Source organism: Glycine max, chromosome 6 (assembly GCF_000004515.6).
Source record: "Glycine max cultivar Williams 82 chromosome 6, Glycine_max_v4.0, whole genome shotgun sequence".
NCBI classification, from domain to species: Eukaryota; Viridiplantae; Streptophyta; class Magnoliopsida; order Fabales; family Fabaceae; genus Glycine; species Glycine max.
Window position 1 is genome coordinate 33,494,387 of NC_038242.2, and position 72,089 is coordinate 33,566,475.

The 72,089-nt window shown below is 40.6% G+C and overlaps 1 protein-coding gene and 1 non-coding gene across 2 annotated transcripts; one reads left to right on the plus strand and one right to left on the minus strand.

Annotated features, from left to right (window-relative positions):
* Positions 1-23,731: 23,731 nt before the first annotated feature.
* On the minus strand, positions 23,732-23,838 carry LOC113002035 (small nucleolar RNA R71). The gene has a single exon (XR_003267563.1). It is a non-coding gene; the product is annotated as a small nucleolar RNA R71 (small nucleolar RNA).
* A 14,545-nt stretch (positions 23,839-38,383) lies between these two features.
* On the plus strand, positions 38,384-39,515 carry LOC100777285 (heme-binding protein 2). The gene is made up of 2 exons (XM_003525916.3): positions 38,384-38,619; positions 39,124-39,515. Exons 1-2 carry the CDS (start codon positions 38,384-38,386, stop codon positions 39,500-39,502), a joined length of 615 nt encoding a protein of 204 aa, XP_003525964.1. The 3' UTR covers positions 39,503-39,515.
* The last annotated feature ends 32,574 nt before the right edge of the window (positions 39,516-72,089 follow it).

Sequence of the window (72,089 nt, forward strand, 5' to 3'; positions counted from 1 at the left end):
ATGGAGGTAGGACATATTCTTTTAGGAAGGCCGTGGCAATTTTATAGGAAGATCATTTATAATGGTCTAACTAATGAGATTACCCTCACCCATTTTGGCACTAAATTTGTGTTGCATCCTCAAACACCTTCACAGGTGGCCAAAGATCAACTAACTATGAAAGATAAGATGGATGAGGAAGAAAAATTAGAAAAACAAAAGAAAAAGAAGGATAGTAAGGCCTTGTCTTCAAAGGCCAGGGGGAAGGAAAAAGAGGGAAAGGATTCCTCCAGGAAGATTGTTAAGTAGGAAAATCATTTTGCAACAAAAGATGATATGAAAAGAGTACTCCTTCTTAAACAATCTTTCTACCTTCTCCTATCAAGGAAAACATCCCTTAGCACTGCCACAATTCCTACATTTGAGACCTTATCCCCAAAGGTCCAAGAACTCTTACATGAATTTGGTGATATATTTCCCAAAGAGATGCCCACTGGGCTACCTCCTTTATGGGGAATAGAACACCAAATAGATTTAGTCCCAGGAGCAAGCCTTCCTAATAGGCCAGCCTATAGGACTAACCCTCAGGAGACTAAGGAGATAGAGTCTCAGGTTAAAGAATTTTTGGAGAAGGGCTGGGTCCAAGAGAGCCTAGCCTAAGCCCATGTGTTGTGCCAGTGTTGTTGGTGCCCAAAAAGGATGATATGTGGAGAATGTGTACAGATTGCAGGGCCATCAACAACATCACTGTAAAGTATAGGCACCCCATTCCTAGACTTGATGATTTGCTTGATGAGTTGCATGGTGCTAATATCTTTTCAAAAATTGATCTTAAAAGTGGTTATCACCAAATCAGGATGAAAAAGGGTGATGAGTGGAAAACTGCTTTCAAGACCAAGTTTGGTTTGTATGAATGGCTAGTGATGCCTTTTGGGCTCACTAATGCACCAAGCACCTTTATGAGGCTTATGCATCATGTCTTAAGGGATTTCATAGATAGATTTGTAGTTGTTTATTTTGATGATATTTTAGTGTATAGTAGGAGCCTAGATGATCACTTAGGACATCTCAGACAAGTTCTTTCAATCCTTAGGAAAAACACCCTATATGCAAATATAGAGAAGTGTACCTTTTGTGTAGATAATATAGTTTTCTTAGGTTTTGTAGTTAGTAGAAATGGGGTCCAAGTGGACCCTGATTAAATCAAGGCCGTCCAAGAATGGCCCACCCCAAAAAATGTGGGAGATATTATGAGCTTCCATGGGTTAGCAAGCTTCTATAGAAGGTTCGTTGCTAATTTCTCTACAATTGCATCACCTTTCAATGAGCTGGTGAAGAAGAATGTGGCATTTACCTGGGGTGAAAAACAAGAGCAAGCCTTTGCTTTGCTCAAAGAAAAGCTTACTAAGGCACCTGTTCTAGCTCTTCCTGACTTTTCTAAAACTTTTGAGCTAGAATGTGATGCCTCTGGAGTGGGAGTTGGAGTTGTATTGTTACAAGGTGGGCACCCTATTGCTTATTTTAGTGAAAAAGAATTCATAGTGCCACTCTCAACTACCCCACCTATGATAAAGAGCTTTATGTCATAATAAGAGCCCTCCAAACTTGGGAACATTACCTTGTTTCCAAGGAATTTGTCATTCATAGTGATCATCAATCACTTAAGTACATTAGAGGGCAAAGCAAGTTAAACAACAGGCATGCAAAATGGGTATAGTACCTAGAGCAATTTCCATCTGTTATCAAATACAAAAAGGGAAAAACAAATGTGGTAGTTGATGCCCTCTCTAGGAGATACACATTGTTTTGCTCCCTATGAGCTCAAATTTTAGGATTTGATAATATTAGGGACTTGTGTGCTTTAGATGAACATTTCTCTCCCATTTACAAGAGTTATGGGAAAAAGGCCCAAGATGGATTCTATTTGGCTGAGGGGTATTTGTTCAAAGAGGGAAAGCTTTGCATACCCCAAGGATCCATTAGGAAATTACTTGTGAAAGAGAGCCATGAGGGTGGGCTCATAGAAAAGTTTTATTGGCCCCATATGAAGAAAGATGTCCATAAGCATTGCACTAGGTGTGTGGCTTGTTTACAAGCCAAGTCTAGGGTGATGCCTCATGGGCTATACACACCCTTACCCATCCCATCTGCACCTTGGGTAGACATTAGTATGGACTTTGTCCTTGGGCTTCCTAGAACCCAAAGAGGTGTAGACTCTATCTTTGTGGTGGTGGATAGGTTTAGCAAGATGGCACACTTTATACCATGCCACAAGGTGGATGATGCTTCCCATATCTCAAAACTCTTTTTCAGGGAAGTTGTGAGACTCCATGGTTTGCCTAGGACCATTGTGTCAGATAGAGATGCTAAGTTCCTTAGCCAATTTTGGAAAACCCTATGGGCTAAGCTAGGAACTAAACTTCTTTTCTCTACCACTTGTCATCCACAAACTGATAGGCAAACAGAGGTAGTGAATAGTTCTTTATCCACCCTTTTAAGGGTTCTTCTGAAAGGCAACCATAAGTCTTGGGATGAGTATCTTCCTTATGTAGAATTTGCCTACAACAGGGGGGTTCATAGAACCACTAAGCAGTCCCCTTTTGAGGTTGTCTATGGGTTCAATCCTCTAACACCGTTAAACCTCATTCCCCTCCCACTAGACACTTCTTTTATACATAAAGAAGGGGAATCTAGGTCAGAGTTTGTAAAGAAGTTGCATGAGAGGGTTAAGAACCAAATAGAGAACCAAACAAAGGTGTATTCAACTAAAGGCAATAGAGGAAGAAAAGAGCTAGTTCTTAATAAGGGTGACTGGGTTTGGCTCCATCTTAGGAAGGATAGATTCCCTACAAAAAGGAAATCCAAGCTTAGCCCTAGAGGGGATGGACCTTTTCAGGTTTTGGAGAGGATCAATAACAATGCCCATAGGTTGGACCTCCCAGAAGAGTATGGAGTCAGTACCACTTTTAACATTTCTGATTTAATTCCTTTTGCAGGTGGAGCTCATATTGAGGAGGAGGAACTAACAGATTTGAGGTCAAATCCTCTTCAAGGGGAAGGGGATGATGCAATCCTCCCTAGGAAGGGACCAGTCACAAGAGCCATGAGCAAGAGGCCCCAAGAGGTTTGCGCTAGAGCTGCTAAAGAAGGCCCTAGGGTTCTCATGAACCTCAGGGTAGATTTCTGAGCCCATGGGCCAAGTTTGGGTCCAATTCTCATTGTACATATTAGACTAGGATGTCATTATATTTGGTCCTTTTATTTAGGGCTCCATATTGTAGGTAGGGTACCCTAGAAATATAGGATTTTTCAGCCCTAGTATTTTAGGGCACCTAGACTAGTTTTTGTATTAGGGGTAGTTTTGTAATTTCACATGCACTAAGTGAATATTTGATGTGTGTGGTTGGAAATAAATTTAATTGAATTGGTAGAAGTCCAATCCAATTAAATTTTAGAGGGGGAGGTGAGCATTTGCTTACTACACCCCATTGCCACATCATATAGTTGCACTTTGTGCATGTCTTTCATGCTCATGACACCTAAGTACACATAGTGGAGAATCTTGGAATTGATCTTGGATTAGTGGGCTGAACCATAACTAAAATTCACTAATCACAATTAGTGAAATTTCGGCTCCAAAGTTCTTCTAGACTCATCTTCTCCTTGAAGTGGCGTCTCCTCTCTCTCTTCCTTCTCCATTCCGCTGCCATTCATCTTCCAAGAAGCAAAGGAATCCATTGATGAAGAAGATCCTAGGCCTACAAGCTCAAATGGAACTTACATCATATTGTAAGTCCTTTGGGAGGACCTTTAAATCTACTTTTGCTTTCTCTGTAGGGAGGTTTTTTTTAGCTCTTCAAATGGACCTTCCTCAGATGGAGTTACTTTCAAACCATCCAAATCCTCCAGACAATTTCTCAGATCTTTCTCTTCCTCCTTCGTGAGACAATCAACAACATTTATCAGTGCTTTCTCCAGTGGAGAGTGAGACGTCATACTTTGAACCACCATAGCAACTTCTTGCTCAACTGCTTCCACTTTGAAACAAGCCTTGTGATCATTCAGATGTTTGATTGCGTTGAATAAATTAAAGGTAACCTTTTGATCATCAACACTCATTTCCAAGTTACCATTGCCCATATCAACTACACATTTAGCTGTCAACATGAAAGGACGGCCTAAAATCAGTGGAATATCTGCATCCTCTTCAATGTCCATTATAACAAAATCTACAGGAAATGTAAATTGGCAAACTTTGACTAGCACATCTTCAACCACGCCATAAGGTTGTGTGATAGAGCGATCTGCAAGCTAAAGTGTCATTCTTGTGGGTGCAATTTCTAAATTTCCGATTCTTCTGCACATTGAAAGTTGCATCAAATTGATGCTAGCTCCCAAGTCAATTAGTGCTTTTCACATTGACACAACCCCTATTGAACATGGAATGGTTACACTTCATGGATCCTTGAATTTTGGTGGTAGAATTCTTTGAATAACAACACTACTATATTCTCATTGTTGATATATTTTCCTTTTTCGATTAAGAGATCCTTCAAGAACTTGGTATAAAGTTGCATTTGTTGCAAGGCCTCTCCAAAAGGAATTGTAATCTCCAGCTTCTTAAAAATATCAAGGAAGCGAGCAAAATATCGCTCCTTGTCCTTCTTTGATGGCACCAAAGGGTGTGGAGCCTCCTTAACTAGGTAGGGTAATGCCTCTTTTTTTTTTTTCTCTGGCCAACTCACCTTTAGTCCTCCTCTCTCCAGTCTCTTTCCTCTCTACTCCTTCAATCTCTTTCTTTTTATTTTTCTCCTTATTTTCTATCTCCTCATTCTCACTTATTTCTCTTTCTTTCATCTGCTCTCCTTCTTCCTCCTATTTTTCCTCTTCTTCTAGCTCTCCCTCACTATTTTTACTCTCCTTTCCCCCTTGACTTCTAGTGATCACAGCCTTACACTCCTCCTTTGGGTTTTTCTCTATGTTTGCTCCAAAATTTCCAGAGTAATTTTTTGCTTATTTTTTAGCCAACTGTCCAACTTGAATCTCTAGATTTTTTATCACTTACTCTGTGCTCTTATGATTGGACATAGAAACCTGCATAAATTGAGTCAGTGTGTTTTCTAATTTGGTGGTCCACTCATACAGATTAGGCCCTTAGATGGATGGTTGATTAGATGGACCTCCTTGGTCTTTACTAAACTGATTTCCAGGGTGTGACCTCCATCCTTGACCTTGGTTATGAGAAAAATTTCCCCCTTGCTGATATCCTGCATAGTCACCTGGATGAAATCCTTGCCTATTCAAATTTTCCATATAGTTAACCTCCTTAGATGTATCATCTTCAGTCATACATGCACTAGACTCACGAGCTCCTCCGCATATACAGCAACCTCCAACTTGCATGACCGCTGAATGAGTGGATTGGACCGCCTGCAAATGTGTTGGCAATTTACTTAAAGTCTTAGTGAGTGATTCAAGCTTTTTGGCCAATAGCTTATTCTGTGCCAACAAAGCATCCTGTGATGTGAGCTCCAACAAACTTCTCTTTGTAGGAATGTGAGTTCTATCACGCAATATGGCATGGTCGTTGGCTACCATGTTTTCAATTAATTCCATAGCTTCCTTAGGAGTCTTCAATTTAATTTTTCCCCCAACTGAAGCATCCAGCAATTGTTTAGATTGGAGGCGCAAACCATCAATGAAAATGTTGAGCTAAATAGGTTCAGTAAACCCAGGAGTTGGAGTCTTTCTAAGCAAACCATGAAAGCACTCCAAGGCTTCACTCAAAGATTCATCGGGAAACTGATGGAATAAGGAAATCTTTGCCTTTCCCTCAGCTGTCTTCGACACTGGAAAATACTTCTTCAAAAATTTATCGACCACCTCTTCCCAAGTTTTCAAGCTATTTCCCTTAAATGAATGTAACCACCTCTTGGCTTCACTGGCTAGTGAAAATGAAAGTAGATTAAGTCTGATGGTATCTTCCGAAATTCTTGTTATCTTTACAGTGTTGCATATTTCAATGTATGTGACCAAATGAGCATAGGGGTCTTCATTTGGTAAACCATCAAAGAGATTTCCTTGAATGAGCTGAATCAAGGAATACAGGTATGAAATGTTTGTTGCTTGAACTTTTGGCCACGCTATGCAAGTGAAAAATTGCGGCATAGTAGAACTAGAATAGTTTTCAAGAGTCACCCTTGGTGGTTTATCTTCTGCCATTATGTTTGCTTCAGATGCACCAACTTCAATTTCTCCCAGTTTAGTGGGAAATGATGAAGAAGATTCAGATGAAGTAATTGTCTCATCAATGAGGTCAGTTGTCCTATCCTATAGCTCTCTTCTTTTCTTTGCAGCGTTGTTTCTTCTATAAGTAGCCTCAATCTCAAAATCCAATGGAGCTAAGTCCCCTGCTGGAGTTTTACCTCGCATACAGGAAGCAAGATACTACAGAGCAATTAACCAAGACAAGAGATTAAATCAAATTGAAAAGAAGTAACAATACAAAAATAAACCAATGAATAAAGAATAATTGCTTCCAAACTGTGACATACACACTAAGTAAACAAAAATTCCCTAGCAACGGCGCCAAAAACTTGTTAGAAGATTGGCAAGTGCACCAATTCGTTCAAGAAGTAATTAAAACGGTAAGACCAAGTATCGTATCCACAGGGAAATTCTTATACTTCAATGACGCATATTCAATTTGTAAACAATTTTAATTGCAATTAAGTGAAATGAAATAGCTCATTCATGTTTTCAAGTAACTGTAACAATTTTTCTCAACTTAAGAATCAATATTAGGAATAAATGCAGAGTTGTAAGATGAAACAAATACCGAGGTGAATATGTTGGAGAGTACTCTACTAAACTTTCTCTTGACATGATTAAAGAATTTTTTCTCTATTTAACATTATCCTAGTGTTCTTTTCACCGTTAAATTACTCTAGCTATGATCCCTCACATGAAAGAGCCTAGCCCTCCTAGTTTCATTCTTGATTCCTCAACAAATTCATTCTAAGTGAGCCGCATTATGAATTAGATGCAGTGTTTACTAGATTACTTCACACTATTCCTAGAAATGTAGCCTCTAGCTTCTCTACCAAGTACTAAGGACTAAAAGCATTTTCCAATACATAAATCCTAAAAAAACATATGAATGGGTGATCAAGCCACAAATATGGAAAATAAAATAGATAGAAATAGATAACAATAGCAAATAATCTTAAATAGATAGTTAGAGTTTTTACATCAAGAGTGCTCAGTGGAAAAATTCTCTAACAATGAAGTGTTTAGCCCTCCATTAGCAAGGAGGGCTCAATACAAGGTTGAAACAAGATAGAAATTGAGTGGTGAAGTGAATGTGTGAAGAAAGTAGCTTCCTTCAGCCTTGATGCTCTATTTCTTTTCTCCCAACCTGCCGACACTTTGTTTTCCCTTCCTGTTCTATTTTTAATGACTTTTGGGATTCTCGGATTATGAATGCGCACTCAGCCAGCATGTCTCGCTGAGTGAGAGTTAGTGATTAGGCTCTTAGCGAGCTTTGACACGCTAAGCGCGAGAAGCGACAAAGGCTTCGCTGGGCGGGCTGGTTGCGTGCTTAGCACGTTGCTCTCTGAATTTACATTCTCTTGGGTTTTTCTCTTGTTGAGCGAGCTGGCTTCCTTGCTATGCAGATTAGTCTCGCTTAGCCAATCTGGCTCGCTGAGCAAGCCCTTCAGCAGCATTTCCAAATCTTCTCTTTTTCAACCTAAAAATCCAAATAATGGCAAGATTAATCATCCAAATGAAGCTTCCATTGTGTAAACTCACACAAAATCAATTATTTACAAATCTCATACAAGAAACCATGAAAATAGGCACACATTGCTACTTGTTATCCCTTTTTTTAATGCATTTAGTACTCTTGAATAGTGTCGCAACCTACCCTTCGGCTGGGGTGCACAAAGGCTAAAATCAATAGGCCAAAGCGTTTGTATCCAAGGGAATAAGGGTTTTGAGAATAAGGGTTCGGGAGTTGTTTACGCACGGGGAAGGTATTAGCACCCCACGTGCCCGTCACAAGGGACGACAGCCTTTAATTGAGTGTAAAAAACATGACTTCAATATTATTTATTATCCCTTTTTATGTTTCTTATTTTTTTGGGGTCAACAAGGGTGTTTTCCTTGCTCCTACGTATCCTTGGGTGCGATGAGGAATTCAGACCTACGTAGTTCTTTAAGTCTAAAAGTTTGTGTGTTACATTGAATTTATGTTTTTTTCAAAGATTGACTTTAATTGCGAACAAAAGTCGTTCAAGGCGTTGGACCATGAAACGATGTTTTAAACGTTAAAAAGCGAATAAAATCGTTAAGGCGTTGGACCTTGAAACGATCTCAAGCGATATTTGATTAAATGAAGAAGTTTATGAGTTGGTTTTATTTTTGTTTTGTTTATTAACCTTCAAGTTTTTTTAGAGATAACTTGCGGCACTAATGATCAGTTAAAACTCACTTTACAAGAAGAAAATGAGATTACTGATGATAGAAGAAAGAGATGAAGATGCATAAGACAAGAAAGAGGACCCCAAAGGGTGCATAGATTGCATTCAAATCCTTAAAACAAAAACTAACACGATGACGAATGAAGAACAATGTAGAAGTTGATTACTGTCACAATTTAGTAGCGCCTCGACCTTGTTTTTCTCTTCTTTCTTCTTCTTCTCTCTAATTTCCTTCAATTTCTCTCAATGCTGGACCTTGGAACCCATCACTCAGCCTCCCTCACGCCTATTTATAACAAAAGATGGCATTAGGGGTCATGGCAGCTTGCCCAGGCGAGCTGTTTCTTCAACTTAAAGTAACCTTGCTCACCTTGGCGAGCTGGTTATTTCACCCCCTAAGCTATTTGGGGGCCCAGACGAGCCCGAGGCTAGCCTGGGTGAGCCGGGGTTAAGAAAAAGGCTTAAAATGACCCTTTTGCCCTCCCTTTTGGGTATATTTCACATTCTTGATCAAAACATGGAATGATCATATGTTTCACATTGTAACTGGCATTCAACACCATAAGTTAAATAACAAGGATCAAAAGATCAACAAATGATAGTCCCTGGACGAAATTAGGGTATGAAAGTTTCCCTTCTTTACTTATCTTTTATTAGAAATAAAAGGGAAGTAAAGATAAGGACACTAATTTCGTTCGAGCGATCTTGCTATTTGATCGAGCAACTGGCGAAAACCAAGGAAGTGAAACTGAGAAAACATGAGGAAATTGAAGTTCCATAGAGCAGAAGATATCTAAATTTTTTTTTCAAGGCATTAAAACAGAGAATGTCGAGTCCTATGAAGCACAAAGACAAGGACATTGAGTCCTATAAAAGACAAAAGACGTTGAAGTCTTGTAAAGCATAAAAGATAGAAGACATTGAAGTCTTTTGAAAGCCTAAAATGACTTAAGACATTGAAGTATTTTCAAATGTAAATGAAGACATTGTAGTCTTTTGAAGGCAAAAGACTTTAATTAATCTTGGAAATGTAAAGGCATAAGACATTGAAGTCTTTACAAGGCAACAAACTGTAATAGTCTTCGAAATGTAAAGGGCGGAAGACATTGAAGTCTCTGCAAGACAACAGATTTTGATAGTCTTGGAAATGTAAAGGCAAAAGACATTGAAATCTCTACAAGACAATAGACTTTAATAGTCTTTGAAAAGTAAAGGCAGAAGACATTTATAGTCTTTGAAATGTAAAGGCAGAAGACATTGAAGTCTCTGCAAGACAACAAACTTTAATAGTGTTTGAAATATAAAGGGCAGAAGACATTGAAGTCTCTGCAAGACAACAGACTTTGATAGTCTTGGAAATGTAAAGGACAAAAGACATTGAAGTCTCTACAAGACAAATAGACTTTGATAGTCTTGGAAAAGAAAAGGGCAGAAGACATTGAAGTCTCTGCAAGACAATAGACTTTGATAGTCTTTGAAAGCATAAATGACAAAGGACTTTGAGTCCTATGAAAGATAAAGGCAGAGGACTTTGAATCCTATGAGAGATAAAGGCGATGACTTTGAGTCCTATGAAAGATAAAAGAGAGGACTTTGAGTCCTATGAAAGACAAAAGTGAGGACTTTGAGTCCTGTGAAAGATAAAGCGACGACTTTGACTACTGTGAAAGATAAAGTGAGGACTTTGAGTCCTATGAATGATAAAGTGAGGACTTTGAGTCCCATGAAACAAGCCAATAGGTACTAGTACCAAAGGGCTCAACCTTATGAGAAAGTAAGAGGTTGACTCTTTGAGAGGGCCTCTTATCCTAAACATAAAAGATAGGACATTAGATTTGGGAAATTGGTATATAAAGAGAAATCTACGCACACAACCTTCATCTTGAAATGCTACTAATGCAAAAGGTTTTGAATCATGAAAATTGTGTAATGCTCATGACATTCTTTCCTATTTTTGTGATTTTGATTTGATTTGATTTTTTTCTTTTTTTTTTCCTTTTTGTGGAAAACATAAATTGACTGTCTCTTTCTGAAAGACATGATAACTCATGAGACCTCATCCTATCTTTTTGCAAATCTCTTCGGGGACTCCCTCAGAGTGTATGTTTGTTTGATTTTGTCACTTGACAATTTTAGAGTGACGACAATGGAGCCGTTTGACCTTTAATCAATCAACCAAAATATATGATGAAGCTACCATTGGATTTTTTTCCCTTTTTTAAAAAAAAAAACTTTGATTATTCTGCACAGCAAGAAAACACAAGGCTTTGGGATCGATTGTGTGCCCCATTGAAGGATGACAATGGATTGTCACACTTTGGTATATGACCACGTGAAACTTTCCTGATTTAAGTTCATAGAGTGATGCCAAGGGTCTATCGATCCCGCTGAAACTTTATGACATGGGCTGATCACGAAAGAATATATACGACGAAGCTACCATTGGATTTGAAAGGAATTCCAAGGAGCCTAACATTAGATGTACCCTACTATCACAATTGTCTTTGGGTATCTTCCATGAGCTCCTGGTCAAATGAGTTTTCTTCTCAAATGCTAGTCCATCTAGTATGTTTCTGTTTTGTGCTATCAACCACATGCTCCCACACATGTATATTTGTATTGCATCGTCACTCATGCATTGCATTTGTCTTGTCATTTTGTCACGAGAAGTCGGAAGGTCTGCATCACCTCTTTAAATGCATACATGGGGCACTATGGTAATGACTACAAATGAACCATGATGCCCAAATGTTTGTGAGTAAGAAGGGATGATCTTTTGGGCTCTTGTGTCTGTAAAATGCATTTGTTTCATGCATAGCATAAGCATTCCTTCATACATTCATCATATTTCCTCCATGATAAGGTGTCGAAGTATTGATCAAACAAAATTTTTCATTCTAGCAAAACATGGGATCGAATCAAGCACCCTTGCTCAAGAAAAGGTTCTATCACATCAAAATTAAAAGCCTAGAGGTTGACAGTTTGCAAGAATTGGGGCAATGAATGGATCAACTCCAATCAATTTCAGTCAAGCTTTCTGCAAGATCTATGGAAAGATCTAGGATCTAGCTATGATAGAAGTCTTTATTGATGCCCTTGCATCCCTTACTCAGTATTATGATCAACCACTAAGGTGCTTCACGTTTGGGGACTTTCAATTAGTACCAATCGTAGAAGAGTTTGAAGAGATCTTGGAGGAAGAAAGCCTCTATGGCAAGAATAGCCATATCTTTTTTTTGGGTTCTACCCCTCTATGGAAAGAATAGCCAAGGTTGTAAAAATCTCAGCGTAAGAATTGGACCGAGTAAAACAAAATAGAAATGGGGTAGTCGGAATACCGAGGAAGCACTTGGAGGAGCATGAAAAGGCTTTGGCAGATCAAGGTGAATGGGCTTCGTTCATTGATGTCTTGGCGCTATTGGTATTTGGAGTCGTCCTCTTTCCAAATGTGGATGGGCTAATGGATCTAGCAACGATCGACGCCTTCCTTGCTTATCACCATAGCAAAGAAAGTCTGATCATTGTTGTTTTGGCTGATGCCTATGACACATTTGACTGAAGATGCGAGAAGAGCGGTGCAAGGATTGTCTATTTCACGCCCGCTCTTTATGTATGGCTAGTCTCGCACCTCTTTCATCATGAAAGTAGACCCATCTGTCCCCTACAAGGTCACCGCATGTGAGGAGTATGGTAGAGGCATCCGTTAATTGGTTCCCCCATTGGAAGGAAGGAAGAGCCGAGGTTTTGTCCTCATGTGAGGAGTTCACAAACGTCCCTTGATGGGGACGAGGGGCTGTATCAATTATAAGCCCGTCCTTGCCATAAGACAACTTGGCTACCCCATGAGAGGAGCGCCATCGGAAGAAAGTATCATGCCTTTCATCGCACGGGATTTCAGTGACCCCAATGCAAGGATGTTTCAAAGAGTCCAGAAAGCATGGAGCGCGGTGCAAAGAAAGGATAAGGATCTTAGGGGAAGCAACAATGTGATCATTGGTGGCTATCACAAGTGGCTGAAGGCTAGAACGCAAGAGTTAGATTGGCTCCCAAAGCTAAAATTTTCAAGTGAGGAAGAGGTTGAAACCCCTGAGGAGAGTGAGGAGGTGCAAGCCTTGAAGGTGGAACTTGAAAGGATGCAAGTGATCAAGGAAAAGCTCAAGACGACGACCATCAAGGTCCGAAAAGAATGCGACAAACTGAGAGACGTCAATGTGGCCACCGCTGAAGCATTGGAACAGGAAACAAAGAGGGCCTGAAAGGAAGAATGGGGCCGAAACAAGTTCCGAGGGGCGTTGTGGGGCGGCAACAACATGCTTAAGCTTCGAAGGGCTAAGAGAGACCAGTCGAGAGTCGAAGGCATGATATTGGAAGACAAGTTAAAGACTTGTCAAAGGTCAAAGAGGAGTTTGTTTGGAGAATTGAGCAAGACGGAAGGAAACATGTGGGCCATCATTGACCAATACAAAGAGAAGCTAAGTTTAGTTGCAACCCATGAACAAAGGCTAGAGGACGAGTAAGCGAAGGTATCGATTCTGTGAAGGTATCGGTCCTGCAAGCAGAAAAGGAAGCAAGGGAGAGGGTGATAGATTCATTACACAGAGAAGCAATGATGTGGATGGATAGGTTCGCTTTCACCTTGAATGGGAGTCAAGAGCTTCCAAGACTACTAGCTAAAGCCAAGGCAATGGTGGACGTGTACTCAGCCCCCGAGGAAGTTCATGGGCTCTTCGATTATTGTTAGGACATGATCAATTTGATGGCCTACATAATTAGGAACCACTAAGGTATTTGTATTTTCACTTTAATTTTGACAAGATGAACATTTTTGTTCCTTAATAAAAATGAGTTTGGTTCATTCCTATGTCTTTGCTCAAAATTTTGTGCAAGTCCAATACTTCGATAACTTATCTTTAGCATGCATTCATGTTTAGTTCTTTGTCGCATTACTCACTACATTTATGTTCTTTTAGTAGTAAACATCATAACTAAACACACTTTAAGGCACCCCTATCGAACTTGTTCCAAAACTAGAGTCATAGGTGAAATAGAAGAGGTGCAAGAACAAATGAAGGACGATATAGAGGCCTTGAAGGATCAAATGGCTTCCATGATGGAAGCCATATTAAACATGAAGAGAATGATGGAAAGAAACATGGTCGCAGTTGTTGCCGCCAACACTGCCACTTAGGCAAATCCTACCCATCCATCTGCCATAAACCAAGCGAACCAATCCATCCCGGACATGGTGGGACAAGGAAGAAAGGTGTTGGGAAGCACCGACGGTCCACACATGGGGCATAATAGGAATGCTTACCCCTATGGCTTACCCCCCAATTATACGCCACCCACCATGCACATGCCCAACAAGAACATTAATCATGTTGTTCCCGTTACCTTTGAGGGTCAACAACCCTAGCCTGTAGGAGGCGCCCGTGAAGAACCTCGAGAGCACACCCAAGGTGACTTTGACCCATGTCTCACATTCACCACTGAGGAACCAGCATTTAATGCTATGCCTCAACCCAATACCGCAGGAGCTCCTCAACCCCGCCCACTACAACTGCTGCTTTCCTCAGTAGGGGGGCCGCCTTTGACAGTGGAAGGGAGGGAGAAACTAGATCTAATTGAGGAGAGATTAAGGGATGTCGAAGGGTTTGGTGATTACCCTTTTGCTGACATGGAAGAATTGTGTTTGGTACCTGATGTTGTCATCCCCCCAAAGTTTAAGGTACCAAATTTTGATAAATACAAGGGGACCACTTGCCCCAAGAATCACCTAAAAATGTACTGCCGAAAAATGGGGGCATACTCCAGGGTCGAGAAACTGTTAATGCATTTCTTCCAAGAAAGCTTGGTTGGGGCGGTGGTCATCTGGTACACCAATTTAGAGGCTTCTCATATTTGCTCATGGAAGGACTTGATTACTGCCTTCATTAGGCAGTACCAATACAATACTGAGATGGCTCCTAACAGAACCCAACTGCAAAATATGAGCAAGTGAGAGCATGAGTCATTTAAGGAGTATGCCCAACGGTGGAGGGACTTGGCAACACAAGTGGCACCCCTCATGGTAGAAAGAGAGATCATCACTATGATAGTGGACACGCTGCTAGTGTTCTACTACGAAAAGTTGGTGGGTTACATGCCCTCTAGCTTCGCAGATTTAGTATTTGTGGGCGAGAGGATCGAAGTAGGCCTGAAAAGAGGGAAGTTCGATTATGTCGCCCCTGCTAGCATGAGCAATAGGAGATTCAGGGCAAGTGGGGCAAAGAAGAAGGAAGGAAATGTCCACACCATGACTTCAGCTCCTACTTGGCCGAAACCCCAACAAACCCCTCACAACACTTACCAATATGCCCAACATTAACCAAGCTTTTCGGCCCACGTCGGAAACCCCTCCAATCCAATGCCCATCCAGCAAAGGGCACCCGCTCAACCACAAAGGGCTCCCACTCAAAACTTGGCTCCTACACAACCTCGCCCCATCGGCAGCTCCAATCAGAGCACAAGCGCCAATCTGGGAAGGAATTTTCTGGTAAAGAAACTTGCGGAATTCGCTCCCATCCCGATGTCGTATGCAAACTTGCTACCATCCTTGGTCGCCAACCAAATGGCGGCGGTGCCTGCCGGGAAGATTTACCAATTTCCTTTTCCTTGATGGTACAACCTCAATGCAACTTGCGCTTATCATGGGGGTGTCCTGGGGCACTCAATAGAACAATGTGTGGCCCTCAAACATAAGGTCCAAAGTTTGATCGACGCAAGTTGGCTGACGTTCCAAGAGGACGGCCCAAACATAAAGACAAACCCTCTTCCCAGTCATGGGAGACCAGTGGTTAATGCGGTGGAGGAGTGCGAACCTCAGATGCCGAAGCAATTGAAAGACGTGGTAACCTCTAGGAGGTTTATATTGAAGGCGTTGTGCGAGGCGGGAATCATTTGCTTTGACGGGGGCGAGGGAGATACCTTCTTAATACACCCGGGGGCAGCACATGATGTAGAGGCTTGCCCTGTGGCAGAGGATTTGCTGCAAGGGGTGATGGACCAAGGCCTATTTGAAATTGGTGGCGCAAGGAAGGGGGAGCAACATGTGTGCATGCAATCGGCTGACAAAAGCCTGTGCAAGCCCAAACCATTGGTGATCCACTTCACTAGGGAAGCTACCACACAAAAGCCTCGAGGCTTCCAGCCTATCCCGGGTAAGAAGACTGTCCATTTCCCCTACAAGAGTGACAAGGCAGTCCATGGAGGTATGCCCTTCAAAAGCCCAACGGAAGAAAGAACGAGTCTGTTAGAGATGACCTATCCTCTGCCAAAGTTACTAACATCTCTGGCATGAGCGGTATGACCCATAGCGGGCGTGTTTTCGTGGCACCAAACCCATTGGTACGGTCCAAGGACACGAAGGGAAAGGTGAAGGTGGGCACGGAAGAAAGCGACAAGGCAAACCAGATTCTGGATGATGAGATCTGGGCCGGGAGGTTTGCTAAGGGAGAGGAAGACTTTAGCAGAAAGAAAATATCCGCTGAAGAAGCAAATGAGTTCCTTCAGATCATCCAGCAAAGCGAGTTCAAAGTAATTGAACAACTCAATAAAACCCCAGCTAGGGTCTCCCTGTTGGAACTACTCATGAACTCCGAGCCTCATCAAGCACTTTAGGTCAAAATCTTGAATGAGGCCAATGTAGCCCAAGACATCTCTGTGGAGGGCTTTGGAGGCATCATCCACAATATCACTGCCAACAATTACCTCACATTCGCCGATGAAGAGATACCCGTCGAGGGTCGGGGACATAATAGGGCCTTACATAAATCCATCAAGTGTTTGGACCACATTGTGGCCAAGGTTCTTATCGACAACGGCTCGTCGCTTAATGTCATGCTCAAGAGTACATTGGACAGACCACCTTTCATCGTGTCACACCTGAGGTCGAGCTCCATGGTGGTGCGGGCTTTTGACGGTAGTCGTCGGGACGTAAGAGGGGAGATTGATCTCCTAATTCATATTGGACCCCACGTCTACCAGATCATTTTCCAAGTGATGGATATCAACCCAGCCTATAACTGCCTTCTAGGCCGGTCTTGGATTCACTCAGTCGGGGTAGTCCCTTCAATGCTCCACGAAAGGTTGAAATTTGTGGTGGAAGGGCAGTTAATCATACTCTCGGGGGAGGAAGACATCCTTGTAAGTTGTCCTTCTTCTACGCTATATGTAGAAGTCGCGGAGGAGTGCTTGGAGAAATCCTTTCAAGCTTTGGAAGTGGTAAGCAATGCTTATGTCGGGTCTCCCCCGGTGCAACCCCGCTCATCCGATGTTGTATTAATGGTAGCCCTGTAATGTTGGGACATGGGTACGAGCCCAAAATGGGTTTGGGTCAGAACGACGACGGCGTGGCAAGCTTGGTAGAGTTCAAGGAGAACCACGAAAGGTTCGGGCTAGGATATAAGCCTACACGTGCCAATGTGAGGAGAAGTGCCTTAGAAAGAAGGGGTAAAAGCATGGGCCAGTAGCAAGGACAACAAGTGAAAGGGATTCCCTTATGTCACATCAGCGGAAGCTTTGTTAGCGCAGCCTAGATATGTGAAGGGTGGGTCACCATGATCCATGATGAAGTCCCTCAAGAGCAATCAAACTGGGTGCGGTCGTGCCCTCCTGAGTTTGAGTTGGGAAACTAGCGAATTGTCGAACAACCCAGAATTTCTGTGGCGAACACAATGTAAATCGTTAGTCCTAACCCTATAGCTAGACCTAGGCTTTAGGGTTTTTCTCCCTGTATGGGAACGTCTCTTGCTATCATATATATATAAATTCAATCTTTCTTCATTTGTTCTTGCACTTTCATCCATTCTCATTCGTCTGCATGTTTATTTTTGTTGCGATTAAATGGTATAGATCCGACAATAAGTCCTGTGAAGGTACTTATACCGAGGACCCAGATTTCAATTTTGAGAAAATAGTAAACCAAGCTGAGGATGAAGAAGATGAAGATTAGGGGCTTCCCCCAGATCTAAAAAGGATGGTCGAACAAGAAGATAAAGAGATGAAGCCACACCAAGAAGCGACGGAAATCGTAAACTTGGGTGTTGGTGAGGAAAAGAAAGAGGTAAAGGTTGGTACGGGCATGACCACATCTATCCAAGATGAATTGGTGGCTCTGCTACGAGACTACCAAGACATCTTCGCTTGGTCGTACCAAGATATGCCCGGCTTAAGCCCCAACATTGTGCAGCATAGGTTGCCTCTGAATCCCAGGTGTTCCTCGGTGGAAAAAAAACTAAGAAGGATGAAGCCCGAGATGTCCTTAAAGATAAAAGAAGAGATGAAAAATAAGTTTGACACTGGCTTTTTGGCTGTGGCTCGATACCTTGAATGGGTTGCCAACATTGTGCTAGTCCCAAAGAAGGATGGGAAAGTGCGAATGTGCATGGACTATTGGGATCTAAACCGAGCCAGTCCAAAGGATAACTTTCCTTTACCGCACATCGATGTCCTTGTAGATAACACAACCAATTTTGCTTTGTTTTCTCTCATGGACCGGTTCTCAGGCTACAACCAAATTAAGATCGCGCCGGAGGACATGGAAAAAATGACCTTCATCACCCTGTGGGGGACGTTCTGCTACAAAGTGATGCCTTTTGGGCTCATGAACACAAGGGCAACCTACCAACGGGCTATGGTAGCATTATTTCACGACATGATGCACAAAGAAATTGAAGTCTATGTGGATGATATGATTGTCTAATCTAAAACCGAGGAGGAACATCTCGTCAACTTATGAAAGTTGTTCAAAAGGCTGTGTAAGTACCGATTAAGATTGAATCCCGCCAAGTGCACTTTCGGGGTCAAGTCGGGAAAATTTCTCGGTTTCATCGTAAGCCAAAAAGGGATAGAGGGGGGGATCCGGACAAGGTAAAGGCCATCCTTGAAATGCCTGAACCACATACCGAGAAGCAACTCTGAGGTTTCTTAGCACGCCTGAATTATATAGCAACGCTCATATCATAGTTAACCATTACTTGTGAGCCTCTCTTCAAGCTATTGCGCAAGAACCAGTCCATCCAATGGAATGATGACTACCAAGTAGTGTTCGGAAGGATCAAGTGATGCTTTATGAATCCTCATGTGCTCGTGCCACCAGTGCCTGGAAGACCCCTTATTATATATATGACTGTGTTGGATAAGTCGATGGGGTGTATACTGGAGCTGCATGACGAGTCCAGGAAGAGGGAACGGGTCATCTATTACTTAAGCAAAAAGTTCACGGCCTATGAAATGAACTACTCTTTGCTTGAAAGGACATGTTGTGCCTTAGTGTGGGTAGCCCATTGCCTAAGGCAGTACATGCTGAGCTACACCACTTGGTTGGTATCCAAGATGGACCCAGTCAAGTACATATTTGAAAAGCCCGCTCTCACCGGACGGATCGCTTGGTGGCAAGTTCTGCTATCAGAATTCAACATAGTTTATGTCAGTCAAAAGCAGATAAAGGGAAGCGCCTTGGCAGATTATCTAGCTCAGTAGCCCTCAATGATTACCAACCTATGCATTCGGAGTTCTCGGACGAGGACATCATGACCTTGTTCGAGGAGGAGGTAGAGGATAAGGATAGGGACAAATGGATAGTGTGGTTCGATGGTGTGTCCAATGCACCAGGGCATGGAGTAGGGGCAGTTTTGCTTACCCCAATGATCAATGCATACCCTTCACAGCTAGGTTGGGCTTCGACTGCACGAACAACATGGCCGAGTATGAGGTGTGTGCCCTTGGGACCCAAGCAGCAATCGACTTCAAAGTCAAATTGCTCAAAGTATATGGAGACTCAGCCTTGGTAATCCACCAGTTGAGAGGAGAATGGGAGACTAGGGATCATAAATTGATACCCTACCAGGCCTACATCAAAAAGCAGACAGAGTTCTTCGATGACGTATCCTTCCACCATATTCCTAGAGAGGAGAATCAAATGGCCAATGCGCTTGCCACTCTAGCATCCATGTTTCAGCTGACTCCGCATGGGGACTTGCCAAACACCGAATTCAGATTCGCAGGCTTTCTCGTGCATTGTTGCTTGATAGAAGAAGAACAAGATGGTAAACCCTGGTACTTCGATATGAATGGGCATGTCACATTTCCCTATTTCTCGTTTTTTCATGTCTAAACATGCGCCCACCAAGTGTTCGGTGAAATGTCTCAATGGCATTTGTGTGTGGCTTTGTGGAATTTGGCTTGTGGAACGAATTTGTGCATGTATGGCTGCCATTTTGAGTGTGTGGACAATTTGTAGAAGCTAGAATAAAGCGCCAAAAACATGATTTAGGCCTAAGAATCTAAGTTTTGGTCTTGGGTGTAAAAAATGCATGAATATGAGAACATGTTTGTGAGGTTTTTTTTTACTCGAATTTGAATTTGCTGCATCATGGTGAATACCTTGCACCTAGGTAGCATAAAAAAGTGCCTTTCAAAATATGAATAGGTAGCATAAAAAAAATGTCTTTCAAAATATGAATAGGTAGCATAAAAAATTCCTTCCAAAATGTGAATAGGTAGCATAAAAAAAATGCCTTTCAAAATATGAATAGGTAGCATGAAAATGCCTTTCAAAATATGAACATATCGCGTGAAAATGTTTGTCAATATATATGTGAATGTATAGCATGAAAATGCCTTTCAAGAGATGTGTGTATGTATGTGTCGATATGTAGCATAAAAGGCTTTTCAAAAGAATTGTGCATATATGTGGGTATATGTCGTAAAATGCCTTTCACCAAAAATATACGTATATGCATGTATGTGTATATATATATATACATATATATATATATATATATATATATATATATATATATATATATATATATATATATATATATATATATATATTGATGTGTAAGTATTTTTCTAATTACACATTGACATTTGTGTTTGGTAGAAAGAAGTGTGCACCAATTTAGTTTGTTTGGCCTTTATTGTAAAAATTGGCATTTCATGCGGACTAACTTTGCAAATGTGTCTTTGCAGAAAGTGGCTTCGAAGAAGCTTCCAGCAAAGAGGTCCAAGAAAGATGCCACTGGAGAGGGTTCCAGTGCGGCCCCACAAGCAAATGTGGACTTTGATAGACACAGGTTTCAGAGTGAGGAACATCAGCGCCTATTTGAGGCCATTAAAGGTTTGTCATTCCTCAGGGACAGGCGAGTCCAGCTGAGGGACAAAGAGTATGACAAGTTTCAAGAGAGAGTCAAAGGCAAGCGCTCCTGGGTGAGAGGCCAGTGGATCCCCTTTGATGAGGATGCCATTAACCAGTTTCTGGGGCGTCCACTGGTTTTGGAAGAAGGCTAGTGCTGTGAGTTTAGCCAAAGGAGGAGTCAGGCATCTGGCTTCGAAAAGGAAGTTGTTGTGCGTTCTAGGGCAGGACTTTGCACTACCGTTGCCTCTATAGGAGGTACCATCTCTAGGGTCCATCTCTGATCACTTGCTAATGTTAGAGCTCCAGATGCATAGGTACATGCAACATGTGACTAGCTAGCAGGTAGCTAATCATAGAGGTTAGGTGTAGCTAAACGAGAGCTTCTATCGGTACACCTAGCACCATCAGAGCCAGGACCGCAGTCTTTTCCCATCGCCTACGTTCGGGGCCACAATGGCCTGTGATGTGCCATCATTTTCTTCTATTTTCTAAACCCTTTTTGCACCATTTTAATTACTGATTGGTCTTAATTGTCAATTAATTAGGCAGTTTTATTATTTGGGCTCATTTAGCTAATTTGATGTTTTTAATCTAATTTCAGGAATTAATGAAACATTGGGCTTAATCTGGATTTTGGTTATGGACTTGAAGAAGGCAAATAAAGCAGTGCTTACCTTAGTTAATTTCTAATTAGGAAATTTCGCAATTTTGTTTTATGTTGTTCAGTGTTTATTTCGTTTTGGGCCAGAGTATTGTAATAGGGCCCAGTGACTTTGAGTGACTCTTTTTAAATAGCAGCCTTGGGATTCGTGCAAGGCTATTCTGTCATGCTATTTTATTATTCAGAGCTTTTGTTTTAGGTTTTTACATTTTTCTGTTCTAAGGCTACTGTTTTCGTTCTTAATGCAAATTTCCGTTTTCTGCTTCTAATTACAATTTCGTTCTTGCTTCTTCTTCTACTTTCATTTACGTTTCTGTCTCATTTACGTTTCTGTTTCATTTACATTTCTGTTCATTTACGTTTCTGTTCATTTACGTTTCTGCTTCATGTTTCATTTGCGTTTTTTGTTTGAATCTATGGAAGGCTAGTTTTTCTAGTGTTGTTTCCTTTTGAGGACGAAGCCCAACTCTCTTTGAGGTTTCATTTGTAATGTGGTTTCCTGGCAGTTTTCCCTTCACCAGTTATCCCAAATTCGTGAACATTAATCAGTGCACGCTTCGTGTTCGATTAATTGCCTCTGAGCCTAACTTGCGTTCATGCTTAATGGACGAAGGGCTAACTGGTGTATGTGGTGCCTAATCACGTATTGACAACCCTAAGTTGATTTTCACTTAGTAAATTGAAATAGGGTTGGATTAAGTGGTTGACTATTAGGGACGAATTCTCCATAACCCAGGATAAGAGAATGGCTTCTGAATCAGAGGAAACAACCCGTTTTTAATATTAGTAGTTTCATATTCCAGTTTATTTGGTATGCTCTTTAATCACAAAACAAACAACCCCCCCCCCAATCATTACTGTTACTGCGCAAGTATATTATGAACATTTGGTTTGTCATTACTCGTTGGGAAACGACCTAGGATCACTTCCTAGTTACTGCATTTTCATGTTTATTTGATTCGGGTACGGCCTCGATCAAATTTGGCGCCGTTGCCGGGGAGCAGTGTCCAAAGGTTCATAATAGCTAGCTAGTGTTGTGTGTTTAATTCTTTCGTGTTTTGTGTTTAATTGTTAGTATTGTGTTAGTATGTGTGTTGGTGTTGTTTAGTGTCCTGGTATTTTGTTTACTGTGTGTTCTGTTTCAGTTTTCCCATTAAGCGTTTCCCCTGTTTCAGTCTTGGGTGTTTTGCTGTGAATAGTGTTTTGCGACAGACTTAGCGACCACTTTTGCTTGCGGCAAAACGGAGTAGTAGTAGAAATCAAGTAGAGACGGATTTTAGCGACCACCCATGCTGAATTATTTGAGATTTTTTGTTTTAGTAGCTAGGGTTGTTATTTTTGGCTGAATTTTTTTGTGGTAACTTCTTTTAACCTATATTTTGTGGGAAAAATAGCTAGAGCCTTTAGTTTGGTCAGATTTGAAAGTTCCAAAAAAGTAGCAAATTTTGTGTTTGTCGAAACTTCAAAAGGCCATAACTTTTGCTCCGGTTATCAGAATCGCAATTATTATATATGTATTTGGGTTAGAAAAAAATTTTCTACGCCGTGGCAGCCGACCTATGGCCGGCTAAGGTCTCCATCGTCCAAAAATAGTGATTCTGTCAAAAGTTTTTTATTTTTCAAGTTTTATTCACTTATTTTTCTTAACCTACCATTTTTAGCTTCCATAGTTAGACTTTGAAGTTTTGCCTGAAATTTTTTGTGCTATCTTCTCATCATTTTATAAGGTTGCTCACAAAATTTCAAGTCATTTGGATATCATTTGAAGGTAGCTGTAGTTCAAACCTGCACCTTTATTTACATGACAAGGCAACTAGTTGTGCAGGCTGAATGTAGTGTATGACTAGAGGCAATCCATCTGACTTACAACCCTTTGATCCTGAGATAGATAGGAAATTTCATAGATTAGTTAGGCATCATTTTATACCTTTTGATCATCCTGAGCATTCCATTACTGGTGAATCTGTGCATTCTGTTATTGGTGATTTTGAACATCCTGATTTGGAGCATTATAATTTTGAGCATTCTGATTTTGAACATTCTGAGAACATGGCACAACCTCCACCCCGTGAGAGGACTCTAAGGGAAATGGCTACACCTGATTTCACCTACGAAAGCTTGTGCATCCAATACCCTGATGAGGATGTTCCATATGTTCTTAAAACTGGACTGATTCATTTGCTTCCAAAGTTTCATGGCCTTGCAGGTGAAGACCCGCACAAACATTTGAAGGAATTTCATATTGTCTGCTCCACCATGAAACCCCTAGATGTCCAAGAGGATCATATATTTTTGAAGGCTTTTCCTCATTCTTTAGAGGGAGTGGCAAAGGACTGGTTGTATTATTTTGCTCCACGGTCCATCACGAGCTGGGATGACCTTAAGAGAGTATTCTTAGAAAAAAAATTCCCTGCTTCTAAGACCACAACCATCAGGAAGGATATCTCAGGTATTAGACAACTCAGTGGAGAGAGCCTGTATGAGTACTGGGAGAGATTTAAAAAACTATGTGCCAGTTGCCCTCACCATAAGATTTCGGAGCAGCTTCTTCTCCAATATTTTTATGAAGGACTCAGTAATATGGAGAGAAGTATGATAGATGCTGCCAGTGGTAGAGCCCTTGGAGACATGACTCCTGCTGAAGCCAGAAATTTAATTGAGAAGATGGCTTCCAACTCCCAGCAGTTTAGCGCCAGAAATGATGCCATAGTCATTAGAGGAGTGCATGAGGTAGCTACAAACTCAGCTGCATCATCTGAGACTAAGAAGCTTGAAGGCAAACTGGATGCATTGGTTAACTTGGTAACCCAGCTGGCCTTGAATCAAAAATATGTACCTGTCGCAAGGGTTTGTGGTTTGTGCTCCTCTGCTGACCACCATACAGACCTTTGCCCTTCCATGTAGCAACCTGGAGCAATTGAGCAGCCCGGAGCTTATGCTGCAAACATTTACAATAGACCTCCTCAACCTCAGCAGCAAAATCAACCACAGCAGAACAATTATGACCTCTCCAGCAACAGATACAACCCTGGATGGAGGAATCACCCTAATCTCAGATGGTCTAGCCCTCAACAGCAACAACAGCAGCCTACTCCTTCCTTCCAAAATGCTGCTGGCCCAAGTAGACCATACATTCCTCCACCAATCCAACAACAACAACAGCCCCAGAAATAGCCAACAGTTAAGACCCCTCCACAACCTTCCCTCAAAGAACTTGTGAGACAAATGACTATGCAGAACATGCAGTTTCAGCAAGAGACCAGAGCCTCCATTCAAAGCTTAACCAATCAGATGGGACAATTGGCTACCCAATTGAATCAACAACAGTCCCAGAATTCTAACAAGCTGCCTTCTGAAGCTGTCCAAAATCCCAAAAATGTCAGTGCCATTTCATTGAGGTCGGGAAAGCAGTGTCAAGGACCTCAACCCATAGCACCTTCCTCATCTGCAAATGAACCTGCCCAACTTCACTCTAACCCAGAAAAAGGTAATGACAAAGATTTACCTAACAATTTCTGTGCAGGTGAATCTTCCACTGGCAATTCTGATTTGCAGAAGCAGCACATCCCTCCACTTCCATTCCCTCCAAGAGCAGTTTCCAACAAAAAAATGGAAGAGGTAGAGAAAGAGATCTTGGAAACATTTAGAAAAGTAGAGGTAAATACACCTCTGCTGGATGCAATTAAGCAAATTCCAAGATATGCTAAATTCTTGAAGGAGCTGTGCACTAATAAGCGGAAGCTTAAAGGAAGTGAACGAATTAGCATGGGCAGAAATGTCTCCGCATTGATTGGTAAATCTGTTCCCCAAATTCCTGAAAAATGTAAAGATCCAGGTACATTCAGCATACCTTGTATTATAGGGAATAGTAAGTTCGAGAATGCCATGCTAGATTTAGGAGCTTCTGTTAGTGTTATGCCTCTATCTATTTTTAATTCTCTATCTCTAGGTCCCTTGTAGTCAACTGATGTGGTAATTCATTTAGCTAATAGAAGTGTTGCCTATCCTGTTGGTTTCATAGAAGATGTCTTAGTTAGAGTTGGTGAACTGATTTTCCCTGTTGATTTTTATATTTTGAATATGGAAGATGGATTTTCTCAAGGATCAGTTCCCATCATTCTAGGCAGACCTTTTATGAAAACTACTAGAACTAAGATAGATGTTTACACAGGTACACTATCCATGGAGTTTGGTGATATAACTATTCATTTTAATATTCTGGATGCTATGAAATACCCATCTGAAGATCTTTCTGTATTTCGTGCTGAAATAATTGACCATGTTGTTGATGAATACATGACTGATCTTTATTCTAATCTGCATGCCTCTCACTCTTCATGCATTGAGTCTGAAATTGTACTTGATCATATGTCTGAATTTGATGCTGAGAGTGAATCTGAGAGTGATATTGATTGCATGTCTGGTGGTGGTGTTTTACCTCTCGAGATTGATTTTATAGAGTCAGATAGGACTAACCATGTTTCAGGAAGTACACATACCTCTGACTTTCTTTATGAGGTACAGGCTAAGAAACCATCTCCTTCTACCACTATCCAGCCGACCACACTAGAATTGAAGCCTCTGCCATCAAATTTAAAATACGCTTACTTGGATGATAGCAAAAGTTTTCCAGTAATTATATCTGCCTCCCTTGCTGATGAGCAAGAGGAGAAGTTGTTGTCTGTTCTCAAGAAGCATAAGAAGGCTATAGGCTGGACCCTGGCGGACATTCCTGGTATTAGCCTATCCACTTGTATGCATCGAATAAATTTAGAGGATGGAGCTAAACCAGTAAGACAGCCACAGAGAAGACTCAACCCGATGATTCTTGATGTAGTGAAGAAGGAGATAACCAAGCTTTTGCAAGCTGGAATCATCTATCCTATCTCCGACAGTCAATGGGTGAGTCCCGTCCAGGGAGTCCCGAAGAAGACCGGCCTCACAGTGATAAAAAATGAGAAAGAGGAGCTGATTCCTACTTGGGTGCAGAACAGTTGGAGAGTCTGCATTGACTATAGGAGGCTGAACCAAGTTACCAAAAAGGACCATTTTCCCCTACCATTCATTGACCAGATGCTTGAGCGCCTGGCAGGTAAATCTCACTACTGTTTCCTTGATGGTCTTTTTGGTTATATGCAAATTACTATTGCTCCTGAGGATCAGGAAAAGACCACATTCACCTGCCCCTTCGGCACTTTTGCCTATATGAGGATGCCTTTCAGCCTGTGCAATGCCCCTGGTACCTTCCAGCGGTGTATGCTTAGTATTTTCAGTGATTTCTTAGAAAATTGCATAGAGGTGTTCATGGATGATTTCACTATGTATGGATCCTCTTTTGATGGTTGTTTGGATAGTTTGGAAAAAGTTTTGAATAGATGCATTGAAACTAACCTTGTTCTAAATTTTGAAAAATGTCATTTTATGGTTGAGCAAGGTATAGTTTTAGGCCACATTATTTCCAATAAGGGTATTGAAGTAGATCCTGCAAAAATTTCAGTTATTGCACAATTGCCTTACCCCTCTTGTGTGCGAGAGGTGCGATCTTTTCTTGGTCATGCAGGATTCTACAGGCGCTTTATAAGGGATTTTAGCAAAGTAGCCCTTCCACTGTCCCACTTGTTGCAAAAGGAGGTGGAGTTTGACTTTAATGACAGATGCAAAGAGGCTTTTGATTGCCTCAAAAGAGCGCTGACTACCACCCCCATCATCCAGGCACCCGACTGGACAGCCCCTTTTGAGCTTATGTGTGATGCATCAAAATTATGCATTGGGGGCTGTCCTTGCTCAGAAAATTGATAAATTGCCCAGGGTGATATACTATGCTTCTAGGACTTTAGATGCTGCCCAAGCGAATTATACTACTACTGAGAAAGAGCTTCTAGCCATAGTTTTTGCTCTTGAAAAATTTCGATCTTATTTGCTTGGTACCCGCATTATTGTTTATACTGACCATGCAGCTCTAAAGTACTTGTTGAAGAAGGCTGATTCTAAGCCTAGGTTGATCTGATGGATGCTCTGGCTCCAAGAGTTTGACTTGGAGATCCGTGATAGGAGCGGAGCAGAAAATCTAGTTGTTGATCATTTGAGTCGGATCGAACGTGTATCAGATGCGGATTCACCCATTCGGGATGATTTCCCGGATGATCATTTGTATATACTGTATAGTATTTCTAACTCTCTTTCTACTCCCTAGTTTGCTAACATTGTCAATTATTTAGTTGCTTCCGTTTTTCCTCCCTTAGCATCTAAGGCCCAAAAAGATAAAATTAAAAGTGATGCTAAGCATTTTATTTGGGATGACCCCTACTTGTGGAAATTGTGCAGTGATCAGGTAATTAGACGATGCATCCCAGATCATGAGACTGACTCAGTCCTGCAGTTCTGTCATTCTTCCGCACTGGGAGGTCATCTGGGTGTTCAAAGGACAGCTCACAAAGTGCTTGATTGTGGTTTTTATTGGCCCACCATCTTTAAAGATGCGTGGAAGATCTGCAGCACTTGTGAGTAGTGTCAGAGAGCAGGAAATACACTTACATGGCGACAACAAATGCCTCAGCAACCTATGCTATTTTGTGGGGTGCTTGATGTCTGGGGTATAGATTTCATGGACCCTTTTCCTGTCTCTTTTGGTTATGTTTACATTCTTCTTGCAGTTGACTATGTTTCAAAATGGGTGGAAGCCAAGCCCACTAGAACTAATGATGCTAAAGTTGTTGCAGACTTTGTCAGGGCTAATCTGTTTTGCTGGTTTGGAGTACCTAAAGCAATTGTTAGTGATCAAGGAACCCATTTTTGCAACAGAACAATGCATGCCCTGCTTAAAAAGTATGGGGTGGTACACAGGGTATCCACACCATACCACCCCCAAACCAATGGACATGCAGAAATTTCTAACCGGGAAATCAAGAGAATTTTAGGGAAGATTGTGTAGCCAAGCAGGAAAGATTGGAGTACCAGACTTGATGATGCTCTCTGGGCACATCGGACTGCCTACAAAGCACCCATAGGAATGTCTCCTTATCGGGTTGTCTTTGGAAAGGCATGTCATCTTCCAGTGGAAATTGAGCACAAAGCTTACTGGGCAGTGAAGACTTGCAACTTCTCTATGGATCAAGCTGGTGAGGAAAGAAAGTTGCAACTAAGTGAGTTAGATGAAATCCGCCTAGAAGCCTACGAGAATGCCAAGTTCTACAAAGAAAAGACCAAGAAGTTCCATGATAGCATGATAGTTAAGAAGGACTTCATGGTTGGGCAAAAAGTGTTATTGTATAATTCTAGGCTTGGACTCATGGATTGGTCCTTTTGTTGTTACTAATGTTTTTCCTTATGGTACAGTTGAGATCAAAAGCGACTCCACAAACAAGAGCTTCAAGGTCAACGGACATCGACTTAAGCCATTCCTCACGAACCCTTCTTTAGTGGACGTAGTGGTGGAAGAAACTTCCTTACTCCACCCTACTCTTCCTCCACCATGACTTAGGGAGTTTTTCTTTTCCTATCTCCTTCTTTGCTTTTATTACACTTGTCCGATTCTATTTGATGATTTAATTGTTTTTAATCTTTTAATTGTGCTACATTGAGGACAATGTGTTGTTTAAGTATAGGGGGGGAGTGTTCTTTGGTTTTGCAAGTTTTGTTGGTTTTGTTAAGTTGTTAGTTGTGTTAATTTGTTAATGTTGTTAGTTTCGTCGGATTTTTAGTTTAATATTTTGGGTCAATTTTGTGTGCATGTACGACTTTGCATGTTTTTCTTTGAATTATAGGATATGTTCAAGAAATGGGTAATTGTTTTGAAAATAAAAGTTTTTGACATTTTGTGACTTGAAATCCTTGATTCTCCTCTACATGTCATGATAGTTTTGAAAGCTCAATTTGGAAGTGATGAGTTTACCTTTGTGAGAATTTGAGCCATCCATCATCATAATCATTTGGTGTGTTTTGCCCCATTGATTGCTTGCACAATAGCCTTGGCTTGATTCTTGTTGATGCTTCCTAATTCACATGCATATTTGGAAATGATTGAAGCAATTTTGTTCTTATAAGCTTCTAGCCAAATGGACTTACCTTGAATTAATTCCTTTGATAGCCCTTTTGAGCCTTGTTTCCCTTTCCTTGTTTTGAAGCTCACTACAAGCCTTAAATGAAAAACCATGATATCACCATATCCTTAAGGAATTTTGGAGCTTTGGAATTGTTTTGGGAATAAGTGTGGGGTTTTTTTTTTGTTTCATTGGATAACTTGTTTTGTTGGCTATGCTTCATGATGTATTTTGGGCCATACTTGATGTACATTGTATATTGGTTAAATGTTGGACATGCTGAATGAAATGTTGTTTCTCAAAGGCTATAGAGTAAAAAAAAATCGAAAAAAAAAAAGAAAAGCAATAAAGTTGAATAAGATCTTAAATGGCACAAGAATGATGAAACTCTTGGTTCTACTATTTATGTTTAAATTTTATCTTTACTTCTTTTTATTTTCTTATTTTTTTTCTTAATATGCACTTATTCCCCATTGCTCCTCTATTCCTTTGGGATTTAGCCACTTATTCCATATTTTTCCATACCTTGTCCTTGGCCCCATTACAACCTTAAAAGACCTTTTGATCCTCATGTGCTTGTGTTTATGGGTTGATTATCAATTTTAGAATCTTGCCAAGTTTATGTGGTGTTTGTTTTCATGGGTGCTTTGAGGGTAAATAGTAGCCTAGACACTTGAGAGATAGAGTGTATATCTTGTGAGGCTTTATCACTTTTCATTCTTGAGCTGATTAACTATTTTGCCATGATTGGGTTGCTTGGATGATTTTCATGAATGTCTTGACTTTTTGGATCTCCTTATGTTAGATGTTACCCATTCCTTTCATTCCTTGATGTTCATTGAGAAATATGTGAATGTTTTTGTTTGTCTCTCTTTGATATCCATGGATTTTGTTCTTTGTTTCATTTTGCCCAGGAGTGCAAAAGGCTAAGTATGGGGGGTGTTGATGTGCCATCATTTTCTTCTATTTTCTAAACCCTTTTTGCACCATTTTAATTACTGATTGGTCTTAATTGTCAATTAATCAGACAGTTTTATTATTTGGGCTCATTTAGCTAATTTGATGTTTTTAATCTAATTTCAGGAATTAATGAAACATTGGGCTTAATCTGGATTTTGGTTATGGACTTGAAGAGGGCAAATAAAGCATTGCTTACCTTAGTTAATTTCTAATTAGGAAATTTCGCAATTTTATTTTATGTTGTTCAGTGTTTATTTCGTTTTGGGCCAGAGTATTGTAATAGGGCCCAGTGACTTTGAGTGACTCTTTTTAAATAGTAGCCTTGGGATTCGTGCAAGGCTATTCTGTCATGCTATTTTATTATTCTGAGCTTTTGTTTTAGGTTTTTACGTTTTTCTGTTCTAAGGCTATTGTTTTCGTTCTTAATGCAAATTTCTGTTTTCTGCTTCTAATTACAATTACGTTCTTACTTCTTCTTCTACTTTCATTTACGTTTCTGTCTCATTTACGTTTCTGTTTCATTTACATTTCTGTTTCATTTACATTTCTGTTCATTTACGTTTCTGTTCATTTACGTTTCTGTTCATTTACGTTTCTGCTTCATGTTTCATTTGCGTTTTTTGTTTGAATCTATGGAAGGCTAGTTTTTCTAGTGTTGTTTCCTTTTGAGGACGAAGCCCAACTCTCTTTGAGGTTTCGTTTGTAATGTGGTTTCCTGGCAGTTTTCCCTTCACCAGTTATCCCAAATTCGTGAACATTAATCAGTGCACGCTTCGTGTTCGATTAATTGCCTCTGAGCCTAACTTGCGTTCATGCTTAATGGACGAAGGGCTAACTGGTGTATGTGGTGCCTAATCACGTATTGACAACCCTAAGTTGATTTTCGCTTAGTAAATTGAAATAGGGTTGGATTAAGTGGTTGACTGTTAGGGACAAATTCTCCATAACCCAGGATAAGAGAATGGCTTCTGAATCAGAGGAAACAACCCGTTTTTAATATTAGTAGTTTCATATTCCAGTTTACTTGTTCTGCTCTTTAATCACAAAACAAACAACCCCCCCCCAATCGTTACTGTTACTGCGCAAGTATATTATGAACATTTGGTTTGTCATTGCTCATTGGGAAACGACCTAGGATCACTTCCTAGTTACTGCATTTTCATGTTTATTTGATTCGGGTACGGCCTCGATCAGCCTGGCCTGGAGATGAGGTCGATTTTGAGACAAGGTCAGGACCTGCAGGGGCCCTTGGGGACAATAGAGGAGTTTAAGAGGATGACGATATGGCCGATATGCTGGATTTCTTCACTTAAGGAGGCAGAGTGCACGGTCGAGGTCGCCAAAAGTAGTGATTTCGTCTTTATTTGATGTTATTGCTTTTAGTTGTTATTTGTTATCTCATTCGGATAAAACGGAATTTTATGTTATGGCTTTCAGTTATTGGTTGTCTCATTGCGATAAAACTAAACTTTATGTTATTGCTTTCAGTTATTTGTTATCTCATTTTGATTAAGTTTACCGCTTCTAGCATATTTTGTATGTACTTTGCGATGGTTTGTATGAAACGCCAAAAAATAGGGGGTCTTGTGCGTCAAATAGAGTGTTTTTGTTGGGAACCTTAAATGTGGTCATCCAAACACTCTTAGGATCTGCCTAGTTTACATTTCTTGCACTTTAATTTCTTGCTTATTTTCATTACTAGTCATGCCTAGTTTATCTTGTTATTACATAATACTTTCTTCTTACTTATCACGCTTATCTTGAGTTCTTTTGAACCCTAGCTTTTACCTTTTACAAAACCCCAACAAGAAAGAACCACAACTTAGGAACCAACATGAGTCATCATTCAGCTAGTGTTAATGGTGAGGGTACTAGTCATAAGGACCCTCTATCTAGACTCTTAGATGAGTTGCGTTTCCTCAAGTTATGGAAGGAAAAACTAGAAATAAAATAAAAAGGAAAAAAGAGGGTAGAAATAAATCAAGATGAGAGGTGTCACAACCTACTATTCGGTGGAGGTGCAAAAAGACCAAAATTGATAGGCCAAGGCGTTTGTCTCAAAGGGAGAAAATGAGCAGAGTCGCCACCATCGTTTATTTGAGGAAAACACTAGAAAAACTAAAAAGACAAGGTCTGCGCAGTTTTGAGAATAAGGGTTCAGGAGTTATTTACGCACGAGGAAGGTATTAGCATCCTACCTGCCTGTCACAAGGGACGAATGCCTTTAATCGAATGTGCAAAACATGACTTCAATATTATTTATTTTCCCTTTTTATGTTTCTTATTTTTTTGGGTTAACAGGGTGTTTCCCTTGCTCCTACGTATCCTCGGGTGGGCTGAGGAATTCAGACCTACATAGTTCTTTAAGTCTGAAAGTTTGTGTGTTACATTGTTTTTATGGTTTTTGAAAGATTGATTTTAATTGCGCAAAAAAGTCGTTTAAGGCGTTGGACCTTGAAACAATGTTTTAAACATTAAAAAGCGGAGAGAATCATTAAGGTGTTGGACATTGAAACGATCTCAAGCGATATTTGATGAAATGAAGAAGTTTATGAGTTGGTTTTATTTTGGTTTTTCTTATTAACCTTCAAGCTTTTTTAGAGATAACTTCTGGCACTAATGATCGGTTAAAACTCCCTTTACAAGAAGAAAATAAGATTACTGATGATAGAAAAAGGAGATGAAGATGCACAAAACAAGAAAGAGGACCCCTAAGGATGCATAGATCGCATTCAACTCCTTAAAACAAAAACTAACCAGATGATGAACGAAGAACGATGTAGCACCTCAGTCTTGTTTTCTTTTCTTTCTTTTTCTTCTCTCTGATTTCTCTCAATTTCTCGCAATGCCTATTTATAGCAAAAGATGGCATTAAGGGCCATGGCAGCTCGCCCAGGCAAGCAGTTGCTTCAACCTGAAGTAACCTTGCTCGCCCAGGAGAAGAATCATACTTCTTGCCATATCCTTAAGATTCCGGTTTGTTCATTCCACAACTCTGTTCATGCTAAGTTTTCCCAACATTGTATAATGCATAACAATTTCATACTTACTAAAGAAAATGTGCAAAAGGCTCTATACTTTGCTCACCTTATTTGTCATACCTATAATGGTATTCACCGCCACAGTCAGATTTGACAACCTTAATTTTCTTTGCTAATTGAAGTTAAAATTCAACTTTTAAAGACTTGAAAACATCTAAGACTATCATAAATTAAATAAAGAGTAAGTGTTTAAGAGCATGATAAAAATACCTTTGTTCATTCGATGAATCCATAGGGAAGGGACCACAAATATCCGTATGTATTAGTTCTAAGACATCCTTAACTCTTTCAACACTTAAATTCCTTTTATTTGTTTGTTTGCCTTTTGACTAAACACAAAACCTTAAAGTCTAACAAATCTAAGGATCCAAGAATTTCCTCTAGCACAAGCCTTTTAATTCTGGTTAGAGATATTGCCAAAGCACTTATGCCATAAACTGGCAGAACTCTAATTTAATTTATGTTTCGTACCATGCAAATCCTTCACAACATTTCATTATAGGAATACTCAATATCAATTAAAGACCAATAACCAAAATCATTTGAATCATAAGAGAGACTAACTTTATTATTTCAAAGTGAACAAGAATAACTAGATTTCTCCAAAATAGAAATTGAATTTCATCTAGTAGACGATGCAACAGATGTCTAAACCAATTCCAAATTACGTCTTTGAAACAACCTAAAAGTTCCTATAACTTCAATTGCAACTTTATTGCCATTGTCTTGTATAGATGATTCTTTCAACATCACTTGACAAATGACTCAACAAGCAACTGATTGAGCATTTGTTGTTTAGTATTTTTCTATTCTTCTTAGCTCAATTGACATCTCTTTGACCCTTATTTTCTCACCTTAACTCAGTTTTGGTTTTAGGCAAATAATTGGGCTTAGTTGATAATTGTTGCTTATTTTTGGATTTTTGTGCTTAGTTGACCTATCTTCCTTGTGTAGGGCCTAGAGGACACTACAGAACTCCAAATAGAGCATGTGAGTAGTCTCTAGAAAGCTAAGAAACTGATGATCTTCAATTTTCTCACAAATAAGCATTGGCCACTTCTACCACTTCGAGGGTCAAATTGGGCTTGCAAGTCAAAACCTTTACACTTGAAAATTGGACTGCGAGTTTGGGCTTTGTTTTATGCAATTAGTTTAATTAGGTGGATTAGTTGGCCTAATCGAGGCCCATCCCTTCCTTCTTAGTAGTAACCGTATATATTAGTGGAAGTTAGTTAGTTAGAGAGTGAGTTACTTCATTTTGTACCAAAAACAAATTCAGTTACTTGTTGTGCAAGCTTTAGGATCAAACTCTTCTCCCTCTTCACTTTTTTCTTCCTTTTTCTTGTACAAATGTCATGGCTCTTTCACTGGTGATGATCATGGAAGGCTAAGCACTCAATCAATCCACGGACTCACTCCAAGCAAGGCTAAATTTGAGTTCTGGTTTAGTATTTCTAATTTTGTGTGAATGTTCATCTTTTTCTTCAATCCTATTTTCGATTTTCATGATTATGAATATGATTAGGATTGAAAATGAATTAGGCTATGGATTCCTTTCCTAATTTCAAACTTAATCACAGATTGCTTGGATGATATTCCAACCTAATTTGCAATCTCAATGAATTTAGGGATTAATTCGATTGAACTAACTCCAATGACATTGATTGAACCTTCATAACTTGATCATTGTTTGCATTGGTTTGGTGAATTGGATTGATGATCTCTAATCTGTTTTACAACAAGTTTGTGTAATTTTGTTTGTGTTCTACAACTATGTTTAAGTTTAGATTTCGCATTTATGTTCTGTGTTTTTGCATTTCTTTCCAGTGCCTATAAACTATTCGTTGAAATTCCCCTTGTTGTTTATAAGTGAATCAAAGTCGAGACCATATTGAATTGTATCTTTGAGTCGACCTAGGTTAATCATGTACTACAGAATTTCATAGTGTTATTTGTTTTAAATTGATTAGACAATTGTTATTAACAACCTTGCAAAAACATACGTATGTGAGTAATAGCACCAAAATCTACTCACTAAATGTCTTTGGGTATGAAAACTAAATTACTTTAGAAAAAACCAAAAATGAGAAATTTACCCTTCTTCGTAAACCAAATATTGTACTCTGGACACTTTTACTTCATATGTCACACCCTTTTACAAAAGTAACTAGTAAATTCTTTATTCTGCTATCTTGTTTCATCTCTAATTGAGAACAACTTTGTGCAATATATATCCTCAACTCTCTTCCATTTCTTATTCTAAGAATGACTTAGTTTGATCAGGATCCGATAAAGAACAACCTAGTTTGATCCAGCATCAAGATAAATAAAGCCCTATTAGATTTTTTTATAGTTAATTTGGTCAATTCGTTTAATTCAATGCAATTGAGAAAATTCTCAACTAACTTCTTCCAAACTTTAAAGTTTGTGCCATGCAGCTTTAGGATTCCAAAAAAAATGAGTAGTGAAAATAATAGTGGTAGCAACAACTACTAATGAGAGAACAATAAACATACAATGCAAATGTACCTTCAAATAGGGTTCTCAAAATATTTTGAATCTATTTACAAAAAAAGGCCATATAATATCCCATCGATTTTGGTAAAAAAAAGTGTTTGACACTTATCTTCACCATGCTTATTGAAACTACTTATCTCGAATATGGTATGTTTTTTTGGACATAGAATAATTCACATGAATAATTCTTTGGAACTTCTATGTTAATTCAATCAAATTAACCTACAGTGCAAATGTTACTTTGACAATCTACTATTTTAATTAATTCAACCAAATATACCAAATAATTTAATAGAAAAATGAGAGGTCTCAATTTACACAAGTTTTACACATAAACAAAAAATCCAAAATTATACATTTGTATCACCCCCCAATGATCACATATCACCGATACCGTGTAGCAATCTTTGAGAGAGATATCTCAAACTATTTTCAATTTCACTCGTGATCACAATAACCTTATGACAAATATATTTTATAAGGCTATCAATCACTGATTCCAAAATAAAATATAACTGCCATAAAATATATTTATATACCGATTTCATAATATTTGCATATCAAAAGAGTTATTATCCATAATCCATTTCCAACTATATGACTGACGAGAAGTCATATGCAATTATATGGAAGATAAATACAACTCTACACGCAACAGAGTGATTTATAAATTTATACACAATTGATTTACCGGGAAAAAATTGATGCCAATTAATGCTGGAAATCATGAAACAAAATTCAAATGGCAAAAACTTTATTATTCTAATCTTAGGTAACAATCTTAAGAATAAAAGGCGTGGCAACAATATCTCTACGGGAAATCAAATGAAAAATATCTAATACTCAAAAAGTGATAAAAACAATATATTAGATATATATCTTTATCTTTATTACATGCCAAAAAAAAACAATTTCACATGTCTGTATATATACAGCAATATATACTTACCAAATCCTTAATATTGGAACTGTATATAAAATCCTAATCATCATTCAATTCCCTTTATTTAGTGATTCATAAATCAAGAAAATAAAATCATCGATTCTTTATAATGGCATAATATGCTAATCCATTCCTTTTAACATTTTTTTTAGTCTAGGTCCACAAATTTATTATTTTCCAAAAAGCTAAACAATATTCTTAATTTTCTATTATAATTCGTGAACACTAATTATAATATTAGCCCCTTAATGAAAAGCGTCCATTAATCCTGGGAAAAGTCATAAGTCATTAACAGAACATTCGAACAAAGTATATCTTTATTTCGAATGCTGAAAGAAAAAATCTTGATAATCAAGTAATGAGGATTTGCTCTAATACCACTTATTAGAATATCTTGAATTTTTAATTCTTATTCTTTACGAGGAAGTTAAAAATTCACAAGTTTATAATTTAGGATAATTCACCAAAAGTTCATAAGATCTACAACGTGCTTAATTATTAAAGATTAGATAAAATATCTGGATCTGTAGTTGATTCTTGATCAAAATATTGTTTGACAATTTTTTTTATTCAATCACGAACAATCAATGGTCTTATGGTTCTTCCTTAATCGAAGCCATTTTATTCCTCAACAATACCTTCATAATTCTTCGGATGGGAAAAAGAGAAACTATATACAATGCTTCAGTATATTAGGCAATATAGTCTTCTTATAGTGTGTTAACCTAACAGGATTCTCATTATCCCCTAATTGGCCAACACTAATATCTACTTATTTAAGTTCATATCATCTTATTTAGTAAACTAACATGGTCACTTAATTTGACCACATAAAATAAAACTCACTACTGATAAATAGCTAATACAATTGTCTTGTAATGTTAGCTCACGTTAACTATTGGATTATAAAATTTCAACATATTTGTGCAACTTCTATTTAATAAAGGTGAATTAAATGAGTGAATATTAAAAGATTACTCTGTCTATTGTAAAATAAGTCGCCTTTGAAAAAATTATCTTTAAATAAGTATCATGTTGATCTCCTTTTTCCACTAATACTCTAATAATTGTCAATTCAACTTTTCAATGTAATATTACTAAGGTTAGTTTCTTAAAATTAATATTCCATGTCATATATTTATGAACTTTTCTTAATTTGTGTAAACCAACTTGGAACGAGACATATTTTGAGATGAAGGAAGAATTTTCTATGACTATTTTTTTCTTTTATGAAAAAACATGTCTAATTTTATTTCAAATATGTATAACCTTGCATAAATAAAATTATTTATATGAATTGACTTTTGCCTATGAAATAGATATTTATTAAATGAATGCATTGATGTTAATTTCAATTTCATTAATAGATAGTACTACATGTCAAGTTTGGGAAATTCAGACACCCATATAATTCGTTATTCAAATATTTTTGACTTGCTTGAGTCTATCCTTAATTAAATAGAGATTTATTCAATGCATAGATATAAAAAAAAATAATATCTTTTGATAAATCTTTCTCTATATAGTTGGCATTTTATTGCTCTACCCTTTTGTTCTATATTGTTCAAAAAGTGTAACAATGGCTCCTAGTTCCACATTCCAATTCTCAATTCTCTTGTGTCTTCTCTTAGTTTCATTTCTGGGTGTTGAAGGGGTACTTCCCCCATCATGCAATCGCTATGAGTGCCCCACCTATAATATCAAATATGTAGGCAAAAACTTTGAAATCCGTCGTTACAATTCACCTGTGTGGATTTCAAATCTGGCTGTTCAAGACCCTTCTTTGGTTGGAGCTACAAGATCTGGCTTCAAAAGGTGATTTCCCTTCTTTTGTATTAAGCAAATTTATATCAAATTTTGATTTTTTTTATCATGTTTTGAGTAATGCATTAATAAATCTGGGTATTTTAAGGATTGTATTAAAACTAATAGCATGTGTCTTCTAAATTTACAATGTATGTTACATTATACGCTTATATAATGGGATGTCAAAGTTTTATCAATTCACACGAAATTGAATTAACAAAATGAAAAGAAACTCTATTGTAATCGATTGAAGAAAGAGGAGGAGAAACAATAATAAAAGGTTGTATACTTACACCTTTTCTTCACCCATAAAATTTTAGAATTCCTCAAGTAGATGAGCATAATCTTAAGTTATAATTTTAAATATCAACTTTAATATTTATCACTGCATTTTTTAATTTATCTTTTCTCTTCTTTTTATTAAACTTCATTACATTATTTATCATATATTTTTTTTCATTCCTTAACTAAGTTTACACACTAACAAAGTGTTATATTATTTTTGTTTTTCAGACTATTTAGTTATATTTATGGTAACAACAACTATAAGAAGGAAATGAACATGACAACGCCTGTGATCAGTGAAGTATCAATTAATGGTGGAAATTCCTCAATTGTTGTGAGCTTCTATGTGCCGAAAGTGAACCAAGCAGACCCACCTTTGGCAAATGGTCTCTATGTTCAGAGATGGAAAACTATAGATGTAGCAGTAAGACAATTTGGTGGATTTGTCAAAGATTCTAATATTGGGTTGCAAGTGTCGGCCTTGAACGATAGTCTTACCGGCACTACATGGTCCGCTATTGTTAAGAATAAGTACATTGTGGCACAGTACAATTCCCCTTTTGAATTGTACAATAGAGTGAATGAGATATGGTTTTTTTATGAATGATAATGATATGCAAGTGGAATATGCTAGACAAGATTGACTCATCTTGTTATCAACTTAAATCGGTGAATTATATCATATATAAATGAACAAATTGTTGCAATAATTCATTACTATATATACTTATATGAATATGGTGTGATGATAATTCAATAGAAAACTTCTACATCCATTGAAATTATTATTAAAATTGAATTAAAAAATTAGCTCAAGAAAAATCAAATTTTATTTTCCATAGTTTAAACGGAGTTTAATCAATATATGATTAACATTGTAACAAGTATCCCGAGAACTTTGTAATTACATTTTGAAGGAAAGGCAAATATTAGCATGACAATGTTTTACATTGAAGTTGTGATTGTGATTAACTGAACTACAAGGAATCACACACATATGCGGTTGATACAACAATTTATATATAATTGTGGCTAACATGACATTGTTTTACAAAGAATCGCACATATATATGTGTGGTCAACACCAATGTTATTAAACTCGTTTTGAACTGCCGGTTCGACTAGTTGAATCAGAAATCGATCACCTGACAATCTTGACAATCTAAGCCTGTAATTGGATCAATTATTCATTTAAACCTGTGAAAATCAGTCGAATGGTTTTTAACAAAATCGATAACCCATAGGTTATTTGTGAATTGGTTCTTTATGTTTTTTTGTACTGGCATTGTTGCCACACACTTCCTTGTACTTGCTTTTTGTACTGATGTTACTGCAACATGCTTGCCCATACATATTTTCTGCATTATTGCTAGCTAGTAGTTATTGTCATGCCTACTGCAATATTAATTAAAAATATAATACTACTATAATAATAGTCATACATAATAAATAATAAAATACAGTGAAAAGACAAATAACAAAAACACGTAGAATCGTTTAAAGCTAAAGCTCAGATGTATACATATAACATGATATATGTATTTCAATAAAAAAAAATGTATATGTTTAATATTCTTCAATGAAGATTATATATTCATAACAATTATATCAAATAATATATATATATATATAATCTATTATTAAATGCACTTTTATTTTATAACAATTATATTTATAATATATAACAATATATATTAAACATACTTTATGACAATTATATTAATATATATATTGGGTCGAGTTAGTCAATTAGTGACTCACTAGTTCAACCCCAGGCTCAGTGACCCAATAGCGGGATCGAGTCGATGACTAGTCCAAGTCCAATAACATTGGTCAACATAATTGTTAGGGGTATTTTGGAAAGTGCACCAGTCGAACAAATAATACAATGGATAAGTCCAATATAAGTTAGGTTGTGAACTTCTAACTTAGGCTTAAAAAGTTGTACCTGGGAGAACTAAAATAATAAACTTCAAGTGGATTTGTGAAGTAACAAAAAGATAAAGTGATAAAACAAGAAAGTAGATTTTTTAAGTGGTTTTAAAACAAGAAAGCGCAATTGATAGAGGACTATCCAAGGAGGAAGAGTTTGGCTTGGGTAGGCTCAATATGGATGAACCAATTACTTGAGCAAGGAGTATAAGATTTCAAGAAGAGTCTGGCAAGAGACTAAATTCTCTCGAGAAAAGAAAAAATGAAGAGAAACTCATAAATTTTAGCCAACTTTTAGAATATGATTTATTTTCGTTTTTAATTGTATTTTGCGCTTATTTTTTAACTTGTAATGGGCTGCCACAACCTTTTATTGTTATTTTAAAGTCTTTTATTTATTAGATTAATTATTGGGCCTTGGGCCTAATATAAGGTTAATAGTACGAGTTATAAATAAACTATTAAACACTTTGTTGACAGTTTTTGATGAAATTTTAGATTTGAAATAGTTAAGAACTCTTGCTTCTTGTGTGAAACCTTAGATTTTTATGAAAGACCTCTGTTTTTTGTGACGAATCATCCTCAACTTATCAATCTTTCAAGATTGTGGCGTTGTTATTTCCATCTCCTTTTCTAACTTTGTTTTTTTTTCTTTCCCCAATCTTAGAGAGTCACAAATAGGTTCCCCAGTTTGTTGATGCTAAAAATTGGATCTGCAAATTAGGCTTCCATCAATTGGTACCAGAGCTTTGATTCTTGAAATTAGATGTTATCTATCCTGTGTGTTTTCTTTCTTCTTGTGTGTTTCTTCCTTTGTTCGTTCTTTCCCTTTTGTTTTACTCTATATTGTTATTTCTATCTTCCTTTGTTTTATTTCTTTGAGTCATCTTTCTTTTCTAAACTCTATCTAATATCAATATTTTTTATCTTCTTTTTTATATATAATATCAAAATTTGGGCAAAAAAAGGAAAGAAAGAAGTAAAAAAAAAAAATAAAGAAATTCAGTTTTCAAATTTGGAGCCAAAATTTTGTAACAGTCTAGATTTGGATCTGTCCAATCACATATATGCATTCACATTTGAATTTTGCGCCAAAAAAAGTGCAAAGATAAAAAAGGAAAGAAAAAAAGGCTAAACAAAAGCAAAAAAAAAACACCACAAAAAAAAGTTTTGCATAGAGTCCTTCTAGTTTTTACATACCTATATTTCAAAAAAGAAATTGTGTCTTGTTGGTTATTTACATCTAGTATAGCTCAATTTTTGGACAATTATTTTTCTTGATTCTGGAGCCTTCTAGTTTGTTGTCTTCCTTGACATTCCTTTTGAGTATTCCTTTCATTATTGTTGCCTTTCTTTAAATTCCTTAATTTTGTCTTAGAGTATTTCTATTCTTGGCTTCTTGAGTTGAGTTTTAATTAGTGACATATTTCATATTGAATACTTCTTGATTTTGAGCTTGAAGGTTCTAGCTTAAGAACTGAAGAGGAGCAAGAGTGGTGAAAGGCAAGAGTGCATATTATAAAAGAAAAAACCTTGAAAGAGTGAACTTGAGTGAAACACTAAGTTTGAGTGGTGAGGTCATATTCTATTTATTACTTGTGCACTAACTTTCCTTTTTGGTATGGCTTCTACAAGTGGAGATACTACTCCACCATCTCCAAAAACCGTAAGGCTCATGGCGGAGATGATTAAACTTGGTGATCAAATAAGAAGAATGAGTTATGAAAATGAAGAAGGATGGACAGAATGAGAAAGGATAATGAGGAGAGTTTGAGAAGAATACACGGGAGTAGTGAAGCTTTAAGTGTGAGGATTGAAAACATAAAGAAAAGAAGAGAGGATAAATCATCTAATTCTTCTCATGGAGAAGATGAGGCATATGAAGAGGATGTGGGAGGAAGGAGGAATGAGAGGTATAGGGAGAGAAGAAATCATAGAAGATATGAAGGTAGGAAAAGAGAGGAATGGATTGACGGAGTGTAGGTGAAGATGCCTACTTTTAAAGGGACTTGAGATCCAAAAATGTATCTTGAGTGAGAGATGAAGGTTGAGCAAGTCTTTGCTTGTTACAACTACAATGAAGAGAAAAAGATCAAATTTGCCTCACTAGAGTTTGAGGGATATGCTTTAGCATGGTGGAACCAAGTGAGGAGTGATGTTGAGAGGATGAGAAGGCCTTCGATTAATACATGGCAAGACATAAAGATAGTTTTGAGAAAGACATTTGTGTCGTCCTATTATGGGAGAGACCTTCACAACAAGCTTCAAAGACTAACTCAGGGAAATAAGAGTATGGATTAGTATTACAAAGAGATGGAGATTTTCTTAATTAGGGCTCAAATTAAGGTGTTTCAAAAGGCCACCATGGCAAGGTTTTTGATTGGTCTTAATAGGGAGATTCAAGGCATGGTAGAGTTACACCACTATGCCTCTTTGGAGGATCTCATTCATCAACCTATCAAGGTGGAGCAACAATTAAAGAGGAAGCAAATATACAAGAAAAAGGTACTACCCTTGGTAAAAATAATGGAAGGATAAGGATAAGGAGACATTCAAGAAAGAGGGAGGAACTTCATTCAAATCTTATGAAAAAGGTACTACCCTTGGTAAAAATAATTCTAACCCTACTCCCACTTCTTCAAAAATGAGTTCTATTAAATGTTTTAAGTGTTTGGGAACATGCCATATTGCCTCCCAATGTTGATGCAACCCTACCCCCGAAGAGCATTGGATAGAAGACTCCAAGAAGATTGGCCAGAGATGTAGGAGAAGACCCTAGGGTTCTCATGAGATAAATTTAATTGAATTGGGAGATGCCCAATCCAATTAAATTTTGGACCATCTTAAGTGGGAGGTGAGAATTTGCTTGCTACACCTCATTGCACATCATATAATCACACTTTGTGCATGTTCTTCATGCTTTATATGCCTCATAACACCTAAGCACACTTAGTGAAGAATCTTGGACTTGATCTTGGATTAGTGGGCTGAACCATAACTAAAATTCACTAATCATAATTAGTGAAATTTTGGCTCCACCAATTCAAAATCATATTCAAGTGAAATTTGAATAGAAATTCGAATTTCCCTCTAATTTTGTGTGACACTTAGGCTATAAATAGAGGGCTTTTGGTGCATTTTTTCAACCTTGATCATTTGAGAAATTATAGTTCAAATTTCAGACCTCATTTGAGACATAAATTTCGTGCCCCTTCTCTTCCTCTCCCTCCACTCATCTTTTCCCACCTTCAAGCTCTTACCCATGGCTTTTTATGGTGGTGAGCTTGTTCTTGACTCATCTTCTCCTTGAAGTGACACCTCTAATCACCTTTACTCCTTCTACATTCCATTGCCATTGATCTTCAAGAAGCAAAAGATTCCATTGATGAAGAAGATCCAAGGCTTACAAGCTCCACATGGAGCTACATCATGTGGTATCAAGAGCATCTTCATCTAGGTGACGTTCTTTTGCTTCCTCTATCTTTTTGTTTGGTCAATTCACTTTAATTCCTTGTTTTTCATCTTCTTCTCCATGTATTTCCTCCATTGTCTTGTGGTTTGGTGCTGTTTAGAGTATATTTAAAAAATAAACCGATTAAATCTTAGATCTACACTTGTTATTGCATTTCTATGGTTCAAATTTTATAGATATACTCTTGAATCATATTTTTGTGTTGATTTTAGGTTCCATCATTTTTATCATAATCTTCTTGTGCTAAACCTTTAGATCTCAATTTTCTTGCAAAATATTGATTAGAAAAGAAAACACAAAAATCTAAGTGTAAATCATTTCATTCATGTTGTCTTAGAGTAATGTTTAGTCATAATAATTGTCATATTATGTTCTCAGTTTGTGTTGAATTTTAATTTTGTTGATTGAATTCTAGATACATTTGTCCATGTATTCTTTCAATTATTAGCCTAACATTTCAATTTTGAGTCAAATCTTGCATGTTAATTAGTCCTTAACATGTTCATGCAAAATTCTTAGAGTCTCTGATTCTGAACCTTTTCTTGAACTTTTAAGTTTCCTTATACTTGTGTCTATTGTGAATTTGAGTTTTTGTGATTAAATTGCTAGCTGAAATTTTGATCCTATGTGAATATTGAAATCCTAAAAGTGTGGTAAACAAGCCTAGTGAGTTCAACATACATAGGAAGGTTGAAAGCAAGCCTAAGGCAATCAATATACCATGCTTAAAAAAGTCGAAGTCTGAAATCGCTGGTGCTGGCAGCTTGAACATACAAACTTGTAAAAATTACTGGGAATTGGTAACTACGAATTCTGAACCTTAGGATAGTAAGTGTTTTGCTGGGAACCTTAAATATGGTCATCCAAACACTCTTAGGATCCGCCTAGTTTACATTTCTTGCACTTTAATTTCTTGCTTACTTTCATAGCTTATTTTCTTTACTAGTCATGCCTAGTTTATCTTGTTATTACATAATACTTTATTCCTACTTATCACGCTTATCTTGAGTTCTTTTGATCCCTAGCGTTTACCTTTTACAAACCCTGTCATACCCTAATTTCGTCCGGGAGCCTTTGCTCGATGACGTGCGACCATTCTTTGGTCCTCGTGAGGTGCTTGGCACCCATCATTAGGCAATTTGTGAAATTTCAGGACATGCCGGAAAACCAAAAAATATTGATGCACAATCCGTAAGTTTCCGTGACACACCGGAAATCAAAAGGGAGCATCGTTGCATAATTAAGTGAGGTTCCGTAACATTCCGTAAGTCAAAAAGGGGATGATTATGTAATCCGCAAGGTTCCGTAACATTACGGAAAGAAAACAAGTATCGTTACGAAATTCGTAAGTTTCCGTAACTTTACGAAAAAAGAATCACCAAAAAACAGCAGAGGGGGTGTACTTAGTAAAAATGGGGGTGCAAATAGCACCCAGGCCCATTTGGGCCCTCCAGAAGATTCCTCCAGAAGGCGGTTGCTTCTGGAGGAAGCAACCCTGCTCGCCTGGGCGAGCTGAGCTCGCCTGGGCGAGCTGGGCGGCAACCACCTCCCCTATTTTGCTATAAATAGGGGAGGAAATGAAGAAGGAATGGATCCAGTCCTTTAGGCACTTCTCTCTCTTTCGAATTTGCTTGGAAAAATTGTGTCCGTGAAGAAAATCTAAGCCGAGGCGCTTCCGAAACGTTTCCGTAACGTTTTCCGTGAGGAATCTCGCAAAGGTTTGAACCGTTCTTCGACGTTCTTCATTCGTTCTTCATCGTTCTTCGATCTTCAACGGGTAAGTACCTCGAACCAAGCTTTTCGATTCATTCTATGCACCCGTAGTGGTCCACATTGTATTTCGTGCATTTTTATTCTCATTTTGTTTACCTTTTATACCCCCTGTTGACGTGCTTAAGCCATTTTACTTAAGTCGTTTCTCGCTTAACTTAAAAATAAAATAAATTTCCACCGAACGTTTGAATTGTATTATCCATTAGCTTCGGTTAAAATAAATTCCGACCGTTCGGTCATGCCGTAACCACGTTGGAAATCAAAAAGAGGTAAAAAATAATATAATAATCAAAAAGACATCTTTTAGTAAAATAAAGCGGAAAATCAATCGGACGTTTTCTCTTTGGGATTTCTCATTCTTAACCGAATTGATTAATAACTAAAGTGAAACTAAGGCTAAAATCAACTCGCCTAGTCAAGCTCGTCCACAAAAATAGGCTTTTGAAGTTTGTCATTTCAATTTCTCACTAAGTAAAATGGATCATTTTTAAGGTCCAACGCCTTAAAATGATCACCACTTAAGTAAAAAGAATCACTTAATAAGAAAGAACTATGTAGGTCTGATTTCCTCATCCCAAATTGAGGAATACGTAGGAGCAAAGGGAAACACCCTTGTCGACCACAAAAAAGGAAAAAATATAAAAAGGGTATAAAGGATATAAGAACATAAAAGGGAACATAAAAATCAAAGTCATGTTTGCACATTCGATTAAAGGCTGCCGTCCCTTGGGACGGGCGTGTGGGGTGCTAATACCTTCCCCGTGCGTAAATACAACTCCCGAACCTTTCACTTAAAAGTTCGTAGATCTCGTCTTTTCCGGTTTTTCCGACGTTTTCCTCAAATAAACGTTGGTGGCGACTCCGCGCGTATTCCTTTCGTGGAACACGCATCCCGCGAGTCTCGCGTCGCCCTCCCGCCGAAGGGTAGGTTACGACAGTTGGCGACTCCACTGGGGACTTTTTTTAGAGAGTTAGGCCATTTAATCTTGTGCAATGTTTTATCATGACTTTCTCCTTTGTTGGTTTCCCTTTATTTGTCTTATGTTCTTATGTATATAAACTCTTTGTTGCTTTTAGTGCGTTTTAAATGTATGCATGAAGTAAATATTTATTCATTTGATGCACACAAACACCAACACTATTTGCACACACTGTGAGTGAAAAAGGGCCCTATACCCGGGTTCATGGGAGCATAAGGAGTGGAGGTGAATCTGTGATCATGCTAGGTCTCCGACTTGCTTGATTACAGTGAACCCTCATCTAGAGCTTTTCTCTTTGAAAACCTATTGTTGCTAGTAGTCCCTACTGCTACAATGTGTTCTTCAAAGGGGATGATACCTCTAGAAACCATCAAGAGAGATATAACTACCTTGGGGATTATTACTAAAAGCCTAGTTAGTTCTCTCCCTTATAGGTCCTTTAAATAGGGGCACAAAGCAAACACGCTGCGTGCCATTTTTCACACTGCCATGCATGAGTATCATATACCCTTTTGTTTATGTTCAATAAATATTGTCATACTGTGTACATTCCCGCATTGTGTCTTTTGCATAGGCATTGCATATGGGTTCGGTCTTGATCCCTACTGTAAACAAACCAACGGAGGGTCCGTGTCGCCTTCTTAAAAACGTGCGTTGGGGGCATTTTGCTACCCCTAGACGTCGTATCTAAGAAGGGGACAAATTCCCCGGATCCCCGCATTCCTAGATTGCATCTGTGTCATATGCATTCCATCATGCATTCATCCATCCACCCATGAGATATCGGAGTTTTGATTTGCACCAGCTTTTGTCTCACTTTAGTAAGCATGGGAACAAATCAAACCGGCAAGAGGTTCTACCAAGTCAAGGTCAAAAGCCCAGATACCACCAGCATCAAGGAATTAGGGCGGTTGATGGAACCCCTCCAAATGCAAGCCTTCCGCAAGACTTACGGAAAGATCTTAGAGTTGACCATAGCAGAGGTGTCCATAGAAGCCATTGCATCACTTACCCAATACTACGACCAGCCTTTGAGATGCTTCACATTCGGAGACTTCCAATTAGTACCAACCATTGAAGAATTTGAGGAAATTCTAGGATGTCCTCTCGGGGGAAGAAAACCATATCTTTCCTCCGGTGTCTCCCCTCTTTGAGCAGAATTGCAACTGTGGTCAAGGATTCAGCAAGAGGTTTGGACCGCATAAAACAGACTCGGAACGGCATAGCGGGCCTACCACAGAAGTACCTAGAAGACAAGGCGAGGGGTATGGCCAATCAAGGAGACTGGGTCCCGTTTATGGATGTGTTAGCTTTAATAATTTTTGGGGTCGTCCTCTTTCCAAACGTGGATGGTTTGGTAGACCTAGCAGCAATCGACGCTTTCCTTGCCTACCACCATAGCAAGGAAAGTCCGGTGGTAGCTGTCTTGGCAGATCTATTTGACACATTTGACCGAAGGTGCGAGAAGAGTAGCGCACGGATCATCTGTTGCTTACCCGCCCTCTGTGTTTGGTTGGTTTCACACTTGTTCCAACAAGACACAAGACATCCATGTCCGCTCCTGAGCCATCGCTCGTGCACTGAAAAGAGGAGAATGGATTGGGACCAGCTCTTGGCCGGGATAGGAGTAGAACAATCAGTTGGTTCCCCCGATGGAAGGAAGGAAAAGAAGGAGTCCTTTTCTCATGTGGAAGATACCCAAACATTCCGCTGGTAGGAACGAGGGGTTGTATTAATTACAATCCCACGCTCGCTATAAGACAACTAGGGTACCCCATGAGGGGAGCACCGACGGAAGAAAGCATGTCTCCTTTCCTTGTGAGGGATCTCGGCGCACAAAATTCCAAGACTATACAAAGAATCCATAAGGCATGGGAAACCCGTTAAGGAAAGATCAAGAGCTTAGAGGCATTCGTAATGGCATCATTGGTGGGTACCACGAATGGCTGAAAGTTCGCATACGAGGTTTAGATTGGCTCGCCAAGTTAAAAGTCGTCAGCGAAGAGAATTTTGAAGCACCGGAAGAGGACGAGGAAGTCCAAGCTCTCAAAAGCGAGTTAGGAAAGGCAAAACTCGCCAAGGAGAAGTTCAAGTTGGCTGCTACACACGTTCGGAAGGAGTGTGCCGGGTTACGGGAAGAGAATGCAATTACCGCAAGGCCCTTGAACGAGAGACCAAGAGGGCTCGCAAGGAAGAGTATGGCCGGAACAAATTTCGCGGAGCTCTATGGGGTAGCAATAGTGAACTCAAGTTGCGAAGGGAAGAAAGGGACCAGTCGCGAGCACATAGCATGGTTCTGAAAGAGGAGTTATTGCTTGTTCAAGGTCCAAAAGAAGCTTGTCTCAGCGTTTATGCGAGACGGAGACCAACATGCTAGCTATCATCGCCAAGTACAAGAAGAGTTAGGTCTAGCCACGGCCCACGAGCATAGAATCGCGGATGAGTATGCCCAAGTATATGCGGAAAAAGAGGCTAGAGGAAGGGTGATCGACTCTTTACACCAAGAGGCAACCATGTGGATGGATCGGTTTGCTCTTACCTTGAACGGGAGTCAAGAACTTCCCCGATTGTTAGCCAAGGCCAAGGCGATGGCAGACACCTACTCCGCCCCCGAAGAGATTCATGGGCTTCTCGGCTATTGTCAGCATATGATAGACTTAATGGCCCACATAATTAGAAATCGTTAGGAAACTTGTATGGTCTCTCAGACCTTGACTAGATATGATTTCTTTTTTTTGAAATAAAATGAGTTGGTCCCATGTTTCTACTCCAAAAAGCTTGTGCAAATCAAATCACTCCTACATCTCATCTCTAGCATGCATTTTCTTTCTTTACCCACTCCTCACGTTTGTTTTTTTAGGGAAAAACACCATAACTAAACGCGCCGCAAGGGATCCCTATCGCACCAGATCCAAATCTAGAACGATGGGTGATCAAGAGGAGACGCAGGAACAGATGAAAGCCGACATGTCGGCTCTGAAAGAACAAATGGCCTCCATGATGGAGGCCATGTTAAGTATGAAGCAGCTCATAGAGAAGAACGCGGCCACCGCCGCCGCTGTCAGTTCGGCTGCCGAAGCAGACCCGACTCCCTTGGCAACTACGCACCATCCTCCCTCAAACATAGTAGGACGGGGAAGGGACGCACTGGGGCACGATGGCAGCCCTCACCTGGGATACAACCGAGCGGCTTACCCTTATGGATTGCCGCCCAACTATTCACCACCCATCTTGCAAGAAGATGCGGGCCACATTGCTTCTCCCGTCAAGTGTCTAAGTATGTTTTAGACAAAATTTGCCAAAGGGGGAGATTGTTAGTGCTTAGCACTACTGAGTTTAAAAAGGTTGGCTAAGATTTTGTTAAAACATAAGCACTTAGACAATGAAGGAAAGCTGGAGTTGCTGCACATGATGTCCAACGTTATGTCAAGGAATAAGATCGGGCTGCATAATGCACAAGGCAAGATAAAGTGTCAAGTGATGAATTGAAGTTGAAGGATCCACGATGTCGGATACAATGTCCTGACATCCTGCTCGAGAATACTGGAAGTGCTGTACAATGCAAGATAAAAGTCAAGTGAAGCATTGAAGCTGCAGGATCCAAGATGTCGGATACGATGTCCTGACATCTGGCCCGATAATACTGGACATATAAATCTGTTATATCTTTAACAGATTATTGTGCAGTTAGCAAGAGATTAGAAGATCTATCTTTAGGAACGAATTAAAAGATCATTAAAGTTCGAATTTCAAAGTAGAAGAGTTCGTTCAGGGATTAAAGATTAAAGATTAAAGATTCAAACTAAAAGATCAAAAGTTATCTTTTAGTTCTTTAACTGCAGATTTTTCAGAAGAAGATAGATCTCCTCCAGCATCAAGAACTTGCAGCCCAGAATCGTACACGGCTATATAATCATGGAGGCTGCACGAGTTCTGTACCAAGTCCGGGATTGAAGAGTTAGTTTGTGAGTTTTTGGGACTTGAGTCTTTTGTGAGCCACCTTGATGGTACCCTAACATCAAGTGTTGGACCTATGTGTGTAGAGTTGATCTCTTGTGTCTAGAGTTGATCTCTAGTGTGTAGAGTTGATCTCTTTTGTTCAGAGTTGATCTCTGGAGTGTCTTTGAATTAATTGTAAACACGGGAGTGTGAGTGAGAGGGAGTGAGCAGAGGTTCTCATATCTAAGATTGGGTCTTAGGTAGAGATCGCACGGGTAGTGGTTAGGTGAGAAGGTTGTAAACAGGGGTTGTTAGACCTTGAACTAACACTATTGAGAGTGGATTTCCTCCCTGGCTTGGTAGCCCCCAGATGTAGGTGAGGTGCACCGAACTGGGTTAACAATTCTCTTGTGTTATTTACTTGTTTAATCTGTTCATACGGACACACATAAACTGCATGTTCTGAAGCGTGATGTCGTGACATCCTGTACGACATCTGTCCCCTGGTATCAGAATTTCAATTGGTATCAGAGCCAACACTCGAAATCACAGAGTGAGATCTGGGGAGATAAATTCTGATGAACATGGAGAAAGAAGGAGGACCAGTGAACAGACCACCAATTCTTGATGGAAGCAACTATGAATACTGGAAAGCAAGAATGGTGGCCTTCCTCAAATCACTGGATAGCAGAACCTGGAAAGCTGTCATCAAAGGCTGGGAACATCCCAAGATGCTGGACACAGAAGGAAAGCCCACTGATGAATTGAAGCCAGAAGAAGACTGGACTAAAGAAGAGGACGAATTGGCACTTGGAAACTCCAAAGCTTTGAATGCACTATTCAATGGAGTTGACAAGAACATCTTCAGACTGATCAACACTTGCACAGTGGCCAAAGATGCATGGGAGATCCTGAAAATCACTCATGAAGGAACCTCCAAAGTGAAGATGTCCAGATTGCAACTCTTGGCTACAAAATTCGAAAATCTGAAGATGAAGGAGGAAGAGTGTATTCATGACTTCCACATGAACATTCTTGAAATTGCCAATGCTTGCACTGCCTTGGGAGAGAGGATAACAGATGAAAAGCTGGTAAGAAAGATCCTCAGATCCTTGCCTAAGAGATTTGACATGAAAGTCACTGCAATAGAGGAGGCCCAAGACATTTGCAACATGAGAGTAGATGAACTCATTGGTTCTCTTCAAACCTTTGAGCTAGGACTCTCGGATAGGGCTGAAAAGAAGAGCAAGAATCTGGCTTTCGTGTCCAATGATGAAGGAGAAGAAGATGAGTATGACCTGAATACTGATGAAGGTCTGACAAATGCAGTTGTGCTCCTTGGAAAGCAGTTCAACAAAGTGCTAAACAGAATGGACAAGAGGCAGAAACCACATGTCCAGAACATCCCTTTCGACATCAGGAAAGGCAGTAAATACCAGAAAAAATCAGATGTAAAGCCCAGTCACAGCAAAGGAATTCAATGCCATGGGTGTGAAGGCTATGGACACATCATAGCTGAATGTCCCACTCATCTCAAGAAGCACAGGAAAGGACTCTCTGTATGTCAATCTGATACAGAGAGTGAACAAGAAAGTGATTCTGACAGAGATGTGAATGCACTCACTGGGATATTTGAAACTGCTGAAGATTCAAGTGATACAGACAGTGAAATCACTTTTGATGAGCTTGCTACATCCTATAGAAAACTATGCATCAAAAGTGAGAAGATCCTTCAGCAAGAAGCACAACTGAAGAAGGTCATTGCAGATCTGGAAGCTGAGAAGGAGGCACATAAAGAGGAGATCTCTGAGCTTAAAGGTGAAGTCGGTTTTCTGAACTCTAAGCTGGAAAACATGACAAAATCAATAAAGATGCTGAACAAAGGCTCAGATACACTTGATGAGGTGCTGCTGCTTGGAAAGAATGCTGGAAACCAGAGAGGACTTGGATTTAATCCTAAGTCTGCTGGCAGAACAACCATGACAGAATTTGTTCCTGCCAAAAACAGGACTGGAGCCACGATGTCACAACATCGGTCTCGACATCATGGAATGCAGCAGAAAAAGAGCAAAAGAAAGAAGTGGAGGTGTCACTACTGTGGCAAGTATGGTCACATAAAGCCCTTTTGCTATCATCTACATCCACATCATGGAACTCAAAGCAGCAACAGCAGAAAGAAGATGATGTGGGTTCCAAAACACAAGGCTGTCAGTCTTGTTGTTCATACTTCACTTAGAGCATCAGCTAAGGAAGATTGGTACCTAGATAGCGGCTGTTCCAGACACATGACAGGAGTCAAAGAATTCCTGCTGAACATTGAGCCCTGCTCCACTAGTTATGTGACATTTGGAGATGGCTCTAAAGGAAAGATCATTGGGATGGGAAAGCTAGTTCATGATGGACTTCCTAGTCTGAACAAAGTACTGCTGGTGAAGGGACTGACTGCAAACTTGATTAGCATCAGTCAGCTGTGTGATGAAGGATTCAATGTAAACTTCACAAAGTCAGAATGCTTGGTGACAAATGAGAAGAGTGAAGTTCTAATGAAGGGCAGCAGATCAAAGGACAATTGTTACCTATGGACACCCCAAGAAACCAGCTACTCCTCCACATGTCTATCCTCCAAAGAAGATGAAGTCAGAATATGGCATCAAAGATTTGGACATCTGCACTTAAGAGGCATGAAGAAAATCATTGACAAAGGTGCTGTTAGAGGCATCCCCAATCTGAAAATAGAAGAAGGCAGAATCTGTGGTGAATGTCAGATTGGAAAGCAAGTCAAGATGTCCCACCAGAAGCTTCGACATCAGACCACTTCCAGGGTGCTGGAACTACTTCACATGGATTTGATGGGGCCTATGCAGGTTGAAAGTCTTGGAGGAAAGAGGTATGCCTATGTTGTTGTGGATGATTTCTCCAGATTTACCTGGGTAAATTTTATCAGAGAGAAATCAGAAACCTTTGAAGTATTCAAAGAGTTGAGTCTAAGACTTCAAAGAGAGAAAGACTGTGTCATCAAGAGAATCAGGAGTGACCATGGCAGAGAATTTGAAAACAGCAGGCTCACTGAATTCTGCACATCTGAAGGCATCACTCATGAGTTCTCTGCAGCCATTACACCACAACAGAATGGGATAGTTGAGAGGAAAAACAGGACTTTGCAAGAGGCTGCTCGGGTCATGCTTCATGCCAAAGAACTTCCCTATAATCTCTGGGCTGAAGCCATGAACACAGCATGCTACATCCACAACAGAGTCACACTGAGAAGAGGGACTCCAACCACCCTGTATGAAATCTGGAAAGGGAGGAAGCCATCTGTCAAGCACTTCCACATCTTTGGAAGTCCATGTTACATCTTGGCAGATAGAGAGCAAAGAAGAAAGATGGATCCCAAGAGTGATGCAGGAATATTCCTGGGATACTCTACAAACAGCAGAGCATATAGAGTATTCAATTCCAGAACCAGAACAGTGATGGAATCCATCAATGTGGTTGTTGATGATCTGTCTCCAGCAAGAAAGAAGGATGTCGAAGAAGATGTCAGAACATCGGGAGACAATGTAGCAGATGCAGCTAAAAGTGGAGAAAATGCAGAAAACTCTGATTCTGCTACAGATGAATCAAACATCAACCAACCCGACAAGAGATCCTCCACTAGAATCCAGAAGATGCACCCCAAGGAGCTGATTATAGGAGATCCAAACAGAGGGGTCACTACAAGATCAAGGGAGGTTGAGATCGTCTCAAACTCATGTTTTGTCTCCAAAATTGAGCCCAAGAATGTGAAAGAGGCACTGACAGATGAGTTCTGGATCAATGCTATGCAAGAAGAATTGGAGCAATTCAAAAGGAATGAAGTCTGGGAGCTAGTTCCTAGGCCTGAGGGAACTAATGTGATTGGCACCAAGTGGATCTTCAAGAACAAAACCAATGAAGAAGGTGTCATAACCAGAAACAAGGCCAGACTGGTTGCTCAAGGCTACACTCAGATTGAAGGTGTAGACTTTGATGAGACTTTTGCCCCAGTTGCTAGACTTGAGTCCATCAGATTATTACTTGGTGTAGCTTGTATCCTCAAATTCAAGCTGTACCAGATGGATGTGAAGAGCGCATTTCTGAATGGATACCTGAATGAAGAAGTCTATGTGGAGCAGCCAAAGGGATTTGCAGACCCGACTCATCCAGATCATGTATACAGGCTCAAGAAGGCTCTCTATGGATTGAAGCAAGCTCCAAGAGCTTGGTATGAAAGGCTAACAGAGTTCCTCACTCAGCAAGGGTATAGGAAGGGAGGAATTGACAAGACCCTCTTTGTCAAACAAGATGCTGAAAACTTGATGATTGCACAGATATATGTTGATGACATTGTGTTTGGAGGGATGTCGAATGAGATGCTTCGACATTTTGTTCAACAGATGCAATCTGAATTTGAGATGAGTCTTGTTGGAGAGCTGACTTATTTTCTGGGACTTCAAGTGAAGCAGATGGAGGACTCCATATTCCTCTCACAAAGCAGGTATGCAAAGAACATTGTCAAGAAGTTTGGGATGGAGAATGCCAGTCATAAAAGGACACCTGCACCTACTCACTTGAAGCTGTCAAAGGATGAAGCAGGCACCAGTGTTGATCAAAGTCTGTACAGAAGCATGATAGGGAGCTTACTATATTTAACAGCTAGCAGACCCGACATCACCTATGCAGTAGGTGTTTGTGCAAGATATCAAGCCAATCCTAAGATAAGTCACTTGACTCAAGTAAAGAGAATTCTGAAATATGTAAATGGCACTAGTGACTATGGGATTATGTACTGTCATTGTTCAAATCCAATGCTGGTTGGGTATTGTGATGCTGATTGGGCTGGAAGTGCAGATGACAGAAAAAGCACTTCTGGTGGATGCTTCTATTTGGGAAACAACCTTATTTCATGGTTCAGCAAGAAGCAGAACTGTGTGTCCCTATCTACAGCAGAAGCCGAGTATATTGCAGCAGGAAGCAGCTGTTCACAGCTAGTTTGGATGAAGCAGATGCTGAAGGAGTACAATGTCGAACAAGATGTCATGACATTGTACTGTGACAACATGAGTGCTATTAATATTTCTAAAAATCCTGTTCAACACAGCAGAACCAAGCACATTGACATTAGACATCACTATATCAGAGATCTTGTTGATGATAAAGTGATCACACTGAAGCATGTTGACACTGAGGAACAAATAGCAGATATTTTCACAAAGGCTTTGGATGCAAATCAGTTTGAAAAACTGAGGGGCAAGCTGGGCATTTGTTTGCTAGAAGAATTATAGCAACTACAGCAATCTGAACGTGCCCAAACGAATCACTTAACATTAATAGCACGTTCACCACAAAGCAAATTCGACCGTTGCCTCACACGCCCCTCTACATTCTTCATTCAAATTTATATCTGCTTGGCATTCGTGTTTTCACCAGCATTTTCCAATAATTCTCTGAGATTTACGAAATCATTCCAAACGCTCTGTTTTTCCATGGCTACCTCACCAAAAGAAACTGCAGCTTCTGGTTCACCATCTGTCCCGTCATCTCCACACCAGGAACAACCTGAATTCAACATCCAACCCATCCAAATTATTCCTGGTCAAGCCTCTGTCCCTGAGAAACTGGTTCCCAGAAGACCACAGGGAGTGAAGATTGCTGAAAACCCTAGCCCTGCAACGAGTCCTAGGGAAGTAGACACGGAGATGGACAAGAAAATACGCAGCATTGTGAGTAGCATCTTGAAAGACGCCTCTGTTCCTGAAGCTGATGAAGATGTCCCAACATCGTCCAACCCAAATGTTTCTGTGCCTGATGTCAAGAAAGATGTTCCAACATCTTCCGCTCCAAATGCTGAAGCACTCCCTTCACCCAGTGAAGAGGGATCAACTGAGGAAGATGATCAAGCCGCAGAGGAGACTCCTGCACCACGGGCACCAGAACCTGCTCCAGGTGATCTCATTGACTTAGAAGAAGTCGAATCTGATGAAGAACCCATTGCCAACCGGTTGGCACCTGGCATTGCAGAAAGGTTACAAAGCAGAAAAGGGAAGACCCCCATTAAGAGGTCTGGACGAATCAAAACAATGGCCCAGAAGAAGAGTACTCCAATCACTCCTGCCACATCCAGAAGAAGCAAGGTTGCTATCCCCTCCAAGAAGAGGAAAGAAATTTCGTCATCCGATTCTGATAAGGATGTCGAACTAGATGTCTCGACATCTAAGAAGGCCAAGACTTCAGGGAAAAAGGTGCCTGGAAATGTCCCTGATGCACCATTGGACAACATCTCTTTCCACTCCATTGGCAATGTTGAAAAGTGGAAATATGTGTATCAACGCAGACTTGCGGTTGAGAGAGAACTGGGAAGAGATGCCTTGGATTGCAAGGAGATCATGGACCTCATCAAGGCTGCTGGACTGCTGAAGACTGTCAGCAAGTTGGGAGATTGCTATGAAGGCTTAGTCAGGGAATTCATTGTCAACATTCCCTCTGACATATCTAACAGAAAAAGTGATGAGTATCAAAAGGTGTTTGTCAGAGGAAAGTGTGTTAAATTCTCCCCTGCTGTGATTAACAAATATCTGGGCAGACCTACTGATGGAGTGATAGATATTGATGTTTCTGAGCATCAAATTGCCAAGGAAATCACTGCCAAACGAGTCCAGCATTGGCCAAAGAAAGGGAAGCTTTCAGCAGGAAAGCTAAGTGTGAAGTATGCCATTCTGCACAGGATTGGAGCTGCAAACTGGGTTCCCACCAATCATACTTCCACTGTTGCCACAGGTTTGGGTAAATTTCTGTATGCTGTTGGAACCAAATCCAAATTTAATTTTGGAAACTATATCTTTGATCAAACTGTTAAGCATTCAGAATCTTTTGCTATCAAATTACCCATTGCCTTCCCTACTGTATTGTGTGGCATTATGTTGAGTCAGCATCCCAATATGTTAAACTACACTGACTCTGTGATGAAGAGAGAATCTCCTCTATCCCTGCATTACAAACTGTTTGAAGGGACACATGTCCCAGACATTGTCTCGACATCTGTCTCGACATCAGGGAAAGCTGCTGCTTCAGGTGCTGTGTCCAAGGATGCTCTGATTGCTGAACTCAAGGACACATGCAAGGTGCTGGAAGCAACCATCAAAGCCACCACAGAGAAGAAGATGGAGCTAGAACTGCTGATCAAAAGGCTCTCAGAGAGTGGCATTGATGATGAAGAAGCAGCTGAGGAAGAAGGAGAAGCAGCTGAAGAAGAAGAAGAAGCTGCTGAGGAAGAGGAAGATGCAGCAGAAGAGACAGAATCCGATGATGATTCTGAAGCCACCCCATGATCATCAGACCTTTAATTTTGTTTTTACTTTTATTAGATATAGGGGCATGTTCCTTTGAACAATTCATTGTTATTGGTCTGTACTATTTGCACATTAATTTCATGCATCCTACTTTTGCCAAATTTATGTCTAAAAAGGGGGAGTAATAGTATTATGCTTGCTATTATGCATGATTCTGAGTAGTAGGATACTATGTATGATGTATGGCAGTAGGAAACGATGTATGCATGATTCATGATTTTGAGGGGGAGCTGTATGACGTTGAGGGGGAGACTGCTGCTGCTGATGATGACTGATGATTGATGTAAGCTACTAGAAGACGCTGCAGTAGGAGCATGAAGACAGGGGGAGCAGATAGCGGATGTCACATGAGATGTCTCGACATCCTGGAAAAGACTAGTAGCTGATAGAAGATGAAGCAGTAAGCATGAAGACAGGGGGAGCAGAAGCAGAAAGCTGATGTCACGCGAGATGTCTTGACATCCTGGAGAAGACTTGTAGATTAGCAACTTGAAGAATTTCCGCTGTGCTTGATTACTCTGAAAATGGAAGTTGCTGATCCCACATGCATAACTGCTCGTACCTGCTCAGGAAGTGTCTAAGTATGTTTTAGACAAAATTTGCCAAAGGGGGAGATTGTTAGTGCTTAGCACTACTGAGTTTAAAAAGGTTGGCTAAGATTTTGTTAAAACATAAGCACTTAGACAATGAAGGAAAGCTGGAGTTGCTGCACATGATGTCCAACGTTATGTCAAGGAATAAGATCGGGCTGCATAATGCACAAGGCAAGATAAAGTGTCAAGTGATGAATTGAAGTTGAAGGATCCACGATGTCGGATACAATGTCCTGACATCCTGCTCGAGAATACTGGAAGTGCTGTACAATGCAAGATAAAAGTCAAGTGAAGCATTGAAGCTGCAGGATCCAAGATGTCGGATACGATGTCCTGACATCTGGCCCGATAATACTGGACATATAAATCTGTTATATCTTTAACAGATTATTGTGCAGTTAGCAAGAGATTAGAAGATCTATCTTTAGGAACGAATTAAAAGATCATTAAAGTTCGAATTTCAAAGTAGAAGAGTTCGTTCAGGGATTAAAGATTAAAGATTAAAGATTCAAACTAAAAGATCAAAAGTTATCTTTTAGTTCTTTAACTGCAGATTTTTCAGAAGAAGATAGATCTCCTCCAGCATCAAGAACTTGCAGCCCAGAATCATACACGGCTATATAATCATGGAGGCTGCACGAGTTCTGTACCAAGTCCGGGATTGAAGAGTTAATTTGTGAGTTTTTGGGACTTGAGTCTTTTGTGAGCCACCTTGATGGTACCCTAACATCAAGTGTTGGACCTATGTGTGTAGAGTTGATCTCTTGTGTCTAGAGTTGATCTCTAGTGTGTAGAGTTGATCTCTTTTGTTCAGATTTGATCTCTGGTGTGTCTTTGAATTAATTGTAAACACGAGAGTGTGAGTGAGAGGGAGTGAGCAGAGGTTCTCATATCTAAGATTGGGTCTTAGGTAGAGATCGCACGGGTAGTGGTTAGGTGAGAAGGTTGTAAACAGGGGTTGTTAGACCTTGAACTAACACTATTGAGAGTGGATTTCCTCCCTGGCTTGGTAGCCCCCAGATGTAGGTGAGGTTGCACCGAACTGGGTAAACAATTCTCTTGTGTTATTTACTTGTTTAATCTGTTCATACGGACACACATAAACTGCATGTTCTGAAGCGTGATGTCGTGACATCCTGTACGACATCTGTCCCCTGGTATCAGAATTTCACTCAAGATTATGCTCGGAGGGATGTCGAGTTTTATCCCCCGATCCCCGAAGGGCCGGCACCAGGCACGTTGCCCCAACCCAACATCGCAGCGTCGCCAATAGTTTTGTCTATGGAAGGGCCGCCCCCGGCAACTGAAGAAAGGAGGAAGCTCGATCTCCTTGAGGAAAGATTGAGGGCTGTGGAAGGATTTGGGGACTATCCGTTTGCAGACATGACGGATCTTTGCTTAGTACCCGATGTTGTTATTCCCCCGAAGTTCAAAGTGCTGGACTTCGACAAGTATAAAGGGACGACTTGTCCCAAAAACCATCTCAAAATGTACTGCCGTAAGATGGGCGCTCATTCTAAAGATGAAAAGTTGTTGATACACTTCTTTCAGGATAGCTTGGCCGGAGCTACGGTAGTGTGGTACACTAATTTGGAAGCTTCCCGTATCCGTACATGGAAGGATCTGATTACCGCCTTCCTAAGGCAGTATCAGTACAATTCTGATATGGCTCCTGACCGTACTCAACTGCAGAATATGTTCAAGAAAGAGGGTGAAACCTTTAAAGAATATGCGCAGCGATGGAGGGATTTGGCGGCACAAGTAGCTCCTCCCATGGTTGAGAGAGAGATGATCATCATGATGGTAGACACTCTGCCAGTGTTCTACTATGAGAAGCTAGTGGGTTACATGCCGTCCAGTTTTGCGGATCTGGTGTTTGCCGGGGAAAGAATCGAGGTGGGATTGAAGAGAGGAAAGTTTGATTACGTTTCCTCCACAAACGTGAACGCCAAAAGAATCGGGGCAACAGGGGCAAAAAGGAAGGAAGGAGATGCCCATGCCGTCTCTTCAACACCCGCATGGGTCAAACCCCAGCAAACACCTCATGGTACCCATCAGTACGCGCAACATCACCCAAGCTTCTCGGCTCATGCTGGGAACGCCTCTAGCTCAACACCTGTGCAGCCTAAGGCACCCACCCAGAGGGAAGCTCCCCAAGTTCCAACTCCGAACACGACTCGACCGGCCGGTAGTTCCAACACGACAAGGAACTTCCCTCCGAGACCGTTGCCGGAATTCACCCCGCTCCCAATGACGTACGAAGATCTTCTACCATCCCTCATCGCCAATCATTTGGCCGTGGTAACTCCCGGAAGGGTCTTCGAACCCCCTTTCCCGAAGTGGTATGACCCTAATGCAACTTGCAAGTACCATGGGGGTGCCCCGGGGCATTCCATCGAAAAATGCTTGGCCCTTAAATACAAGGTCCAACATCTAATGGATGCCGGATGGCTGACTTTCCAAGAGGATCGGCCCAATGTGAGGACCAACCCGCTCGCCAATCATGGAGGGGGAGCAGTTAATGCAGTTGGATCCGATAGGCCCCACAGGTCTAAACCGTTGAGAGATGTGGCAACCCCTAGGAGGTTTATCTTTGAGGCCCTACAAAAGGGAGGTGTAATTCCCCATAGTGGGTGTAAGGAGGATTCCTGTCTGCTACATCCCGGCGAGATGCATGACATGGAGACATGTTTGGAAGTAGAGGAATTGTTACAACGGATGATAGACCAGGGTCGACTAGAAGTCGGCATTGAAGGAAAAGAAGAGCAGCATATATGCATGCAATCTACGGAGGGGAGTGGTGTTGTGAAGCCCAAACCCTTGGTGATCTACTTCACTAAAAGTGCAGCCTCGCAAAAGCCCGGGCATCCCTTAATGGCCAAACCTGTTCCTTTCCCGTACCAGAATAGTCACGCGGTCCCGTGGAGATATACGCCTCCGGAGAAGAAGGAAGAAGAAGTCACTGACGTCAGCTCGCTGTCGGCTAAAGTAACAAATATCACGGGACTGAGTGGTGTGACCCGTAGTGGTCGTGTGTTCGCACCTCCGGACCTACCAGTCCAACCCGCCGACGTCAAAGGAAAAGGAAAAGTGGTGGAGGAACAAGATGGCGAAGCACCCCACGCTTCGAATAAAGATATGCCAGCAAAGGGGCCCCCAGAGAAAAGGGATGGTAGAAAGGAGGTGTCGCTAGAGGAAGCCAGCGAGTTCCTTCGGATAATTCAGCAGAGTGAATTCAAGGTTATCGAACAGCTCAACAAAACCCCGGCTAGGGTCTCACTGCTAGAGTTACTTATGAGCTCCGAGCCTCATCGGGCTCTGCTAGTAAAAGTGCTGAACGAGGCTCACGTGGCCCAAGATATTTCGGTAGAAGGTTTCGGAGGGCTGGTCAACAATATCACTGCCAACAACTATCTTGCCTTCGCCGAAGAAGAAATCCCCGCCGAGGGGAGAGGGCATAATAAGGCTTTACACGTATCAGTCAAGTGTATGGACCATATCGTGGCCAAGGTGCTCATCGATAATGGTTCCAGTTTAAACGTGATGCCTAAGAGCACTTTGGACAAGTTACCATTCAATGCTTCCCTTTTAAAACCAAGTTCAATGGTGGTTCGGGCCTTCGACGGCACTCGTCGAGAGGTTAGGGGAGAGATCGATCTCCCTGTACAGATAGGCCCTCACACCTGTCAAGTCACTTTCCAGATAATGGACATTAACCCACCCTACAGTTGCCTGTTGGGGCGCCCGTGGATCCACTCAGTGGGTGTTGTGCCTTCTACACTCCACCAAAAGCTGAAATTCGTAGTGGAGGGGCACTTGGTCATCGTGTCAGGCGAGGAAGATATCTTGGTAAGCTGCCCATCCTCCATGCCTTATGTGGAAGCCGCAGAAGAATCGTTAGAAACCGCTTTCCAATCTTTTGAGGTGGTCAGCATTTCCTCCGTGGACTCCCTCTTTGGGCAACCTTGTCTGTCCGAGGCGGCGGTAATGATGGCCCGAGTTATGTTGGGGAACGGTTATGAACCCGGGATGGGTTTAGGCAAAGACAATGGCGGCATAACTAGTCTGATAAAAACCCAAGGGAATCGTGGGAAGTATGGTTTAGGATATAAGCCCACTCAGGCGGACATGAAAAGAAGCATCGCGGGAAGGAAGAACAGTGGTCAGAGCTCGCGTTGGAAACAAGAAAGTGAAGGAAACCCGCCCTGCCACATAAGTAGAAGCTTTATAAGTGCGGGTCTGGGAGACGAAGGTCAAGTGGTCGCGATATGTGAAGATGATGTTCCAAGAACTCTGGATTTGGTCCGACCATGCCCTCCTGATTTCCAGCTGGGAAATTGGCGAGTGGAGGAACGCCCCGGCATTTACGCAACGAGCATAATGTAAACCTTTACGGTTTTAAAAGCTCTATAGTTGGGCCTAGGCTTTAGAGTTTTCATTTTGTTAAGGCTTTGTGTCTTTTGTTTTTGAATTTATAATACAAGGATCTTTCTTCATCTGTTCCTAGTCTCTACCCATTCTCATTCATTTGCATGTTTACTTCTTTTTCTAAAACGGCAGATTCGATGACGAGTCCCCCGAAGGTACTAATACCTGGGACCCGTCTATCAACTTCGAGCAAGAAATGAACCAAACGGAAGATGAAGGAGATGAGGATGTGGGACTTCCTTCGGAGCTAGAAAGAATGGTCGCCCAAGAGGACCAAGAAATGGGGCCTCATCAAGAAGAAACAGAGCTAGTAGACTTAGGAATTGGCAGTGGAAAGAGGGAAGTAAAGATAGGTACAGGCATTGCCGCACCTATCCGTGAAGAATTAATAACCCTGCTAAAAGACTACCAAGACATCTTTGCTTGGTCCTACCAAGATATGCCCGGTTTGAGTTCTGACATTGTGCAGCACCGATTGCCTCTAAATCCCGGGTGTTCCCCAGTAAAACAGAAATTGAGGAGGATGAAACCCGAAACGTCCTTGAAGATAAAAGAAGAAGTGAAGAAGCAGTTTGACGCTGGATTTCTGGCCGTCGCTCGGTATCCAGAATGGGTTGCCAACATCGTACCAGTTCCTAAAAAAGGTGGGAAAGTACGAATGTGTGTAGATTACCGGGACCTGAATCGGGCCAGTCCCAAGGACAATTTTCCGTTACCACACATCGATATCCTCGTAGATAACACGGCCAATTTTGCTTTATTTTCCTTCATGGATGGTTTCTCTGGTTACAATCAGATAAAGATGGCGCCCGAGGATATGGAAAAGACTACTTTCGTCACCCTGTGGGGAACGTTCTGTTACAAGGTGATGTCCTTTGGACTCAAGAACGCCGGGGCAACTTATCAACGGGCCATGGTAGCTTTGTTCCATGATATGATGCATCAAGAGATCGAGGTCTACGTGGACGACATAATTGCTAAATCTAAATCTGAGGAAGAACACCTTGTCAACCTGCGGAAGTTGTTCGAAAGGCTTAAGAAATATCAATTAAGGTTGAATCCCGCTAAGTGTACCTTTGGGGTCAAATCAGGGAAATTGCTTGGTTTCGTTGTAAGCCAGAAAGGGATAGAGGTAGACCCCGAAAAAGTGAAGGCTATCCTTGAGATGCCAGAACCCCGTACAGAGAGGCAAGTCCGAGGTTTCCTGGGGCGCTTGAATTATATTGCCAGATTCATATCGCAGCTCACCGCCATTTGTGAGCCGTTGTTTAAACTCTTGCGCAAAAACCAAACTGATCGGTGGAATGAGGATTGCCAAGAGGCTTTTGGAAGGATCAAAAAGTGCCTAATGAATCCTCCCGTGCTTATGCCACCAGTCCCTGGAAGGCCTCTCATTTTGTACATGACAATCTTGGACGAGTCAATGGGGTGTATGCTGGGGCAACATGACGAATCCGGGAAGAAAGAGCGCGCTGTTTACTACCTAAGTAAGAAGTTCACGACCTGTGAGATGAATTACTCCTTGCTCGAAAGAACGTGTTGTGCTTTAGTATGGGCGTCCCATCGCCTAAGGCAGTACATGCTGAGTCATACTACCTGGTTGATATCCAAAATGGACCCGGTTAAGTACATCTTTGAAAAGCCAGCTCTCACAGGACGAATCGCCCGGTGGCAAGTCTTGCTATCTGAGTTTGATATAGTCTACGTCACCCAAAAGGCGATAAAAGGAAGCGCTTTGGCAGATTATTTGGCTCAACAGCCTCTTAATGACTACCAGCCCATGCATCCGGAATTCCCGGATGAGGACATCATGGCCTTGTTCGAGGAAAAGTTGGACGAAGATCGGGACAAATGGACTGTATGGTTTGACGGAGCGTCAAACATTCTAGGTCATGGCGTTGGGGCAGTGTTGATCTCTCCGGACAATCAATGTGTACCTTTCACAGCCAGGCTAGGATTCGACTGCACCAACAACATGGCCGAATATGAAGCATGTGCCCTAGCCGTCCAGGCAGCAATTGACTCCGATGTCAAACTACTCAAGGTGTACGGCGACTCAGCGTTGGTAATCCATCAGCTGAGAGGAGAATGGGAAACTAGAGATCCCAAGCTGATACCCTACAAAGCCTATATCAAGGAATTGGCTAAGACCTTCGATGAGATTTCCTTCCATCATGTTCCCCGCGAGGAAAATCAAATGACGGATGCACTTGCTACGTTGGCATCTATGTTCCAGCTAACACCGCACGGGGACCTACCCTACATTGAATTTCAGTGTCGTGGCAAACCCGCACATTGTTGCCAAGTGGAAGAGGAACGGGACGGAAAGCCCTGGTATTACGACATCAAGCGATATGTCGAAAGCAAAGAATACCCGCCAGAGATTGCCGACAACGATAAAAGGACATTGAGGAGGTTGGCAGCCAGTTTCTTCATGAGCGGGGGCACACTGTATAAGAGAAATCACGACATGACACTCCTGCGATGTGTGGATGCCAAGGAGGCAAATCACATGATCGAGGAAGTCCATGAGGGCTCGTTTGGAACGCACGCCAACGGGCATGCTATGGCCAGGAAGATCTTAAGAGCAGGTTATTACTGGCTTACCATGGAAAGTGATTGTTGTGTCCATGTGAGGAAGTGCCACAAATGTCAAGCGTTCGCAGATAATGTCAATGCCCACCACATCCTCTGAATGTCATGTCCGCCCCTTGGCCTTTCTCCATGTGGGGAATAGATGTCATCGGGGCCATTGAGCCCAAGGCCTCGAATGGTCATCGCTTCATCCTCGTAGCGATAGATTATTTCACCAAGTGGGTCGAGGCGGCTTCATATACCAATGTCACGAGGAATGTGGTGGTCAGGTTCATTAAGAAGGAGATTATCTGCCGATATGGTTTGCCAAGGAAGATTATCACGGACAACGGCACCAACCTGAATAACAAGATGATGGGGGAAATGTGCGAGGAGTTTAAAATCCAGCATCACAATTCCACACCCTACCGGCCAAAGATGAATGGAGCCGTGGAAGCGGCCAATAAGAATATCAAAAAGATTATCCAAAAGATGACCGTGTCATACAAAGATTGGCACGAGATGCTCCCATTCGCGTTACACGGTTACCGGACTTCAGTGCGAACGTCAACTGGGGCAACGCCGTTCTCATTGGTATATGGGATGGAGGCGGTGTTACCATTTGAGGTAGAAGTCCCGTCATTAAGGATCTTGGCAGAATCCGGGTTAAAGGAATCAGAGTGGGCTCAAACACGCTACGATCAGCTCAACCTCATTGAGGGTAAGCGCTTAACAGCCATGAGTCATGGGCGCTTATACCAGCAGAGAATGAAGAGTGCATTCGACAAGAAAGTACGCTTACGCAAGTTCCATGAGGGAGACCTTGTGCTAAAGAAAATGTCCCATGCTGTCAAGGACCATCGAGGGAAATGGGCCCCGAACTACGAAGGGCCTTTTGTTGTGAAGAGGGCTTTTTCCGGAGGAGCCCTGGTGCTTACCAACATGGATGGCGAAGAGCTACCTTCACCCGTGAACTCTGATGTCGTCAAACAATATTATGCTTAGAAGCTGGGGCAATTAAGGATGTCGCTGCATGTTCTCTATCTTTACGCGTTTTCTAGATTTCCCCCCGGGGATTTCCGGTCCGTTGTATCTCTTGTTACGATCTTTCAAAGAAATGAACATGGATTTGAGGCTTTTAGTCCTCATGTTAGTTTCACACCTTGCGTTAATTTGTGATCGCCTGAGCCCTTCCGCTCAGTTCATGGGATCCCCCAAGCGCTTAATTAGAATTGAACCTGAACCAACTTTCCCTAAATTTTCTGCGTTTGAAAACATTCATGCATACGCATACGCATACGCATGTATATTGTTGTGGTAAAACAGGGGCAGGATCACCTTGGGCTACCTTCTGGAGTGAAGACAAAACATGAATGGCAGAAACCAGTCAAGGTAGGGTAATGATGCGGCCAAGATTGGCCATACCTGGTTGTTTATTACTTGCAGGTACTTAAGGATGAACGCAAGCGGGGATGGGGTCACGACCGACCGATCGTTGCTCTTCTCTGTGCGAAACAAGCAGGGAATGTCGCTGCAAGGCAGCCCCGTATCCTTTCTATTTTGTTGCTTTCTTTTACTATTTGTTTGTTTTAAAAAGGAAAAGAGTAATAATAAGATAAGTAATCAACGCCTGATTCTAACCTAAGTAAGTTCAAGTTAGGCAAAATGCTAACCCATGAGAAGGGAGGGGACATGGTCAATGTTCCCCTCAAAAAAAAAAAAAAAAAAAAAAAAAAAAAAAAAAAGCACAGGTTAGCTCGCCTGGGCGAGCCACCTCTGCACCAAAATATAAAAATGACGAAGGGGGGGACGTTTTTTTCATTCAAAAACTTCCCCCCCCTCATTCAAAAAAGAAAGCTCACGGGACTCACGGATTTTGCAGCCCTTAGGTCACCATTTTTTGCGTTTTTGATTCCGTTTTGCTCTATTATTCGTCTCCAACAAGTAAGTACCTCATTCTTGGGCTTTCTAGCTTTCCATTGATGTATTTTGGTGCTCTAAATTGCATGTGTTTGCTAAGAAACGTGAGGGATTTATCCTCAAATTGTTGCTTGTTTTTGTTGAATTGAGGGGTTGTAAGGGATGGCCTTGGCCTAGGGTGTATTCTGAAGTGATGGCGCATGCCACATTGTCCCCATTCTCTTGATATTCGTGCCTAAACATGTGCCCACCAAGTGCTCGGTGAAATGCCTCAACAAGATATGAGCATGGTTTTGTGAGCTTTGGGTTGTGGGACTGTTTTATATGTATAGGGGCAGCATGAAGGATTTAAAATGAGTGCCCGAATGCAATTCTAGGCCTAGGAACCCAAGCTTTTAATTTCAATACAAGAAAGCATGACTTACGCCTAGGAATCTAAGTTTTGGTTTTGAATGAAAAAAGGCATGAATATTAGGACATGTTTGAGAGGTTGTTATTAGAATTTAAATTTGGCTGCCCCATGAGGAATACCTTGCACCTAGGTAGCATGGAAAATACCTTTCAACGGTATGTATATATGTGAATATATATAGCATGGAAATGCCTTGCAAAATGTTGAATAAAATGCCTTGCAGAAAGTTGAATAAAATGCCTTGCAAAACATGAATATATATAGCATGAAAATGCCTTGCATAATATGAATATATATAGCATGAAGTGCCTTACAAAGTGTTGGATGGGTAGCGTAAAAGTGTTTTTCAAAATATGTGTATTTGTGAGTAGGTAACAAAAGAAGCCTTCCAAAAAAAATGTGTGTATATATATAGGATGTAGCATGAAAAGGTTTGTCAAAAAATATGTACATGGATAGGTGTCGTAAAATGCTTCATACAAAATTTTTATGTGTGCAAATACGTATGTGTCATAAAATAGCACGACCCCAATATGATTATTTTATAAAGTGCATGTTGACACTCGTGCCATGAGAAGTGTTGTTTGGCCCTTGTTTGTAATGATTGTTATATTTCTTGTAAACTAACTTTCCAAATGTTTGCCTTCGCAGGAATGGCCCCGAGGAAGCTTGCCTCAAAGAGGTCCAGGAAGGACAAGGCGGCCGAAGGAACTAGTTCCGCCCCGGAGTATGACAGTCACCGCTTTAGGAGTGTTGTACACCAGCAGCGCTTCGAAGCCATCAAGGGATGGTCGTTTCTCCGGGAGCGACGTGTCCAGCTCAGGGACGACGAGTATACTGATTTTCAGGAGGAAATAGGGCGCCGGCGGTGGGCACCACTGGTTACTCCTATGGCCAAGTTTGATCCAGAAATAGTCCTTGAATTTTATGCCAATGCTTGGCCAACAAAGGAGGGCGTGCGTGACATGAGATCCTGGGTTAGGGGTCAGTGGATCCCGTTCGATGCCGACGCTATCAGCCAGCTCCTGGGATATCCGATGGTGTTGGAAGAGGGCCAGGAATGCGAGTATGGCCAGAGGAGGAACCGGTCTGATGGGTTCGATGAGGAGGCCATCGCCCAGCTGCTATGTATACCGGGGCAGGATTTTGCCCGGACTGCTGCAGGGAGGCGAGTGCGAATCATGCGCACCAATATGACCACCCTGACCCAGATATGGATGACGTTGCTCCTCAGCAACATCCTGCCCACCGATCATAATTCCGACCTCCCCATGCCTAAGTGCCAGCTGGTGTACGCCATCCTGACACGGATGAGCATCCATGTGGCTCAGTTGATCGCTGATGCCATCTATATTTTTGCAGGTATGGCGCCCACTAGGCACCCTTTGGACCCAGATAAGTCCAACAGGGCTCTGGGATTCCCCGCACTGATCACAGGACTCTGCCAGTCGTTCGGAGTCCCCGTTGCACCTACCAAGGTGATTCGGCCGCCCATCACCCGGGCTTTTATTGAGAAGTACTGTACCCAGAGACAGGGTCAGGGTGATGCTCCACAGGCCGCAGGCGCGCCCCCACCACCTCATCAGGCTGGCCAGGCTGGGGCATTTGACATGGAGCAGTATTTACGGCATTTGGTTCGCCAGCAGGCGGCCAACCACCGAGCACACGTACGGACCCATGATTGTCTGTATCAGATGAGCCTTAGCATGCAGAGCCAGGGCTTCGCTCCTTTTTCATGCCCTACTCCAGACCAGTTCAGGGCAGAGGTTGCATGGCCCGGAGATTGGCCCGAGGCCCAAGCAGGAGAGGCACCCCCAGAAGCTCCCGGCGATGGAGAAGAAGCCCACGAGGATGAGGAGATGGCTGATTTGCTTGACTTCTTGGGAGGGAGTGGAGACACGTGACTGGGAGATCCCCAGATTCATGTTTTCTTTCATGTTTCTTTTGTCATTTTTATTCTATTGTTTTGACTTGAGAGACTAACGTTTGTTTTTGTTGTTTCGATTGTCATTTTGTATAGTGCATACATTTTTGTTTAGATTGTTGCGTTAATATTTATATATCACTACTATCAATGATGTTTGAAATTCTGGAACCGTGTAGAGTTCTTCGTTTAGGAACATCGTCCAAAAGTATATATGTAAAATAAACAAAAAAAATCATGATAAAAATAAAAATAGAAAAGGAAAGAAAATGAAATAGAAAAGAAAAGAAAGTGGAAAGAAAAAGAGAGCAAATAAGGAAAAAAAGGCAAGTAAGGAAAAAGGTAGAAAAAAGAAAAAATAAGTTGTTAAGCTGAAAAACCAACATGCTTTTGAAAAGAGACGATTTCCAACTTTTCTTTGAAAAAATTCATTGATCATAACCAATTTTTGGAAAATGTGTATACACCTGAAGGGTGAATGCTGTGAAGATTTTCCCAGACGCCCAAAATGGACTCGGATGAATGCACAAATGGATAAAAGAACATATTTTGGAAACATTGGGTTGATATAAAATAGAGGAAATGAATCCTGAGCCCTAGCATCACATGACCATAAAAATTTGACACTTGAGTGTCCGCATAGGTGCATGCATGACCAGTTTTGCATAAAGTTTCCAAATCATCATTTTTGCATTTGTGTCATGGAAATAACGTGGGGCATCCCTTTTTATCCCTAAACCAAACCAGACCCCGACGTGTATCATGTCTAGCCATTCTACAAACCTTGAGCCAAAATCCTGACTCACCATAATCCTTACCCTCGGAAGCAAAAAAGAAAAGAAAGGAAATTCCCAATCAAAGAGTGGGAGAAAGCAAAAAGAAAAGAAAGGAAATTCCCAATCAAAGAGTGGGAGAAAGCAAAAAGAAAAGAAAGGAAATTCCCAATCAAAGAGTGGGAGAAAGCAAAAAGAAAAGAAAGAAAATTCCCAACCAAAGAATGGGAGAAAGTAAAAAAGGAAGGAAAGAAAGTTCTTGGTCAAAGAAACCAGAAGAAATGTGCAGAGAGGTCTTTGGACCAGACAATATCTGAACAGTACAGAATTGTCACCAAATGAACAAAAAGGAAGGAAAGGAAACCACGACCTAAAATGGTCTTCTCCCTTTAATTACCAACCAAAATCCCGTGCGCTAGCGACCCCTTTTTTTCTCGCCCCGCACTAAACAAAAACAGAAAAAGAAAAAAGGCCAGAAAAATCAAAAGCCAAAAACACCTAAAAACCAAAAAACTCCCCAAAAGAACCCATTCCCAAGGGAAGTCCTATTTGATCCATGATCACGCATGTAATTTTTGATTTGATAGGAAATAATTTGCAAAGTCAAGTCATGACATATCTATGGTTCGGAATTAGGATGAAACACTTACCTGTGCAAGATTGATACACTTTTAGTGGATTTCTTCTATTTTTGTCGAACCCAGTGTTTCCTCTAAATGGTCATTTAGAAACAAAATGCTAACATCCAAAATCTCATTTATGGTTATGGGAGATTTCATCAGCAGACTCTCCTTCCCCGGTAGACGCATTGTTTTTCACTCAAAAAATCATATGCTGCTCTAAATCAGTTGGAATATTTGTCTCTTTGCTAAAGCATGTTTGCATTTTAGTGGAGAAAACACCGAGACTTTTTCAAGTCTCACAAGTTATCCAGAACTACGTAGGTCTGAGTTCCTCATTGGAGGATACGTAGGAGCAAGAGCCTCGCTTTTGTCGACCACACCGCCTTTTGTTGCCATAACTCAAGAGCCGGTAGCCCGCGGAGATACCTTACGGTTATCCGCACCCCTTTGCTATTTAGACACAGTTGTGTCCGATGGCACGCAG

Bases quoted from the DNA above. Each gene is read 5' to 3' on its own strand.
- LOC100777285 (XM_003525916.3), top strand. From the start codon at position 38,384: ATGGCTCCTAGTTCCACATTCCAATTCTCAATTCTCTTGTGTCTTCTC. The intron at 38,620-39,123 runs GTGATTTCCCTT...TTTGTTTTTCAG, and splicing joins ACAAGATCTGGCTTCAAAAG to ACTATTTAGTTATATTTATG.